Source organism: Zea mays, chromosome 4 (genome assembly GCF_902167145.1).
Source record: "Zea mays cultivar B73 chromosome 4, Zm-B73-REFERENCE-NAM-5.0, whole genome shotgun sequence".
Taxonomy (NCBI): Eukaryota; Viridiplantae; Streptophyta; class Magnoliopsida; order Poales; family Poaceae; genus Zea; species Zea mays.
Window position 1 is genome coordinate 211,152,378 of NC_050099.1, and position 72,089 is coordinate 211,224,466.

Consider the following 72,089-nt stretch of genomic DNA (forward strand, 5'->3'; position numbering starts at 1 on the left):
GCGCATCCTCTCCAAAAGGAGCAGGAAGTTTTTCAGTATAGAACGAAATCCCCTGGACTAAACCATCCAGGTATCTCAGCAGTTCCCACTGGTTTTCATTTTCAAAAACAGCTACTGGACTTCCCGTCCACCATAGCTCACGGCTCATCCGCCGAACCTTTTTTAAAAACCACTTTTCAAAAGCATCTCTTTTTTTGGAAAACAAAACATTAATTGCCATACCATACCAGACTCGTCCATTCCTATGGACACAGACTATTCGAATAGGTTTTCAAACTCTGCGCAGAGGTGTACACTTTACCCACTAGTTCGGCTTTGCGATCCCATGGCCAATGAGACCCAAATCCGACTCTCTTTCTTTCCCCGCATGTCCTAACCTTAACGGTTATCCGGAAGGAGTCAGGCCACCACCATGTCCAAACCGGACAAAACTTTCCCCCTCCTTATCCTCCCGGTGCTCCCTAGCCTTCATAACCCTGGGGTTGGACCGTACGAGTTCAGATTGAGTGACTGCCCACACAGTCTCGAGTGGTTGTACTATTAAAGAGTACATGTAGTGAAGATGACAAACCGGTCCTTATATGAGGGGATAATCCTTCTGCTCACGCCTAAACCAGCTGAGCCAACACCTTAGGCCCTCCCCTAAACCAGGGAGTCCCTGATTATCCCACTCACAAGGTGATAAGGGTGAAAACCCTTCATCACACACATTTTGAAAAGCATTTTCTTTTGAAAACTCACACCTGTTCTCAAATCATTTGGAACATATATATCAGGGATTGATTGCGGCAAGCGGCTGGGTGGCTATAATAACTTGTCTCAAAATCATATCATGCATAAAATAACAGGCTGAGGGTTGTGGTTGAAACATCATAGGTAATTTATGCATCAAAGGGATCCAGTGAGCTTGCCGTGCTTATTCGGCGAAGGGGGAAGGGGAGCTCGCGAAACTGGCTTCTGGCTCCACCGCCTAGCGTAGACTCGCGGATCTGGCCTCCACGAGACGACACGAACGCTCCGATAACTATGCAACATGAACCAACAAACATACAAACGAGCAAGTATACCAACAAATATTTAGTATAGTGGTCAGAATAGTGATACATGGATGAGTAGAGTCTTGAGTAGAATATGTGTCATGTGGTGTTGAGATACTACTAGTGGTGGAGCGGAGGTGCTTACCAGGAGGGTGGACTGGAGGCGAAGCGACACTATGCGTGTAGCCGGCAGAGCAGAGTAACTGAGTTGGTGGGGTGTTTGCCTTGGCTGAGGGTGTTGAGTGTGTGTGGAGAGGGAGAGGGTAGCTGGGTGTATGTGGTGTAGCACAGTGAAGTTCACTGTTGGTGAGAATAGTGACGAATGAATCGTCTGACTTAGTATGAACATGAGAGTTATAGGCAGAATATGGGACAAGAGTATTTTGGGAGTTTTCTGGAATATGGACCATGCTTAAGGGATGACATGGTTGGATAGGGAATAGTTTGATAATAATTTAGAAACGAGAATTATTGGAATCTGAGTTTGGGAGCCTGGTTCGAAGGAATCTCAAAGTTAAGCGTGCTCAACTTGGAGAAACCTGGGATGGGTGACCAGATGGGAAGTTCCCACTGGAAGGAAAATCACAGTCACCGGAGTTCGTATGACTAGAATATGGGTCTGGCTGGTCTTAGGTGGACTGGACAGCATGATGTATGAGTAGTTGAAATTTGGGGTGATCGGCTAATCGATGAATAGTAACGATGAATAGTGACAACGAAAAAGTTACTAGATATCATCGATGAGTAGTAACGATGATGAATAGTAACAATAATGAATAGTAACACTGAATAGTATCAGTGAATAGTAATGATGAATAATGATGGTGAATAGTCGTATGAACGAACGATGAACGATGAATAGGAACTATGAACGAACGATGAACGATGAATAGGAACTATGAACGAACGGACGAACGATCGAATGATCGGACGAACGAACGATCGGAATTTCGGCAGCATAACGGCAGGACAAAGATTATCTGGAAGAACGATGAATAGGGACTATCACTACCGGACTCAGCTTCTTTGCTGAGTGTCGCAGACACTCGGCAAAGACTATTTTACACTCGGCAAAGGCTTTGCCGAGTGTTACACTCAGCAAAGAACGCTCGACGAACTGTACATCGGCAACAGCCTCTTTGCCCAGTACTTTTTGTCGGGCACTCGACAAAGATTTTGCCGAGTGCCGTTTGCCACTCGGCAAAGAAAAGTCACCGTCACGGCGCCATGTGACGGTGACAGATCCTTTGCCGAGTGTCTTCCTTGGCACTCGGCAAAGAGGATAATTTTGCCGAGTGTCTGCTCTAGCGGCCCTCGGCAAAGACGGGTCCAGTGGGCCCCACCGCCAGTCCCTGTGCCGAGAGCTCTCGTAGGCACTCGGCAAAGGAGGCTTCTTTGCCGAGTGTCTAGTGACAGGCACTCGGCAAAGAGTCCTCCAGTGGGCCCCTTTGCCAGTCCCTTTGCCGAGTGTCTTGGCAACAGCACTCGGCAAAGATGGCTTTGCCGGTTCCCAGGTTTCCTTCTTTGCCGAGTGCCATGGTCAGCACTCGGCAAAGATGGCTTTACCGGTTCCCAGGTTTCCCTCTTTGCCGAGTGCCATGGTCATAGCACTCGGCAAAGCGACCCTTTGCCGAGTGTTACACTCGGCAAAGTGACCAGGATGTCCCTTTTTTATTTGCTTTTGTTGTTCCATCCAAACAAACAAAAGATATATATCATTCACATCACATTATATATCAATCACATCACAAAATGAACACATTTATCATCAACACCATATATATCACAAAGTCTAACTAAAGTCTCACAAATATAAGTCAGGATCATCACAAAACAGATATAAGTCTGCATCATCACTAACATCACCAAGTATCTCACAAGATAAAGTCTAACTAACATCACCAACACTCATAAAGGTAAGTCTGGATCATCACAAAACAGATCATCAACGAGGTGGGCATCTGGACTGGTTCGGCGAAGGGCTGGACGAAGCATGAGGGTTGTTCGACGCCGCCGATTGACCCTGCACAGAGAAGAGATTGTATGTGTGAGAACATATGAATATATATCATGCAGTACTAAAATTTTGATACTCACAGGAGTAGTGAACTCTGTAGGGTCAGCTGCAGGGAACAACAGAGGTGGTGGAACATGACCCTGTGCGGCGCCAAGGCTCTGCATGTACGTGAACATCTCCGCCATCCTCTTCTCCAGCTCCTCACGTTGCCTCCTCTCATCATCTAGCTGAGTCTGTAATATTTCGCCCTGATGTTACGATAATGCAAAGAGAAGATATATAAAAATCAATGAACGATGAATAGATAAGGAATAACCTGGAGTTGCTGGATACGATGCTGTGAGCTGTCCTGCCGAGGTCGTATGGCTGGGCTCGCACTCGTGCTCCTTGCTCGCACTTGAGAGAGAGTGGGAGTGGAGGACGAGTCGATTGCCCCGTCGGCAATCCAGTACCGCCCATGCCTCTTGCCTCCTCCGACCCTCATGAGGACATCTCCGTCGATGTCCTCGGTCCTCGGATCGTAATCTGGCCCATGGAGCTCCTTGGCCATGGCGGTGTACTCACTGGGTCGGCTGTGGATGGCGGGGTTGGTGTACGCCTCGGGCCCGTCATCCGGGTTGTAGGTGACGTCGGACGTTGCCTTCCCCTTGTGGGCCATGGCATATGCCGAGAACGTGGAGCAAGGCGCGCCACCATGTGCCGCCGACTGCGAGAAAACCAACGAGATGGTTAGAAATCATGTCTAATCGAAAGTTATATACCTAAATAAAAAAGAGCGCGTACCCATGCTTCCGCGTATTTGCCCAGGCTGCGGCTGCCTTGATGGTGGGAGGGACCTTGCATCAGCAAACACCGTTCCCGGCTAGCGTTGTGCGCCTCGTCCCACTCAGCCGAGCACCACCTCTGCACCATCTGCTCCCAGCACTCAGGATGCGCGGCGCACCAATGAGGAATCATCTAAAAAAATATAAGTACACCGCATATCAGAAGATAAAAATAAGCATATTTAGTACCAATAATAAAGTTTTGTATTTACCTGCAAGTACTGGTCCGGAGTCAACGACATGGTTCGGGCGTCCTTCTTGTTCACCTTCTCCCCAAGGACGGAGCCGTGGTAAGTGACGATGGCCTGGATGCGCGCCTCGTAGTGCATGTCCACGACGAGCTTCTTACAGCACGTCGTAGACACCACATCCGCCCTGGCCTCGTATCCAGCATCGCACCTGAAGAAATCCTACATACAAAGACGATGTATCCATACATTATTTCAAGAATATGCAACAAATGCGACTTATTAAACAATATAGTACGAGGAAGACTTACCCACAGCTCTTGCTTCACCCGCTCCGCCTTGTTGTTGAATTGTCTGCCGTCCCGATCTACTGCATCGGGGGCGACGGCGTAGTGGTCGAAGGTGTATGCTGGGCTCGTCACTCCGGCGTACTCGACAAGTCCAGAGAAGTGTTCCCGGCATAGAAGGCCGAGGATGCCATTGGGGTTGCGGCCGTGACCCCCTGCAGTCTCCAAAACCATCCAAGACCTGTCCAAGTGATTAAGATGAAGTATTAGTTTCTATTATTAATTTGAACATATAATATGAAAACGCAGCAACAACATCTAAAGTTACCTACCTCTCTCCATCGGGTCGTATCAGCGGACGTCTGTCACGAAGTATGGGTCGCTTAGGGAGGCTCGCGGGACCTCGCAGGTAGATACTCCTCGAACCTGAGGAGCCAGAACCTGAGACGTCCTGCTGAGCGGCGTTGTCGTCGTCCTGCTGTGCCGCATCGACAGCGGCTTGCTGCTCCACCTGCTGCTGTACGGCGTCGTCCTGCTGCGCCTCCTCCTCCGTCCTACGGGTGCTCCTCCTCCCCCTCCCCCTCCTCGTCCTCGTCCCACCGCCCACCATCATTGTCCAACAACCTGCAATTAAGAGTAAACAATTAAGCACAGATAAAAAATATGTATTTAGAAACATATGCAAAATAAATGAAATATAGCATTACATCGATTAAAAATAATCTTCATATGTGTCCGGGTTAGCCGGATCATAAGTGTCATCATCACTATCAACCATTTCATAGTCAACACCATCTGAAGGCGCAATTTCGTCATTGGCGTTGCCTTCAAGCATTTCTAAGTCATTCTCATTTTGCACCTCATCCTCCTCATCAACAACCATTTCATCAACAACCATTTCAATATCTACTTCCATTCCGATCGCTTCGGTTAAGTCTATCTCAAATCGCCCTTCGAGCCCATCTTCTTGGAAGAACTCTCCGTCATATGTGTCCGGGTCTAAGTTATAATCTTCATCGTTTGGAACAGGTAATTTAGCGTGCGGTGATACCTTATACACAACATCCCAACCCTTAAGATGTTGTTTCGTTTGGCACGCATATGGAAGATAATACACTTGTGTGGCCTGTTGGGCCACAATATAGACATCGTCTCCTGGTAAGGTGGAATCCTGTCGAATTTCGACTAGCCCAAGATTAGAATGTGTCCGTCTCGTAACTTTAGGGTCAAACCAATGACATTTGAATATCACCGGAGTCAGAGGTTTGGAACCATAAAAATTGAGTTCATATATTTCTTCAATTCTTCCATAATACTCGACCTCGTCAAGCCCGGGCGTAAAGACTCCAGAACACGTGGTTTTTCGATTGGGCCGACTTTGGTCGTAGCTTGTTGTGCGAAAACGGTATCCATTGACATCATACCCAGAAAATTTCCTGACCCTATAGGCAAAGCCATTGGCTACTTGTCTCAACTCGGCACTCATAGACGGCTCTCTTTGGCCCTGCAAGTTCAAACACGCTAGATTGTTATATTATTCGCACGTAAGAGCAACTTCAAATGACAAACTAAGCACGTACCTTACGTTTAAACCAGGAAATGAAATCGGGCAATCCATTTCCCGCACCCTTTCCAAGAAGGGTATCATATTCCTGTGGAGTTGGGTCCCTTGATCGACGCCAGAATTCATGAAGAAATTGCTCCATGTATGGCGTCACCTCTTCAAGGTTGGTCAATACATATAGCATGATATGGCGCCACTCTTCATGTCTCAGGGTCTTGGTGGTCGAACCACTTGCGCTTCCGAGTTGCCCTCGAAAAATGCTGAGGTTCGATTCATTGTCGCCATCATTGTAACGAGGGGGTGGATTATGCACGCTCGGTAGTTTGTCACCATAGTAAGTTGTTGTGAAGTTTGACACCTCCTCCAGTATGTATGCCTCTGCAATGGAAGCCTCGATTTTGCATTTATTTCTACATTTCTTTTGGATAGTCTTTAGACATCTCTCGATTGGATAGCACCAACGTCCCTGCACGGGCCCCCCCATTCGTGCTTCATACGGGAGATGAAGAATCAAATGCTGCATCGGATTGAAGAAGCCGGGTGGAAAGATCTTCTCCAGCTTACACAGTAACACGGGTGCCATCCTTTCCAAGTCTGCAATCATGGTCCGAGCTAACTCTTTTGCACAAAGCTGCGGAAGAAATAGCTCAACTCTGCAAGCGCTAGCCAGACATGCTCAGGGACATAGCCTCGAACCATCGCCGGAAGAATTCGTTCAATCCATATGTGGAAGTCATGACTCTTCATCCCTAAGACTCGCAGAGTAGATAAGTTCACCCCCTACTAAGGTTAGCTGCATACCCATCAGGGAACATTAACATCTTGATCCACTGTAGTACTTCCTTCCTCTGGGCCCTGCTCAGGACGAAATCGGCCTTAGGCCTTCTCCATGTCTTACCACCACTAGGCGACTTCATCTCTTGGTTTGGTCTATCACATAACTCTACCAGATCCACTCTTGCCTTTACGTTATCCTTTGACTTATCAGGAATCTCCATAATTGTTGCCCAAAGTGCCTCGGCGACATTCTTTTCAGTGTGCATCACGTCAATGTTGTGTGGAAGGAGCAGGTCATCATAATAGGGGAGCCGAGTCAAGCCCGACTTATGTGTCCACATATGTTGCTCACCATATCCCACAAAACCACCTTCTGGGTTGGCCACGAGACCATCTATCTGTTCGCGAACTTCGGCACCAGTCATCATTGCAGGTGGGCGGTCTGTCACCACGACACCTTTCGTAAAGTTCTTGATGTCTAGTCGGAATGCATGGTCAGGAGGGAGAAATTGTCGATGTTTATCGAATGACGAATATTTGCCACCCTTCTTCAAACAAATGAACCTAAGAGCTTCCTTGCAAACTGGGCATGGGAACTTACCGTGAACACACCAGGCGCAAAATAGCCCATACGCCGGAAAGTCATGCATGGAGTACTGGTACCAAACATGCATTTTGAAGTTTGTCTTCGTAGCTCGGTCGTACGTCCATACCCCTTCCTCCCAAGCACGGACCAATTCATCAATCAAAGGCTCCATGTACACACCCATTTTATTCCCCGGGTGTCCAGGAATTATCAACGACACGAATATGTTCTGTCTTTGAAAGCATACGCCGGGGGGGGGGGAGATTGATGGGGATAACGAACACGGGCCAACATGTGTATGGGGCAGCGATCATTCCATAGGGATTGAACCCATCTGTGGCCAGCGCAACACGAACATTACGAGCCTCTTTGGCTTTCTCATGGTTAATGGCATCAAAGTGGGTCCATGCTTCACCATCGGATGCGTGAACCATCTTGTCAGGATTGTATCGTTTGCCTTTTTTGTGCCATGTCATCTGTTTCGTGGATTCCTCTGTCATGTATAGACGCTGGATCCTCGGTATGAACGGAAGGTGGCATAGGATTGTCACGGGGATGTCGAGCTGCCTCTTCTATCCATCACCAGAGTCTACCTCCATGAACCTAGACGATTTACACTTCGGACAGTACTTTGCCTCAGTGTGTTCTTTCCTAAATAGGACGCAGCCCTTCGGACAAGCATGTATCTGCTCATACGTCATCTTGAGTGCACGAAGGAGTTTCTGTGCCTCGTACATGCTCTTTGGCAGAACGTGATCCTCCGGAAGCAGGCTGCCAATAACTGTCAACAAACCATCGAAGGCGTCTCGACTCATGCTATACTGTGACTTGAACGCCATTATACGCCCAATGGCATCCAGTTGAGAAACCTTTGTCTTGCCATGAAGGGGTTTCTGTGCCGCGTCAAACATGTCGTAGAATGCCTTTGCGGTCGCCTCTGGCTCGTCCTTCGGCGAACTGTGCCTCGTGATAGTCGTTCAACATGTCTGCTACCCCGACATCAGCATCGTAATCCTCGACACGTTGTCTCACCACCTCCTCTCTCGTGCGATGCGCTTCACCATGGAAGATCCACCGAGTATAGTCCGGCGTAAATCCATTCTTCCAAATATGTTCTACCATGGCCTTCTTTGGTTTTCTTTTCCGGTTGTCACATTTGCTGCACGGACAAGGGACTAGGCTAGCTCCTTTAGCAGCTTTGCCATATGCCCGTTCCACGAAAGCATCGGTCTTCCTAATCCATTCTGGGGTGACATCATTACGTCGAACGCGGCCCGTGTACATCCACTCACGGTCCTCCATCCTCTAACATATATAACCGAGTATAGTTTAATATAGACATGTAATGCATGTACACTACGTTCCTACCTTCTAATAGGTGATGATAGGTCCTAATCCCACCCGCGGTTGCGTAGATGGAGTTAGTTTCCATGCTCTACTCCGATCCGAGATAGAATTTCGGCAGCACCTCCCCGCTGTTCTCCGGATACACATCCTGGCAGGGAGAGTGTACTGTCCGGAGAACAACAGGGAGGTGACGCCGAAACTCTATCTCGGACCGGAGTAGAGCATGAAACTAACACCATCTACGCAACCGCAGGCTGTCCAAAAAACGTGGACAATTCGAAACTGATACATTTGTAGATATGCAAAGATCTGCATATCTACACCGTATCTCTTTCGAACGGGAGACGCCTAACAGGGTTACGTGATCTACGACCATGATGCGGATGTAGAGGTTATACCTAGGGTGGCAGTGGAGTCAGGATAGTGGGGCTGTGGCGGGTCGGTGCAGTGGCGACGCGAGGCAGACCCGCAGCGGCTAGGAAGACCTCTGCAAAAAAAATAAACAAGTCTGTCAACAAAAAAATTCGGCAGCACCTCCCCTGCACGGGGAGGTTTCCAAAACCTGCAAATAAAAGTAACAGCACGATGGCTGACATTCACACGTATACCAGGAGCACATAAAAGCTTTGATAATACCGTTGAAGGCGACAAAGCATTTATGGGCATATGTTTTGAGCACATAAAAGCTTTGATAATACAAGAACATATATACTAACGAAAAAACATATGTTTTTGCTCGGTCATTTCACGGTAAGGGTTGAAGATAATTCAGTACCAATCGTTGGGTGAAGCTTCACCTAGGGTTTCTAGAATCCATCACATAAAGCATTTTAACATATATATTTTATTATTATATGTGAGTTTGTCTTTTATTGGACCTTGAATTGACATGCTAAGAGAAATTGGCTCATAAATTTGTATAATACTTATCTAGGACTATTAAAAAACATATGTTTATAACGTGGAGGCGCGGCGGCGTCGAGGCCGAGGGCGAGGGCGGCCGTGGGACGCGGCGGCGTTGGGGCCGAGGTCGAGGGCGGACGTGGGCCGCGACGGCCGAGGATGCCGGCGGCGTGGGGGCAGGGCTGCGGCGGCAGGGGCGCGGCGGCGTTGGCCGCGACGTCGTCGGACGCGGCGGCGTGGAGAGGGCAGCGGTGGCGGCGTGGAGAGGGCAGCAGCGACGTCGTCGGACGCGGTGGCGTTGGACACAGAGTGAGAGAGAGAGAGTGAGAAAGGAAGAAGTTACCAGGCGCTATTTACACGTTCTTTGCCGAGTGTCCGCGATCTGGCACTCGGCAAAAATTTTTTAAAAAATATTAAAATATTCTTTGCCGAGTGCCAGATCGCCGGCACTCGGCAAAGTGTTCTTTGCCGAGTGCCAGCTGGATGCCACTCGGCAAAGAATCTTTTACAATCCTTTGCCGAGTGTCGCCACGCTGGCACTCGGCAAAGCATGCTTTGCCGAGTGCCATCTTTGGACACTCGGCAAATTACTTTTTTATTTTTTTTATTTTCCCTACCAATTTTTTTGTGGTATGTTCCTACACTATATAGACCTACATGTACCATTTTGAGATAATTAGAACAGTGTTTTCTATAGCTAATACATTTAGTTTTTTTATTTGAATTTCTTCGAAAAACTCACATTTGAACTCCAGGTCTCTCGAAACTTGGAAAACTGTGCATGCAAAAATAATATCCATTCTACTTAGCACAAGTTACGACCAATTTCAGGATCGGACCGGAAACTTCGAGCACCATGCTAACTCAACATGGCCGTGAACTTGCCACACAGCTGTTTAAAAAAATTATAAAACACAAACAAACTTAGAAAATCATGAAACTTGTCCACATGTCATGATATCATATGTAGAGTCTGTGATAAAAAAAATTAGAATGTTTGGAGAAAGTTGTGAGACATTATGTGTAGAAACCTAAGAGAACCACACATGAAATCATAGAGTTTCAATGTGGATCTCTTAGATTTGTACACATAGTGCGTTACAACTTTCTCAAAACTTTTTCAAATTTTTATCACAGCCTCTACATTTGATATCATGACACGTGGACAGGTTTTATGATTTTCTGACTTTGTTTCTGTTTTATACAATTTTTTAAACACCTGGATGGCAAGTTTACGGTCATGTTGAGTGAGCATGGTGCTCGAAGTTTCTGGTCCGCTCCTGAAATCGGTCGTAACTTGTGCTAAGTAGTATGGATATCATTTTTGCATGCACGGTTTTCGAAGTTTCGAGTGACCTGCAGTTCAAATCTGAATTTTCCGAAGAAATTCAAATAAACAAACTAAATGTACTAGCTATAGAAAACACTGTTATAATTGTCCCAAAATGGTACATGTAGGTCTACATAGTGTAGGAACATACCACAAAAAGTTTGGTGACAAAAATAAAAAAAATAAAAATATGCTTTGCCGAGTGTCTACATAGGACACTCGACAAAGACTCTCTTTGCCGAGTGCTAGATATCTGACACTCGGCAAAGACTGACGGCCGTCAGTTGTAGACGGCGCTAACGGCCCTTTGCCGAGAGCCGTATTTGCCGAGTGCTTGACGCTCGGCAAAGCAGTCTTTGCCGAGTGCTTGGCTGTGCCGAGTGTCCTGCACTCGGTAAATAAGCTATTTACCGAGCGCAGGAATTTGCCGAGTGCGGCTCTCGGCAAACTAGGCTTTGCCGAGTGCCCGATAAAAAGCACTCGGCAAAGAACCGAATTCCGGTAGTGTATGAAAGAACGATGAACGATGAATAGGAACTATGAACGAACGATGAACGATCGAATGATCGAACGAACGATCGGAATTTCGGCAGCATAACGGTAGGAAAAAGATTATTTGGACGAACGAACGGACGAACGATCGAACGATCGGACGAACGAACCATGAACGATCGGACGAACGAACGAACAAACTAAGAACAGGGGACGAACGATCGAAGAACGATCGAACGATCCTTGTGCTAGTGTGTTCTTGTGTGGAACATGGAGTGGGTGTGTGTGTGGGGGGGGGAGAGAGTTGCCATGAAATGGTTTGGGGTGGGATGAGAGGAGGCCCTTGCCCCTCTATTTATAGTCATGGTGGGGGGATTAGGGGGAGGGATGAGAGGATTAGTGGGAGGATGAGAGGATTAGTGGGAGATTAACATGTATTTGTCTTGTATAAGTGAGATTAGCTTGTAGAGCTCACCGTATGACACTGGAGGCATACGTATACGTATGAGCATGAGGAAAGTTATGAAGAAAATATTTATAGGGACTTGAAAAATGATTCTGAAGGTATTTCTCAAGAGGAAAATACTTGGAGATATATCGGTGGAATATTTGCACAGTATTTCTGGAAAGAACTTGAAAGGGATCACTAGGGAAATATCTGGGCAGTATTTCTGGAAAGAATTTGAAGGGGATCACTGGGAAAATATTTGTAGGATATTTTGAGGAGGATTTTAGAGAGAATATAGACCACTATACTTTATTTGTTGATATCAACTTGCAAACAAACATTTTGAAACGAAATTTGAAGTTCATTTTGAATTTAGAGGGAGTTTGAGAAAATTTCAAGAATTGAATTTTTGGGATGCTACAATTAACAACTTATCCCCGTCAGCCCACGTGGTCGGCGGGAGTTAAGGCTTATCCCCGTCAGCCCACGTGGCCGGCGGGAGTTAAGGCTTATCCCCGTCGGCTCGTACTTGGCCGACGGGGATTACTTATCCCCGTCAGCTGCCGACGGGAATAAGTTTATCCCCGACACCTGATGGCCATCGGCTTGAGGCCGACGGGAGTTAGCCAGTTACTGACGGGAATTAGTTATTCCCGTCGGTTTATACGTTATCCCCGTCGGTTTTTAGCCGACAGAGATTAACTGGATTCCTGTAGTGCAGGAAGGCTGGCATCGTTGAATAGATTCATATCAAGATCAGCAAAGAGAAATTTACCATTCTTTGAAATACTGAAGTCGGCCGAAGTCTTTCAGTGGGGTCTGGCTCAACAGAAAGCCTTCAAAGAGTTACAACAATATCTGATAGATTTGACAACTCTAACTCCACCTTCCTCAGGAACTCCACTACTTCTATATGTGGCTGCTTCTCATGCTATGGTCAGTGTGGCACTTGTACAGGAGAAGCAAGATGGCCAAGTAAAAAGACAAGCACCGGTATACTTCGTCTCCGAAGTACTCAGCGTATCAAAGAAAAATTACACAGAATTGGAGAAGGTATTGTATGCTGTATTGATGGCCTCCAGGAAGCTTCGACACTATTTTCAAGCATATCATATAATAGTGCCTTCATCACAACCCCTAAAAGACATAATGAGGAACAGGGAAGCTACAGGAAGGATCGGAAAATGGGTCGCAGAACTTAATGAATTCACTATCGATTATGTACACAGATCCTCAATTCAATCTCAGGCGTTAGCAGACTTCATTGCTGATTTGACGCCAGGGGCTCATGGTGAAGATGCAACAAAAGATGCCGAAGCTTGGACGGTATTCTGCGACGGATCTTGGGGAACCTTCAGTGCAGGAGTAGCTGCTGTTCTAGTAGCACCCTCTAAAGTCAGAACATGTTATGCAGTAAAGTTAGACTTTAGTTACACAAATAACATTGTCGAGTACGAAGCTCTTCTTTTAGGGCTTTGGAAGCTAAAGGCAATGAGAATAAGAAGGGGAATCCTCAAAACCGATTCACAAGTTATTTCTGGCCACATGGATAAAAGCAGCAAGACAAGAGATCCGAAGCTTGAAAAATATTTGGATGCAGTCCAAAGATTGGAAGCTTATTTTGAGGGATTTTCTGTAAAAAATATCCCAAGGGGGAAAATGAGCATGCGGATTTGCTAGCTAAGTCAGCAGCATATGGGCTCCCTTTTGCCTTCGGAAGTATTTTTTGAAACAATAAAAGCACCCTCAGTCGAACTCATGGAGAGAGCAGTGCTCATAATATCACCTGTACATAGTGAAGACTGGAGGACCAAAATAATATTCTTCCTCCAGGGCAACCGCCTCTTAGACGACGAAGCTTACAATAAGAGAATGGAGGCAAGAACAAGACCATATGTCATAATTGAGGGGGAGATATACAAGATGGAGTTTGTTCCCCATTACTTAAATGCCTCTCCAGGAATGAAGGATAGGAATTAATGAAGGAAATACATGCAGGACTGTGTGGAGCCCACATCGGATCTAGGCCTTTGCTAGGAAAGGTCTTTAGACAAGTTTTAGTGGCCAAAGGTAGCTTCGGATGCAGCGGACTTAGTCCAGAAATGTGAAAATTGTCAGAAGTGTGCTAGAGACCAGAAACAACCTTCGTCTTTAACACAATTGATCCAACCTACTTGTCCATTGCAAAGATGGGGCCTCGATTTATTAGGACCGCTCCCACCAGCACAAGGAAATTTAAAATATGTTGTGGTAGCGGTGGAATATTTCTTGAAGTGGATCGAAGCTAAACCTCTAGCTACCATAACTTCGGCCACAGTCCAGAAGTTTTTCTAGCAGAATATTGTTTGTCGCTTCAGTGTGCCAAAGGCTATTACAGTCGACAATGGAACTCAATTCGATGCTAAAACGTTCAAAGTTTTTTGTGACTGAATTGGTACAAGAATACATTTTGCATTAGTAAGGCATCCAAAATCAAATGGGCTAGTATAGAGAGCAAATGACATCATAATGATAGGAATAATGAAGTTAATCTTCAATCAGCCTAGAGGAAAGTGGCCAGATGAGTTGATCAAAGTGGTGTGGAGCCATAACACTACCGTCTCAAGGTCAATAGGTTTTACTCCCTTTAAGCTCATGTTCGGTGACGAAGCAATAACACCAGAAGAAGCAAGAATAGGATCAATAAGAACCACAACTTCAGCAGAGGACGAAACTGATTCTCAAATAACAAAAGACACTATAGAAGGGACCAGACTTCAGACCATAGAGCACATCAATAAGTATCAGGCCGAAACAATAAATGGTGTGATAGGAAGGTTCGATTGAAGAATATCAAGCCAGGCCATTTGGTGCTTCGAAGGATAGCCAACCCAGATACAGTGGACAAGTTACAACTGAAATGGGAAGACCCTTTTCTGATAGTATCTTCGTCAAGACCCGGTTCTTACAGATTGAAGGATATGGGCGACAACGACATACCCAGATCTTGGAATGCGGATGAGCTTTGATGATATTATGTGTAATTGATGTAATCTTTTTTATTTTTTCTATGGCACCCTTTTCCTTTCAGGAGGGGAGAAAGGTTTTTAACAGGGCCATAGTTTGTAATTTTCATTCTTATTTAGCCCTATGCAATAGAAGGGCCAAATCCCCCAAAAAATGTAACATGTAATATCAAAATGTGCACCATCGAGTGCAAAAGAGAACAGGGAAAAGCTCAAAAAAGACGTTCCTAAGGGAGCGCAGAGTAAGTTCCGAAGCTACAAAAGATGTTCCTAAGGGAGCGCAGAGTAAGTTCCGAAGCTCCAAAGTCGTTCCCAAGGGAATGCAGAGCCAAATGCCACCGAAATAGAAGGTGAAGAAGCTCCAAAGTCGTTCCTAAGGGAATGCGGAGCTTAAATGCCACCGAAATAGAAGGTGAAGAAGCTCCAAAGTCGTTTCTAAGCGAATGCAGAGCATAAATGCCACCAAAATAGAAGGTGAAGAGACTCCAAAGTCATCCCTAAGGGGATGCAGAGTCTGGGTATGGCTTCGTGTGCGTTGGGGTCATACATTTGCATATTACATTACATCATTCATTGCATTCATACAAACATTCATTAGACATTCGTAGGATCATCATCATCATGACATGAAGCACGAACGACAATATGAACAGAAATAGTCCGGCTTCGGCAACAAAATGCTTCGTTGAACACGAAGAAGCTTCGTTTCAAACATGAATACATGCATTTTATGCAAGGAAATGCTTCGATGTGTACGAAAAAGAAGGGAATGTGTTTTTCTCCTTCGGCTAAAAAATCATATGGATTTTGTCCACAACAAAGCAATTCGCACATGGATGGAAAGGTAAAATTATACTACAAGGTATGGACAAATATATACAGTATTGAGTTCAACTCTCGATTACAATTTTTTGCAAAAATAACGCAAACACATTCTAAGTCCTATACAGGAAGGCATATCGTAAGGATATGAAGGCCCCAGTGCTTAGCTATCACACCAAGTGGCCAACCGGTTGGAAAAGTGAGTGGTTCTATGTCAAGGCCGATGAGAAGAAGAGGGAGAAGCTGAAGACGCTAGTACTAAGCCCGCTGAGCTTAAGCTTCGGGTTGACTAGGCCCCTGTGCCGCATGACGTCGGGGTCACCATGCCAACAAGCTATGGCAGAATTCAGGGTGGTAGCTGAGCAGATCAGCACCAGAGATCTAGTCCAAAAATATTTGGCTAACAAAACATCTCCGACTTGGAGCGAATTTAGCATGCCGAAGCTAAAAGGAACAAAGAAGGGACTTGAGCTTGTGTGACTTCCTTATCGGTTTAAATTTGAGAAACAATTTAAAGAACCTTGCCAAGAGTGGCTGGAAATGATTGAAACAGTATGTAATGAAGTGCTGGGAAATTACACCAAAAAAGAGGATCAACTGATGACTGCGGCCTTCGGCACCCGACCAAAGCAAAGGTTGAATCGGGTGATGGATGCCTTGGAATTTGAATACCCTGACTATGAGCGATTGAACAAGGGTGCCGAAGGCCAAAAGAGAAAGAGGATTGTTAGTGTTCTGAGAAGACAAGCTGCTAGGATGGTGAAAGAAGATGAAGGAGCTATAAAAAAGAGAAAATCCAGCCCTGAGCTGAAGGTGGCTGCTCCGAAGAAAAGAAAGGCTACAGCTCTGAAGACAAAAACAACTGAGATAGAGGAAGAAACTCCTTCAACACCTTCTGCTGCTGATGTAGAAGAAATTTTAAAGGTAATGACTGAATCTTTACCTATCAAGCTGCTAAGTCCACTGGGGCCGCATCTGATGAAGATTTTATAGAAGAAGGAGGAACCTTTGGCAGCGAAGAAGGTGGTTGGGCCAAAAAGGCGAATGATTGTTACTCTTATAGAAGCTATTGAGGAAACGCCACGGCCGACCTCAGCGTCAAAAATAACACCAGCTGCCGAAGTTGCTGCTTAAGTCGAAGCTGCTCCTACTAAACCTGCTACTGCCGAAGCTGCTATTGCTGAAGAAACTGATCTGAAGAGCACATTATCTGATATTGATAGAAGGCTCTTGGATATGGCCGCGGAAGAAGCTGCTACAACCACCAAAGAAACCCTGGCCATAGTGCCTGAAAAAGGGAAGGAAATCGCCGAAGATACTTCGGAGGAAAAAGGCTTCAATTTTCAAAATATAATTGGTCAAGAATTATCTAAGGCTGAAAAAGAAGAGCTGAAGGAGTATGCTATATCCTGTGGCTACCAGCCAGGAGCGTTGCTCTTCAGCGGAATTAACGAAGAAAGCTTAGGATGCATCCGAGATCGAACTGGAGCGAAGGTTATCAGCACTCTATCGAAGAGTGTTGGTTTTCCGAAGCTTGAAGCTGACATCAGTCGCTACCGACGACAGCATATCGTCGATAGTTTATTCTATTCTAATTTCAAGATAAAATTTTTCCTTCAGCTTTTCACTGTTTTACGATGAAGGTGAATGCTGATGAAGGTTATTTTGCATAGAGTATGCTACTAAGTAAAGCCTTGAGGATGCAACAGGACCTCGAAGATAATAAAAATGAGGTTATAATTGAGGGCTTGGAGAGCAAGATCAAGGACCATGAAGCTGCTCTTGAAAAAGAAAGATTTTGTTCTCCAAACAATGGAGGGTTCATTGGAGGAGGCCCAAGCCAAAATTGCGAAATTAAACAGTGAACTCCTCCTGAAGTTGGAAAGCTTCGAGCAAGAAAAGAAGAATTTTAATACGAAGCTTGAGGCTGAAGCCGAAAAAGTTTGAATTTGCAAAAATCCTTGAAGGAGCTCTAGGACAAATGTTTAAACTTTGGCAACCGGTGCGTGCAACGGCTAAAGCAGGTCTTCAACTCAGTTGGAGCCAGTTCTGAAAAATTTGAACCTTCGGTTGAAGACCTGCTAGGCACCTTCGAACATATTGAGGGCGAAGTTGATGCGCTTGACGAAGTTATAGCTGGGCACGGTGACTTCTGTGCCCTGCTAGCTTCTCGAGGCACAGCTGTTGCTTTCATGAAGACTGGTTGCGTGCATGGGAAGATCATGAACAGGCCTAACTTCAGCCTATCACCAGCGGATTTAACTGACATCCCCAACATGGCCCGAAGCATTGGAAATAGATTCATAACACAAATCTGGACGAAGGGTGGGCGAAACTTAGCTGGTGACGAAGCTCGAAGTCATCTCAAGCCGAGAATAAACTCGTACCTGTTGCTTACCTTCTCCTTGAGATTTGTGTTTACCTTATACCGCTTTGCTATGTACAGGATGATGAAGCCGAAAAGCAATGATCCGAAGCTTGACGGGTAATGATGAAGTGATGAAGCTGCTGCAAAAAGCTCTAGAGAAAATTTTGAATTAACTTTGTAAAAGATATTGTAATTTAGGAATCAAACACTGCTCTGTAAATTTGTCCATACCCTATAATATATTTTTACCTTTCCATCCATGTATGAATTGCTTTGATGTGGACGAAACTTGAATTTTTTGAGTCGAAGGCGAAAAACACCTTCCCTTCTTTTCGTACACAACGAAGCATAACTTTTTTTTATGCTCATCGAAGCCTTATCATCAGAGCCGAAGCATCTGTTTGTACTCTATGTTATGATGATGATCCTACGAATGTCTAAATGAATCTGTATGAATGCAATGAATGATGTGATGTAATTGTGCAAATGAATGTCCAAACACACGCTTACGAAGCCACACCTAGACTCTGCATCCCCTTAGGAACGACTTTGGAGTCTTCTTCACCATTTATTTTTCGGTGTTCACCGTTTATTTTTTGGTGTAAGTTCTGCATCCCTTTAGGAATGACTTTGAAACTTCTTCGCCTTCTATTTCGGCGGTATAAGTTCTGCATCCCCTTAGGAACGTCTTTTGAACTTCTTCGCCTTATATTTCGGCGGTATTTGGCTCTGCATTCCCTTAGGAACGACTTTTGAGCAAAAAACTTACGCTGCGCTCCCTTAGGAACGACTTTTTGTAGCTTCGTCGTGCTCTGCATCCCCTTAGGGACGACTTTTGAGCTTCTCCTCTGCTTTTCTTTCTTTTTTTCTGCACTCGATGGTGCATGCTCAAATTTTACATTTTACATTCTTTTGGGGGATTTTGCTCGCGTAGAGCTAAATAAGAAAGGAAAAATTACAAGCTATGGCCCCATTAAAAACCTTTCTCCCCCTTTGGAAAGGAAAAGTGTGCCATAGGAAAAAAATGAGAAAATATTACATCAAATTACACATAATATCGTCGAAGCTCATCCGCATTCCAAGATCTAGGAATGTCGTTGCCGTCCATATCCTTCAATATGTAAGAACCGGGCCTTGACGAAGATACCACCAGAAAAGGCCCTTCCCACTTCAGCTGTAGTTTGCCTACTGTGTCCGGATTGGCCACTCTCCGAAGCACCAAATGCCCTGGCTTAATATTTTTCAATCGAACCTTTCTGTCACACCATTGTATTGTTTCGGCTTGATATTTATTGATGTTCTCCACAGCCTGAAGTCTGGTCTCTTCTATAGTATCTTGTGCTATGTGATATTCAGCTTCGTCTTCTGCCGAAGCTGCTGTTCTTATTGACCCTGCTTTAGCTTCTTCTGGGGTTATAGCTTCATCACCAAATAATAATTTGAACGGTGTGAAACCTGTTGATCTTGATATGGTTGTATTGTGGCTCCACACCACTTTAATCAACTCATCTGACCACTTTCCTCTGGGCTGATTGAAGATTAGCTTCATTATTCCCGTCATTATAATACCATTTGCTCTTTCAACCAGCCCATTTGACTCCAGATGCCTAACTGATGCAAAATGAATCTTCGTGCCAATTTGATCACAGAAATCCTTGAAAGTTTCGGCGTCAAACTGTGTTCCATTGTCCACAGTTATAGCCTTCGGCACGCCGAAGCGACAAACAATATTTTTCCAGAAGAATTTCTGGACTGTAACCGAAGTTATTGTAGCCAAAGGTTTCGCTTCAATCCACTTAGAAAAATATTCTACAGCCACCACAACATATCTTAAATTACCTTGCGCTGGTGGAAGTGGGCCTAACAAATCCAGACCCCATCTTTGCAACGGCCAGGTGGGTTGTATTAGCTGAGTGAGAGATGAAGGTTGTTCCTGGTCTTTTGCACATTTTTGACAATTTTCACATTTTTGAACTAGCTCTGCTGCATCCGAAGCTGCCTTCGGCCAGTAAAATCCTTGTCTAAACACTTTTCCCAGCAAGGGCCTAGACCCAATATGAGATCCACATAGACCTGCATGTATCTCCTTCATTAATTCAATACCTTCAGCTCTTGATAAACACTTGAGGAGTGCAGAACAGACTCCATGTTTATATAATTCCTCTTCTATTATCACATACGGTCTTGCCCTTGCTTCTATTCTCTTATTATAAGCTTCATCATCCGAAAGATAATTACCTTAGAGGAAAGATATAATTTCAGTCCTCCAATCTTCACTATGTACTGGAGAAATAACAAGCACTGCTCTTTCCATGAGTTCAACCGAAGGTGCCTTTATTGTTTCAAAAAATACTTCCGAAGGTAGAGGGAGCCCCTGAGCCGCTGATTTAGCTAGCAGATCTGCATGCTCATTTTCGCCTCTTGGAATATTCTTGACAGAAAAACCTTCAAAGGAAGCCTCCAACCTTCGAACTGTATCTAGATATTTTTCAAGCTTTGGGTCTCTTGCCTTGCTACTTTTGTCTACATGACCAGAAATGACTTGAGAATAAGTTTTCAGGATGGCCCTTCTTATTCCTGTTGCCCTTAACTTCCGAAGCCCCAACAGAAGTGCTTCGTATTCGGCAATATTATTTGTGCAACTGAAGTCAAGCCTTACTGCATAACATGTTTTGAATTTCGAAGGCGCAACTAGGACAGCAGCCGCTCCTGCACCGAAGGTTTCCCAAGAACCATCGCAGAACACTGTCCAAGCTTCGGCGTCTTTGTTTATTTCTTCTTCCTGAGCCCCTGGTGTCCAATCAGCGATGAAGTCCGCTAATGCCTGGGACTGAATTGAAGATCTATGTACATAGTCAATAGCAAATTCATTAAGCTCCGCAACCCATTTTCCAATCCTTCCAGTAGCTTCTCTGTTCCTCATTATGTCCTTCAGAGGCTGTGACGAAGGAACAATTATGTGATATGTTTGAAAATAATGCCGAAGCTTCCTGGAGGCCATTAACCTAGCATACATCACCTTCTCCAATTCTGTATAATTTTTCTTTGATAAGCTTAAAACTTCAGAGACGAAGTACACTCGGGCTTGCTTTTTGACTTGGCCATCTAGCTTCTCCTGTACAAGCGCCACACTTACTGCGGAGTGCGAAGCTGCCACATACAAGAGCAATGGAGCCCCTGGTGCAGGTGGATTTAGTGTTGTTAAATCAATCAAATATTGCTTCAGCTCTTCGAAGGCTTTTTGTTGAACCGATCCCCATTGGAAAACTTCGACTGACTTCAATATTTCGAAGAATGGCAGATTTCTTTCTGCTGATCTGGATATGAATCTATTTAATGATGCCAGTCTTCCTACCAGACGTTGGGCCCCCTTCTTTGTGCTTGGCGGCTCCATCCGAAGAATAGCTTCAATCTTGCTTGGGTTGGCTTCAATTCCCTTCGTTGATACTAAACAGCCAATGAACTTGCCCTTCTTCGCCCCAAAAACACACTTTTCTGGATTTAACTTCAGGCCAGCTTGCCTGGAATTGGCAAATGTCTCTTGCAAATCAGCAATGTGATTTTCCTGCTTCATTCTTTTCACTATGATATCATCAACATAGGTCAGTACATTCCTGCCTATTTGAGAATGAAGGACCTTGACTGTCATTCTGCTGAAGCTTCCTCCAGCATTTTTAAGTCCCTCAGGCATTCGAAGATAGCAATATGTGCCACTGGGGATTATGAAGCTAGTCTTCGGCTCATCTTCCTTCTTCATCTAGATTTGGTGGTAGCCTAAGAAACAGTCCAGTAGACTCATGAGCTCTGAAGAAGCTGCTGCATCTACTAGAGAATCTATTCTTGGCAATGGGAACTCATCCTTTGGACAAGCCTTGTTAAGATCTGTAAAATCAATGCACATTCTCCATTTACCGTTGGCCTTCTTCACCATAACAGTGTTGGCTAGCCACTCTGGGTATTTTACCTCTCTTATAACGCCAGCACTAAGAAGCCTCTTCACTTCGTTTCGAGCACCTTCAGCTTTGTCGTCAACATTTTCCAAAGCCTTTGTTTTCTTGGCCTGAAAGATGGATCCACATTGAGTGAATGTTCAATGACATCTTTGTTGACACCGCAAAGATCATTGGCTGACCAAGCGAAGACATCTTTGTTGTTGAATAGAAATCTTAGCAGATTCTTCTCCTGCTCTTCAGATAACTGAGACCCCAGCAGTACCTTTTGTTCTGCTATATCTTCACATAGAAGCATAGGCTTCGGCTGATCCGCCGAAGCAGCCTTCTCTCTTTTGTATCTATACTGCTCACAGGCTTCGGCTCCATATATATTATGGATTGCCTTTGAATCTGTCCAGTTTCCTTCGGCCTTTCTGTCAGCTTCTTGACTCCCATGAATAGCAATGGGACCTTGTTCCGAAGGTATCTTCATGCATAGATATGCTGCATGAAGTATTGCTTCGAAAGCATTAAGTGTCCCACGATCAATGATTGCATTATAGGGGTACTCCATGTCAACAATGTCAAAGACCCATGTTCAGTCCTTGTGTTATGAACAAAGCCGAAGGTCACTGGCATTGTGATTTTGCCGAGTGCTACAATCTGCCTTCCTCCGAAGCCACATAGAGGATGTGTAGCATCATGAATCTCATCCTCTGGTTCTTGCATCTGTCTGAAGGACTTAGCAAATATGATATCCGCTGCGCTGCCTATATCAACCAGAACATTATGGACAAGAAATTCCTTGATGACACAAGATATGACCATAGCATCATTGAGAGGGCAATCTTTGAGCTGAAGGTCCTCCTGGGAGAAGGTGATTGGGATGTGGGACCATTTTGATTTGATGAAGGGTCCCTGCACCCCAACATGTTGTACCCTTCTCTGTGCTTCCTTCTTCCGCTTCTTGTTAGTCGGCTCTGAACCTGAGCCGCCTGTTATCGGAAGCACCAGCTTCGTAGAACGAAGCCATCAGCTCAAAAGTGGAAGTGAGTTCACCGGAGGTGGGCGCAAATATTGGGGACTTGTTCTCAAATGATTCAAATTAAGAACAAGGCAACACAAAAATAGGTTAATGGTTAATGCCCTTCGTCCTTTGAAGCATTATTTCCCTAAGGATATAACGATCTTCGGACGAAGGTTATGAAGGACGTACCTTCATCATCACAACATAAATCAATGAAAGATGAAGCATATGAAACATGAAAAATAACATGGATAATCATATGACATCATAATATATCTTTTATTATATCATTATGAATGAGTGAGAACAAAATTGAATTACATTTGTACCTTCGGCTTGATAGAAGACAAAGGTACAAGCGTAGTGCACGAGTGAATACAAGTCAGCGTGAACAGTACGGGGGTACTGTTCATCGATTTATAGGCACAAGTCGTAGCCTATGCGAAATTACATTCATGTCCTTTACAACTTGTTACAATCATGACACAAATTATCATGGGTCGATCGGTCTTTTCATCTTTAAGTCGGTGCAACCCTTCGTCTCAAGGCGTGTCGCTATGCCGAAGCTCACTGGATGTTAGCTTCGGCGTTGCTTCTGTGTTGGTCTTCCAAAGGTGTTTCTTCTTACAGGACCTTCGGCGACGAAGCAGACCCCTAACAAATTTTATCTTGAAATTGGAGTAAAAGAGGTTGCCGATGATATGTTGCCGCCGGTAACCGCTAATATCAGACTCTAGCTTCGGGAAACCGTCACTCTTTGATAGAGTGCCGATTATTTTTGCCCCAGCTCGGTCGCGGATACACCCCAGGATTTCCTCGTCTACTCCACCGAAGACCATGGATCCTGGCTGGTACCCACAAGATTTTGCATATTCCTCCAGCTCTTCTTTCTCTGCCTCAGATAATTCTTGACCCCCCAGGTGCTGAAGGTCAAATTCTTTTCCTTTTGACGAAGTATCAGCAACTTCTTCATCTTTGTCAGGCACCGCGGCCATAGTTTCCTCTGCGGTCGCAACTGCCTCATCTGCGACCATACCTGATATTAGCTTGTCAATTCCTGACATTGTGCTCATAAGATTAGCAGCTTCGGCAGCAGTTGCGGCTTCGACAACAGTTGCGGCTTCGGCAGTGGTCTCAGCCTCGGTACTTGTAATAGACATCATTTTGGAAGCCGAGGCTGGAGGTGGTGTCCACTCAATAGCGTGCATAACATTGACAACTCTTCGTCTCTTCTGACCTCCAGTCTTCTCCTTTATAGCCGAAGGTTGATCCTTCTTCTGTAAAAGTTTTGTCAATTCTGGTCTCAGAGGACTTAGTAGCTGGATGGGCAAGGATTCAGTCATTACCTTTAGAATTTCTGCTACTTCGGCAGTAGTGGGCGTTGGAGTTTCTTCTCTTGCCTCAGCTACCTTTGGCTCTCGTACTTCAGGCTTCTTCTCAGACTTCCTCTTTTTTGAGACTGCCTTTAGCTCAGAAGCAGATTTTGTCTTCTTTGCAATCTTCTCATCCTCTTTAACCAGTCTGGCAGCCTGTCTGTTCAAAATACTAACAATTCTCTTCCTTTTTAAACCTTCGGCACCCTTGTCAAATCTTTCATAATTCGGATATTCAAAACCTAGCGCGTCCATCACGCGATTCAACCTTCGTTTTTGCCGGGTGCCGAAGGCAGCATTCATTAGTTGGTCCTCCTTCTTGGTATAATTACCAAGGATTTTGTTGCACATAGTTTCAATCATTTCCAGCCATTCTTGGCATGGCTTGTTGAACTCTTTCTCAAACTTGAACCAGTAGGGGAGTCGAACAAGTTCGTGCTTCTTGCCCACATCCTTCTTCTTGGGCATCCCCCAGCCACTAGAGGTCGGGAATACCCTGTTTGCCAAGAATTCCTGCACCAGATCCCTAGTATTGACCTCGGCTTCGGCTACTTGGCATGGGGAGCCAAGCTGCATGTGGCACAAGGGCCTCATCATTCCGAAGCTTAAAGTCAATGGACTCATAACCATACTCATCAGCTTCTCCCTCTTTTTCTCGTCTGCTTTCATGTAAAACCATTCACTCTTCCAACCAGTTGGCCACTTGATGTGGTAGCTAAGAACTGGTGCCTTTGTATCCTTTCGATACGCAAAATTGTAGCATCCAAAATTTTCATGAAGACCATCTGCCCTGGCCTTCGTCTGGTAGTGCAGCTCGTGCACCCGACAGAAAGCTTCGGCATTAGGGCTCATCCCCTGGCTTCGGAGGGCCCAAATATAGACACTAAGTCTAACAATTGCGTTGGGTATCAATTGATGAAGGTATATTTCAAAATTCTTCAAAACCTCTCATATCATATCATAGAGAGGGAACCGAAGCCTCGCCCTGAAGAAGCTTTTAAACACAATAATTTCATCAACCTTCGGCTCTGGAACTACTTCGCCAGCAAAATGAACAAGCTTACTCTCGGCTTCTCTAAAGTAACCCAATTTTTTCATTATAACCATATCATCTACTGTCACAGTAGATCTACCAAAGTCAAGGTGACTAGGTTTTTCTAGGATCAAGATGGTGTAATCTTCTTCGTCTTCATTACCACTTCCCTCACCAACTGCGGTCCCCTCAGCTTCGGCAGTCAAAGTACCTTCGGCAATAGGCTCTTCTGATACAACAAGACTCGACTGCCTCATCACCTCTGATATTGGCGCCGTCTCAGTTACTTTGGCGTTGTCTCCCTCACGAGACACTCTAGCTGTCGACCGCACTCTAGCCATTTCAATGTTTTCACTTTTTGACGAAGCTAAACTCAAATGATGAAGCGTTTGCTCGAGAGCGCAATGCATAAAGCTTCGGCTATGGTTAAATTTTTTAACAGCGCAACAGTGCAATGGCAATGAATGCTATGGTAACTCCTCACCAACCTGTCTGTTTATATAGTGCTGCAGGGGGAAGGTGAACCGCGAGACCGCTCGCACTCGCTGAACGGTGGACCGTCCAACGCCTGGAATATTATAATCGTTTCTCGGCAATGAGCTCAGGGAAGGTGTTTTTTGGACCTTCGACATTCCAAAGCCTTCGTATTTTTTGCGGATCGAGCTCATTACGAAAAACGATATAGCACCACGAAGGGTCTACTGTTGGGGGCCTTCTTCTCCGCCGAAGGTCCTCTAAGCAAAAACACCTTCAGCAGGATGATACAAAAGCAGGTGCAACATGAAGATATAAGCCGAAGCTACGGTTGAAGAAGCTTTGGCCTGGCGACTGCTAAATACGAAGGACGATACCGACTTAAAGGGGAAAAGACTGTGTAGTCCCTGATGATCTGTACTTTAAATATAATTAGTTATCAGGGACATGGATGTAATTTTGTCCGGGCTGTGTCCCGTGCCTATAAATAGATGAACAGTGCCCCTGTACTGTTCATGCTGAATGGTAATCACTCTCGCGTTGCTCTCGCTTTTCTACCTTCTGTCAACTCGAAGGTATAAATGTAATTTGCGTACCACTGATGTTTATCCATGTTTGTAAAATAAGAATATAAATGATCTAACGAATTGTAATGATTGTTTATATTCTTTTGTGTTTTATATGTCTCTATTTTCATTTTGTTCATTGAAATGTAGAAGATATGCCCTTCACGACCTTCGTCTGAAGTTCATTATATCCGAAGTGAGATAATACTTTGAAGGATGAAGGTCTCTAATTGTTAACAATTTTGTTTTCTTGTTCTTGATGTATAACATTTGAGAACAAGGACCAACAATGATGTGACTCAGGAATGGCTTTATAGGGTGAAGATAGCAAGGAAGGGGCTTCGAGAGACCAGACGAAGGTGAAGGTCAAGCGACGGCTTATGAACCGAGGTACCATTGCTAAGGTGAAGAAGAGAGTACTTGCACTAAGTCGATGAACTAATCAACTATGAAGAGTTATAATATGTTGATGCATAAGTAAGGTGACTTGAAGCCATGTTTTGAACTCATATATGGTGAAATGGTACAAGTCATAGGGTTTGATTTTTGTTTGCTTCAAAAGCTAAGACAAAGATGTTTGTAATCCTTATGAAGCAATGCCTTGGAGAAATCACACATGAGACATCAATTACACGAGGAGTTTACTTAATTATATTTTATTTAACTTGAGTATAGAAATTGTCGTACTATCAAGGGGGATCCAAAAAAAAGGTTGGTGTTTGCCAAAGCTCAAACCTCTATATTCAAAAGCTATTTCGAAAAACCAAAAACCCTTGGACACTCTCTGTATGACTGTTGTTAGGATTGAGAAACTGAGAGTGTTCCTGTTGAAAAGCAGTTGAACTTCTTTAGCTGTAGTTGAGCTTTTTCAGTTGAGTTAAACTTCAGCTGAGTTGAGCTTCTACAGCTGAGTTGAACTTCTTCAACTGTAGCCGAGCTTTTTCAGCTGCAGTTGAACTTTAACTTCAACTGTGAACATCTCTGACCATACACCAGTTGAACCTACCTACGGGCCAGTTGAACTGGGGTTTTCTCTCCTAAACTTTCTGGTCAAAACTAGTTGAACTTATCCCTAGGGGCAGTTCAACCGGTCTCTGACTCCTCTGCTCAGGCTGTCCAATAGTCTGCCAATCAGATTGGCAGACATGCTGATAGGTCTGCCAGGGGCAGTTCAACCGCCCCCTAGGGCGGTTCAACCGATCTTGGTTAGTCTGACCAGACTGTGCAGCAGTCTGCCAGTCAGACTGGCCGGCAGACTGATAGATCTGCTAGGGGCGGTTCAACTAGTCTATGTCAGTTTGACCAGACTGTGCATTAATCTGCCAGTGAGACAGGCAGACATGCTGACAGACAGACCAGGGGCGGTTCAACCGGTCCTTCCTAGAAAATTTTGCCCAACGGCTAGTTTTGAAGCCCCACCTATATATACTCACTCCTACCTCTCTCCGCATATAAGAGCACAACTTGAACTCCATTTTTAACTTGAGAAACACCTCCCTCTCTCTCACACACCTCTTGCCTCTCCCATTTCAAATCTTTGGGGAGAAATCTTTGAGTGAGATTGAGAGCTGCAGTTTTTGTGCTTCATCTCCAAATCCCTCTTCCTCTTCTTCATTCGAGCTTTGGTACTACATCGAGTTCTTTGTGGATTCATTACTCTTGGAGCTTCTAGCTTCTAGACGACTAGGTGTCTCTTGTGAGTCTCCAAATCTTGTGGAAGAACACAAGAAAGTTTGTATTACCCGCTCATTTGAGCAAAGATTAGTGTGTGGGCTTGACCTTTGTGGTCGGCGAAGGGAGGATTAGGGTTGAAAGAGACCTGGCTCTTTGTGGGCGCCTCAACGAGTAAGTAGGGCACCTTTTGTGGTTTGACCGAACCTCAGGATAAATCTTGTGTTCTTGTTCATTGTGTTTGTTCGTGTGTTCGTTCTCTCACCATTCCGTGGAAGAATTGTTCATATCTTTTTGGTGTGTGAATTTTGAGAAGTGCCCTTCTTAGATCTACTACTTTGAACCCTGTGTATGATCTAGGACATCTCATTTCCAAAGATAACTGGGTGAATTTCGAGATCAATTCAGTTTTATATCTCATTATTTAGTTGAGCTCGTGCAAACTACTTGAACCAGTTTTGACACCGGTTGAACCAGTTTTACCCAGTTTGTTTCTAGTTTTTGTTGAAAAAGTTTCTGCTTGCCTATTCACCCCTCTAGGCAACTTTCACACTCAACAAAGACCGCTTTGCTGAGTGCCAAACACTAGGCGAACAGAGACGCTCAGCAAAGGGTCGTCAACAGCCGTCTATAGTTGATGGCCGTTAACTTTGCCGAGCGCCGACCTTTGGCACTGTAAACCCTAAAATATGCTTTTAAAGGTGTTAGGAAGTTCCTTCGGCAATTAAGAATAAAAGTCAACATTTATTCTAGTATGTGAATTATGATAAGAGCATATCCATCTAAATAAATTGGATTTTGGTGACTCAAAAATTTAAATTTGACTTTTATAATTTTAAGTATAATTCTAAAACTCGAAATAAAAAATAATAGGAAGATTTCCTATTTAAATAAGTGAATGCTCCTTTCATTAATATTACATCTAGAAGCATTTACATAAACAAATAAGTAAAATATATCTCCATCTCATGTGAGACTTTGTTTGTGCATCTAAAATTGAACTCAGCTTAAGATTGAAATTAGATTTAAAAAACTAGAAAATTAATAGAAATGAAAATGGAAATGAAAAAAAAATGAAAAAGGACAATAGACCTCGGCTGGGCCGGATCGCTACCATGCGGCCCAGTAACTCCTGTCGCGCCCCCACTCGTGCCTGGGCAGCCCATTTCCTTTTCTTGTCGTGCGGCCCAAACCGCGGAATTGGTGCTGACAGGTGGGTCCATATGGGCGGTCTCCCATTCAGCGCTGCTCCACGGGCCCCGTTGACCGGAGAATTAATCGGGCGCCTGCGTGGACGTTACACTTGCGCTCGTTTCGCTGACTTAGTGGGACCACCTTGACAAGGGCTTTGTCCCAAATAGAAATCGCTGATCTGTTGCGCGAAGCCAAGGCGAGATCCGATCCCACCGCCCTCTCGTCCTCCCTCCCTCGTGTACATATAGGTGGGCGTCGTCGGTCCCGTCCTTGAATCACCATTAGTGTGATAGAATCTCCCAAGTCATTAAGCCCACCTAAAGTTGTCCTTGTCCATCGGACCTCACACAACCCTGCAGGTGCACCTGATCACTTGACAAGTTTGGTATCTGTATTCTTTACCTTTCCCAAGAGCATTTCACCCATCACGCAGATATTACAACACATCGGAGGTACGAGTATGCGGAAGCAGTTACAACAACTTATTTTATATTAAAAATAGAAATAGTAGTATCATTACAGACCAGTAAAATATAAGAGTGCTGGAGTAATATTATTACATACCCTGGGAGGCAAAACCCCCTCCCGATAACAGTAAAAAGTTTTTAAAGGAAGACACTTTCTCCCGAGGCTTCAGTCTTGGTTTTCTTCCTTAGGCACCACCTTGGAACAAAAGCAACACAAATTTGCTGCTTCCTCACCTACAACATGGGTTCGAAAACCTTGAGTACGGAGTGTACTTTCACAAGTCTTACCCGTCAAAATAAAAAGACTCTCAAGGATATGCTGGCTTTTGGGAATCAAGGTATGGCTTATCAAGAATCAAAGACTGTTTGCAGAAATGCTTACTAATAGTGGATCCTTAAAAATCCAGTTTTACTTGTCAGGTTAAGTAAAGTTACATGTATCTAGAGTTCTTTCTATCTTAGTTCAAGCACTTGACCTATACTAGCCAATTTTTTATCAACCCAGCTGAGGGTCTCCAATCTCGCGACATATGTAGCACTTAACCCTTGCATATGTCAACTCGACACCGGGGTTCTTAAGACCAGATCAGGTTCACGCCAACCGAGAGCACAGATACACCACCGTCTAGCCTCTTGCCACGGAGGGTACACGCTACTCTCGCCATCTCTCCACTCCCATTGTGTGTTGTCTTATTCTGGTATTAGTCTGCCCGAGGCAAAGCTTACCCATGATGAGGCATGTGACCAATTAAAGGGTCCTCGGTCAGCAGGCCTACAACGAGACGGTCCTTAATCGACTCAGACGGAGACACTACACCAAGACTCCCTTCTCGTGCAAGTCAACCACCCAGTCTCAGCTTTATTATTTTCAACCCAAAGTTTGGTACCTGGCAGAGGTACATCTTTTCCGATGTTGAACCCATCACGGCCATGATGGATCCACCATCAAGTTTTATTTTTGAAAAAATCCCACCCACTTGAAGCATCATCTTTTGTCAAAACAAAACATTTTGTTTTTCTAGAGCAAGGCTAAGCATAAGAAAAACCTTTTTATAAAACAGGTGATCAAGGAAGGGTAATCAATCTTCCAAGGAAGGAAATGCAGCAAGTGTTTAGCACACAACTCCTATCACCTAATGCATCAAGCAAGTGAAAAAGATTTTAAAATAGTAAGGAGGTAGCAAATGCACCGGGGCTTGCCTTGTGTTATAGGTGAGTTGGGCTCTGCTCCACAGATGTCAAAATAAAAGCAGTTCCCGGCCTGTGGTTCTTTTGGTGGTGGTGGTGTAGTTCTTGCTTCTTCAACTTCTACTTTTTCTTCGTTTTCTATATATAACCATATATAATCATGAATGTCATGTAATGCTTATGAAAATGCAAAGATAATAAAAATATATTATCTTAGGTCTTGAATACAATTTTCCTTCATGGGACTCCAGGGAAATAGGGTTTTGGGAGTCAGAAGTGCAATTCATAGGGCAGGTATTACTAGAAGACAAGGGTGTTGGGTTCTAGGTATCAAACATTATCCAAATCATACCAAACTTTACCCAAGGCATTTAAGGCTTATCTAAAAAGTTTAGTGAGTTTTGGAGCTATTAATTAATTTCTAAAATTCCAGGAGTATAAGTCTTGGCTATTTTAAATACTCCAAAATTCCCTATTTGGAATAAAAATCATAAAATTATTTTTTACTAAATACTATAGAAAATTAGGAACCTAGCAAAATTGGTCTTGCATTTTTAGCATTTTTTATAATTTTCTAGAAATTCTCTAATCTTGGCAGAAAAAGAAAAAGGAAAAGAAACTGGCCCAAGCCGGCCCAGCTAAGGCAGAATGCGCCCGTGTGCCAACTTTGCAAAGAAGACCCCGACCTTTTAAAAAGTTCGAAAGAGTCCGCGACACTATTTGTTTCAGTCGCTGACGTTTGCAAATAAACCCTCACACTTTTATTTCTTCACAACCCGAGGTCCCCGACATCGCACGACGAAGAACCGAGCTCCAGCAATCCTGTACCGACCAAGTTAAGCAATGGTCGGTGCCCTAACTTGGCTGAACCCTAATTCAACACCTAACGAGCGTTTCCCCTTGATAAATTTCGCAGTTCGAGCTCTAAATCACTATGTCCACAAAGGCAGTGCAAACAGCAGATGAACACGAGTGTTCTCGATAATCTAGGGTAGTCTAGCTTAATTGAATGAGTCGAGAAGCATGAGTGGCATGTAAGAGTGCTGAAACAAGAGAGCAGATGACAAGATTGGACCTGAATGGAGCTAGCCACGGCGACGACCTTTTCATGGTGGCGGAAACCCGATTTGGGGGAGATGAGGAATTCGTGGTCTCTAGTGAGTAGTTGGAGGCAAGTGCTGATGCTTTGGATGGGTGATTACCCTATGGAGCTCATGGCCTGCCCAATTTATAGGTCCCCTGAGCGGTGGCCAGTGTGTAACGCCCCTGGTGTTACTATAACTAAAACTTGAGCATGGCATCATAAGCATTGGCATTGCATATGTTTGACACACCTAGAGTGCATTCACTAGGCAAAAATTTCAAACAAGTTGTATTGTTTTAATGTTTTACAACTAGGACCCTGGATAGGAAGCTTTAACCCTAAATAGTGGTTAAAGGGGTAAAACTTAACCCAAGTTAAGAAAACCTAAATATTTTAGGGTAAAAGTCATAAAATGACCCTAAGAATAAACTTGAATCACTTTTATACCCCTGGGATACCAGAAACCCTAATTGGAACCCTGGAAAAACCCTGAAACTAAACCCTAGGGGCTTATGTGCAATAGTGGTGAACCTTTGGACTAAAGTGTAAAAACTACTATGTTTAAACATATAAAGTCATTTGGTTCACAAATATGAGAATTTGCAAGTTAAACCCTAAGTTTTGGGCTTATTTGCAAAAAATCACCTTTTAAGCACTATAGAGCCTAAGTCTGAAATTCAGTTGAGTTGGTTCAACTTTGGAGTCCTGTATCTTTTAAAATATAAGGATTTTGCCCAAAGTGACCACAACAGGTTTGTAGACCAATTAATGGAGAACAACTTTGCTTAAGGTTGTTGGCTCACTTGTTGAGAAAAATTTAGAGATAATCATGCCTAAAGTCAGGCTGTCAGGTTGGATAAGTCTGAAAATCAGACTGGCAGATTGATGCCATCAACTTCAAGCTTAAATTCAAGCATGATCCAATGAGTTTTTGTGGCATCATCATATTACAAAGTTGTAGAGGGCATATTGCTCTACACTTTTGCTGCAGAGCCATGGTACAGTACTGAAGATGATCAGAACGCCAACGCGACAGTCTCTCACCGCCGACGGCTCTCTCCGCCGTGATTCGTGTCGTCGGCGTCGAGATTAGTGCCTGGGTGTTGGATAGCGCTGCGGGGTCGCGAAAATATCGTCGCCGTGGATAACTCCGGGCAGTAAAACAACTCCGGTCGCCGTACCGCACTTACCACGGCAGGTGTGGATATGCTCGCCGGCGACAGCCGCCTCCCGGCCTTGCGCCGCGTGGCTCAGCCCCTCCACCGCATCGCCGTGAACCCTTGTGCCTCTTCGTGGCTCGTCGGAGTAACTGCCACGGTAGATGCCACAAATTCACGTGCGCCAGTATCTTCTCCACCTCCGGCCGCCGCACGTCCATCGTAAAATTCCCGGCCACCGCTTGCGACGCCTATAAATTGAGCCCTCCCTTAGCTGCGTTAGATTATCGCGAACCCCGACACGAAGAATCGTTAGCTATCATCCCCCAGTGAGCCCCAATTTCCAATTTCCCCCAATTCAAGCTTCCGCCACCGTGAAACGAGCTTCATCGTCGCCAGCCCTTTCCCGGTTAGCCCCCGTCCCCTGCTTCCTCGTTTAAGCTTTCTCACATACCTACGATGCTTGCTGACCCACCAATTTGAACTGCGAGCTCACCAATCACTGGGAACACGATCAACTGTCCGCCACCCATTCGGTTCACGCGGACAGAGCTTGATAGATCACTATTTGCGCAATTAAGTTAAGGGAAATGGTCAGGCCGACCCCAATTTCATGTCCGCCGCTCGGAGAACCCAACCGTAGCCCCAATCGGCCGGTCTGCACGCTCGCCGGAGCTCCTCCACGCGCTGCCGACGTCAGGGACCTCACCTGTGGAGAAATAGAACCTCAGGGACCCCGGTGCAATTTGTCAGCGACTGATACAAATAGTAATTGAACTCGTTCACATTTAACCAGAAACCCGAGGTCCTTTCTGTAAAGCCGCCAGCGCGGGGGCGCGCGGGCGCGCTTTCCCTCTGGACCTGGGCCGCTGGGCTGAATCTGGCCCAGTTCTATTAATTCTTTTCCTTTTTCTTTTTCAGCAGAGATTCAAAAATATGTAGAAAAATGTAGAAAAATGCTAAAATGGTGAAACTAATTTTCCTAGGTTTGTTATTTTCCATAGTATTTAATAAAAATAAGTTTGTGATTTTTAGTGGAAGTAAGAAATTTTAGGGTATTTAAAGTAGTTAAAAGTCTTGGTTATAGATTTTTAGAAAATAATTGATAGGTCCTAAAATGCCCAAAATTTTTATATGAGTGTTATACCATATTTAGAAGCCATGGGTAGAGTTTGGTTTGATTTGAACATTGTTTAATAACTAGAACCCAAAACCCCTACCCCTGCCCTTTGAATTCCTTTACCGACTCCGGAAACCCTAAGTTCCCGGAATCCCGTGAAGGAAAGTTGTACTCAAGACATAGATAATAAGTTTATATTATCTTTGCATTCTCATAAGCATGACATAGCATTCATTCTTATATATATACCTATATGGTTATATTTAGAAACGGAGAAGAGAGTGAAGTGACTGAAGGGAAGACACAACCACCTTTGGACTCTCGGGCAAGGACTTGGCTCTACTTCGACATCTGCGAGTCCAAGCCTGACTCACCTGTGAACAAAGGCAAGCCCCGGTGCATGCAACCCTTTTCCTTGTGTTTTTAAATACTTTTCGCACACTTAAGTCTAGTGAAATGTGCATTAAGTTCATAGGAATTGCTTGAAACCCTTTGATGCATTGCTTTCCTTGATATCCATACCTTTATAGATACTTCTGTGAAGTATCAAAATATGATTTACAAAAATGCTTAGCCTTGCTTAGATCTTGTGGATAGAGGTTGTCCTTAATTTAACTCGAGAAAGGATGGCTTCTACCTGCAAGAATATTTTCATTTGGAGCAATGGTGGGATCTTACTGCAAAGTTCCCTGTGATGCTCTTTTCATCCTTGGGAACAGAAACAATCCTAAGGATGGAAGTATGTAAATCAAGACTTGGGTTAGGAACAGGTGATGTTCTACCCAGGTTGATTAAGGATTAACGCGTATGTAGGCTTGATGATCGAGGACCCTTTAACTGGTCACATGCCTCGTCATGGGTAAGCCTTGCCTCGGGCAGACTAAGGCCGGAATAAGATAACACGAAATGGGCGTGGAGCGGTGGCGAGAGTAGCGTGTACCCTCCGTGGCAAGAGGCTGGACGGTGGTGTATCTGTGCTCTCGGTTTGCGTGAACCTGATCCGGTCTTAAGAACCCCGGTGGCAGGTTGACATATGCAAGGGTTAAGTGCTACATATGTCGTGTGATTGGAGATCCTCAGCTGAGTATAATCGATTCGGATCGCCGTACCTTCGCGGTTATGAAGACTTGGTCACTGCCCTGCAACCTAGAGTCAGGATGTGAACACGATGGATAAAAATGATGTTATCTTGATGTGATGTTGAAATTAGACTAGATGCAAATAGAGTCTATTAATACTTAATATGGCGTTAAAAGATTGAAAGTAAGGACTCACTTTAGTAAGCTGCTTCTGCAAAAGTATAAGTTGATTTTTGCTAAAGCCTCTCCTTGACTCCTATTTATCCAGCATACCCTTGAGAGTCTTTTCCTTAGTCGGGTAAGACTTGCTGAGTATTCCATACTCAGGGTTTATCCCTTTGTTGTTTTTAGGTGAGGAAGCGACAAAGTTTTGTTGCTTTTGCTCCAAGGTGGTATCTAATGAAGAAAAACAAGAATGAAGATACGGGAGGACTTGGTCCTCCACATAGGATCTTTTTGTTTGATAATTATTGGGAGGAGTTTTTGCCTCCCTTGATATGTGTACTTAGCACTCGTTTATAGCTCTGGTCTGTAATAAGTAACTTGATCTTACTTTCTAAATAAATGTAAGTTTATGTAATTGCTTCCGCACTTCTATATCTCCGATGTTCTGTAATGTCTGCAAGACGGGTGAGACGTTCCTGGTAAGGTAAGGAAAGATACCGAACTTGTCAAGTGACTTAGGAACATCTACAGGGTGTCTGATGTCTGTTAGACAAGGACAAGTGTAGGTGGGCCTAATTACTTGGGAGGTTCTGTCACAGCTGGTATCGGAGCGTAGCCCTTCTTTGCAGATATTATGAGGCATCTTCAAAAGGATTTTTAAAAGTCTTACCTAAAAACTCTTTTCTCTTCTTACCTAAGTATGCTGAAGAGTCTATCTTAAAGACCAGATAGGAAGAGTGCAATGTATAGAAGGTATGAATCAACTAAGGTTGATTCTGTAATTACACATGCATCATGCTAAGCACTATATTAATAAAATTTCCCCCTTAGAGAAATGCTGTCGCGCATCAGAAAGACCGCGCGCAAATCTACTAGACCCATTGGCATACCCTGCCATTAACTTGCCCCAAGACATGAAGAAAGTAACAGTGGTAGCAACGATCCTATCGGGATCTGGAAGCACAAGTCGAATTTTCCGTTATCACTTCATGACCACACTCGTACAAATCCATGCCTAGATAATTTCTTTGTCGGACCTAAAGTGTACCTAGACTTCAAACAAGGATCTCAAGTCATGTCTCCCTTTAGAGCCATTCTCTTGATCAGCTGATGCAGGTTGAAGTCTCTAGTGTATTTGGCCTCTCCTTGCGGATCGTCGTGTTGCTCTATTAACCCAACCTAGGAAAGACATGTCCGACCATTTTCCTTGAATTTGATGCCTTTAGTTCCTTCATACCTATCAGAGGCATACCAACTTAATCCTTGACCTGGTGATCCCTATGATGGGCATAGAAATATTTAGGTTATGGCCATGCCTTGTTCACTTCCTTGGGCCATGATCTATTTGGATCTCTACTTGTGATCGTACTTACAGGTGGAGTCTCTTTTGTACCTTGTTATTCTTGACCAGTCTATTTGTGTTGTGTGAGATTCCTTATTGGTTAAGTCTGGTATTGGCGTTATGACTAAAATTGATGATGCTGCGCTAAAACCGAGGGCCTCTTGTGGGTATACACACAAGGTTGTGCTGCTCGATGCACGCTTGTATCACAGTTAGTAGTCATAATCCATTATGAGATTATATCAATATGTTATCTCTACGCAAATCGTTCTTATCACGTGAGATCCATTATTGGTGCCAGTTTTGTAATGGTGTCATGGTTAAGAACTTATGGTACCGCGGCGAAACTGAGAGCCTCCTGTGAATGTACACCCAGGATTTTGCTGCTTGGCGCATGTTGGTATCGAAGTCTCTGGTCATGATCCATTGTGAAACTACGCTGATGTGTGATCTTCTGTGGACTCCTTCCTTAAAACAGTTTCTTGTTGTTTGTAAAGAGATCAAGCAACATCTGTCATTTCCATTGGATCAAAAGGCCATACCACTTTCATGTGTGGTCTTATTTCTTTTGATCTTGGTAGTGACTCCTCATGCAAGTTCCCCTTTACATCCCTTGTGTAAAGGTGGAGCCTTGGAGCTTTTTAGTAACGAGAGACAACTGATTAGCGCTCAGAATGGAAATTGGATTTCCCTGCTACTGAAATGCAGGAGTTTGTTCATTCGCTTTCCTAATTAACCCATGTATTCCCTAACCAAGTGGATAATTCATCTTGCATGATAAAATGGGTGAACAACATGACCAAATGGATTTTTACCCAAATGCATGACCTTTTGCTTGCAAATGTGAACTCTCAACCCTTGGCTTACCAATGGTACTGAGAGGATTTGCTCAATGTCAAAAGTAGTTCAACAAATTGGTTTTGACTAACTTGTAACTGCCCGTTGAACGAAGGCTGAGTTTAGAGATCGTTTTATCGAGTTGTCTAAACTCACTTTGGTTCAACCCACCATAAAGAAAGTATTTACCAAAGTCAAGTTGACCAGTAAATTATCGCTCTAGTCGCGCCTCGACCACCTCACGCATGCTTTTCCTGCGTGTGTGATCATGCCGATCCATGACTAGTGTTGGATAAAATGGACTGGTTGCAAAGTCCGCATTTTTAGATCCCTCCGCTGGTGATTTTTCTTGAATCTATATCACCCTTTAGGGACTTGGATTTTCTGCTTAGCCACGGGTCAACTGTGATGTTATTCGACATTCACACCCGTCTCATGTGCTATGAACCTACTGTAACCACTTGTTGGTAAACCTCTTCTTGTGTGTTTTACCCAAGATGGTGCATCTGATTCTATTCGGGTAAAGTTGCATAATTGCCACTCAACAGACTCAGATAGTACAGTGTCATCCGAAGAAGCAAGTTGCACACATAGAACCTTATGTGTTCTTCTGGTGGGCAAAGATGCAAATTGAAATTGCACACTACGTGGCTAGATGTGACACTTGTAAACGTGTCAAGGCCATATATTTGAAGACTGCTGGTCCATTACAATCCTTACCTATCCCAACGTGGAAATGGGAAGATATTGTATGGACTTTATCATGGGATTACCCAGGACTACAAAAGGGTATGACTCTATATGGGTTATTGTTGATCGGCTTACAAAAATTTCTCATTTTCTGCCAGTCAAGACCGATCACCCAGTTATTGTCTATGCCCAATTGTACATTGCTCGTATTCTTAGTCTGCACGGTGTTCCGAAGACCATTGTGTCGAATCATGGATCACAATTCGTATCCAAATTTTGGGAAGAACTTCATAAATCCCTGGGTACTAAGTTGCTCCACAGTTCGGCCTATCATCTTCAAACCTGCGGACAGACTGAGAAGGTAAACCAAATACTAGAAGGTATGCTACGGGCATGTGTTCTGGAATTCCCACAGAAGTGAGATGGATGTTTGCCCTTAGCGGAGATTTCATATAATAATAGCTATCAAGAAAGTATCAAGATGGCACTCTTTGAAGCTTTATATGGACGTCGATGTCGTACTCTGCTAAATTGGTCTGAACCTGGAGAAGGATACTTCTTTAGGCCTGATATGGTAAAAGAGGTCGAAGAAAAGGTTCAGAGAATTATTCATAATAGGAAGAAAGCTCAGGCTCGACAAAAGAATTATGCAGACCGACGACGACAACCCTTATGCTTTCTGGTAGACGATTATGTCTACTTAGAAGTTTCACCAATGAAGGGTGTATCACGTTTCGGGGTTAAAGGGAAGCTTGCACCCAGGTACATTGGTCCATTCCTGGTGCTTGAGCAATGTGGACCAGTGGCATACCGACTTCAACTACCCGAAACATTGTCTGCTGTGCATAATGTGTTCCACGTGTCACAATTGAAGAAGTGTCTTCGGGTTCCTGATCGAACCATTGAAGTGACTGATGTTGTCTTTGAACCAGATTTAATATACTCGGAGCATCCTATTCGAGTTCTTGATCAAAAGGACAGGGTCACCCGAAGAAAGACTTTCAAGTTCTACAAGATACAGTGGAACCAGCATTCTGAAGATGAGGCTACATGGGAAACTCAAGACTTCTTGAATAAGAATTTCCCAGGCTTTTTAGCCTCATGTAAATTGTAAAGTCTGTATAGCTGTGTAATAAAGAAGTGACCCCCACATCACCCCTGCCTTGTACCAAAACTTAGGAAATAAAAATGTGATGTGTTTCCTTTACCATTACCTACCCTAGGATTTTAATCTCGGGACGAGATTCTTTTATGGGGGGAAGGATGTAACACCCCTGGTGTTACTATAACTAAAACTTGAGCATGGCATCATAAGCATTGGCATTGCATATGTTTGACACACCTAGAGTGCATTCACTAGGCAAAAATTTCAAACAAGTTGTATTGTTTTAATGTTTTACAACTAGGACCCTGGATAGGAAGCTTTAACCCTAAATAGTGGTTAAAGGGGTAAAACTTAACCCAAGTTAAGAAAACCTAAATATTTTAGGGTAAAAGTCATAAAATGACCCTAAGAATAAACTTGAATCACTTTTATACCCCTGGGATACCAGAAACCCTAATTGGAACCCTGGAAAAACCCTGAAACTAAACCCTAGGGGCTTATGTGCAATAGTGGTGAACCTTTGGACTAAAGTGTAAAAACTACTATGTTTAAACATATAAAGTCATTTGGTTCACAAATATGAGAATTTGCAAGTTAAACCCTAAGTTTTGGGCTTATTTGCAAAAAATCACCTTTTAAGCACTATAGAGCCTAAGTCTGAAATTCAGTTGAGTTGGTTCAACTTTGGAGTCCTGTATCTTTTAAAATATAAGGATTTTGCCCAAAGTGACCACAACAAGTTTGTAGACCAATTAATGGAGAACAACTTTGCTTAAGGTTGTTGGCTCACTTGTTGAGAAAAATTTAGAGATAATCATGCCTAAAGTCAGGCTGTCAGGTTGGATAAGTCTGAAAATCAGACTGGCAGATTGATGCCATCAACTTCAAGCTTAAATTCAAGCATGATCCAATGAGTTTTTGTGGCATCATCATATTACAAAGTTGTAGAGGGCATATTGCTCTACACTTTTGCTGCAGAGCTTGACATGTGTTGACATTAGAAATTAAGAGAAAATGATGCTCCAAGTTCGGCTGACAGGCTGTCTGAATGGGATTTGCCATGGTACAGTACTGAAGATGATCAGAACGCCAGCGCGACAGTCTCTCACCGCCGACGGCTCTCTCCGCCGTGATTCGTGTCGTCGGCGTCGAGATTAGTGCCTGGGTGTTGGATAGCGCTGCGGGGTCGCGAAAATATCGTCGCCGTGGATAACTCCGGGCAGTAAAACAACTCCGGTCGCCGTACCGCACTTACCACGGCAGGTGTGGATATGCTCGCCGGCGACAGCTGCCTCCCGGCCTTGCGCCGCGTGGCTCAGCCCCTCCACCGCATCGCCGTGAACCCTTGTGCCTCTTCGTGGCTCGTCGGAGTAACTGCCACGGTAGATGCCACGAATTCACGTGCGCCAGTATCTTCTCCACCTCCGGCCGCCGCGCGTCCATCGTAAAATTCCCGGCCACCGCTTGCGACGCCTATAAATTGAGCCCTCCCTTAGCTGCGTTAGATTATCGCGAACCCCGACACGAAGAATCGTTAGCTATCATCCCCCAGTGAGCCCCAATTTCCAATTTCCCCCAATTCAAGCTTCCGCCACCGTGAAACGAGCTTCATCGTCGCCAGCCCTTTCCCGGTTAGCCCCCGTCCCCTGCTTCCTCGTTTAAGCTTTCTCACATACCTACGATGCTTGCTGACCCACCAATTTGAACTGCGAGCTCACCAATCACTGGGAACACGATCAACTGTCCGCCACCCATTCGGTTCACGCGGACAGAGCTTGATAGATCACTATTTGCGCAATTAAGTTAAGGGAAATGGTCAGGCCGACCCCAATTTCATGTCCGCCGCTCGGAGAACCCAACCGTAGCCCCAATCGGCCGGTCTGCACGCTCGCCGGAGCTCCTCCGCGCGCTGCCGACGTCAGGGACCTCACCTGTGGAGAAATAGAACCTCAGGGACCCCGGTGCGATTTGTCAGCGACTGATACAAATAGTAATTGAACTCGTTCACATTTAACCAGAAACCCGAGGTCCTTTCTGTAAAGCCGCCAGCGCGGGGGCGCGCGGGCGCGCTTTCCCTCTGGACCTGGGCCGCTGGGCTGAATCTGGCCCAGTTCTATTAATTCTTTTCCTTTTTCTTTTTCAGCAGAGATTCAAAAATATGTAGAAAAATGTAGAAAAATGCTAAAATGGTGAAACTAATTTTCCTAGGTTTGTTATTTTCCATAGTATTTAATAAAAATAAGTTTGTGATTTTTAGTGGAAGTAAGAAATTTTAGGGTATTTAAAGTAGTTAAAAGTCTTGGTTATAGATTTTTAGAAAATAATTGATAGGTCCTAAAATGCCCAAAATTTTTATATGAGTGTTATACCATATTTAGAAGCCATGGGTAGAGTTTGGTTTGATTTGAACATTGTTTAATAACTAGAACCCAAAACCCCTACCCCTGCCCTTTGAATTCCTTTACCGACTCCGGAAACCCTAAGTTCCCGGAATCCCGTGAAGGAAAGTTGTACTCAAGACATAGATAATAAGTTTATATTATCTTTGCATTCTCATAAGCATGACATAGCATTCATTCTTATATATATACCTATATGGTTATATTTAGAAACGGAGAAGAGAGTGAAGTGACTGAAGGGAAGACACAACCACCTTTGGACTCTCGGGCAAGGACTTGGCTCTACTTCGACATCTGCGAGTCCAAGCCTGACTCACCTGTGAACAAAGGCAAGCCCCGGTGCATGCAACCCTTTTCCTTGTGTTTTTAAATACTTTTCGCACACTTAAGTCTAGTGAAATGTGCATTAAGTTCATAGGAATTGCTTGAAACCCTTTGATGCATTGCTTTCCTTGATATCCATACCTTTATAGATACTTCTGTGAAGTATCAAAATATGATTTACAAAAATGCTTAGCCTTGCTTAGATCTTGTGGATAGAGGTTGTCCTTAATTTAACTCGAGAAAGGATGGCTTCTACCTGCAAGAATATTTTCATTTGGAGCAATGGTGGGATCTTACTGCAAAGTTCCCTGTGATGCTCTTTTCATCCTTGGGAACAGAAACAATCCTAAGGATGGAAGTATGTAAATCAAGACTTGGGTTAGGAACAGGTGATGTTCTACCCAGGTTGATTAAGGATTAACGCGTATGTAGGCTTGATGATCGAGGACCCTTTAACTGGTCACATGCCTCGTCATGGGTAAGCCTTGCCTCGGGCAGACTAAGGCCGGAATAAGATAACACGAAATGGGCGTGGAGCGGTGGCGAGAGTAGCGTGTACCCTCCGTGGCAAGAGGCTGGACGGTGGTGTATCTGTGCTCTCGGTTTGCGTGAACCTGATCCGGTCTTAAGAACCCCGGTGGCGGGTTGACATATGCAAGGGTTAAGTGCTACATATGTCGTGTGATTGGAGATCCTCAGCTGAGTATAATCGATTCGGATCGCCGTACCTTCGCGGTTATGAAGACTTGGTCACTGCCCTGCAACCTAGAGTCAGGATGTGAACACGATGGATAAAAATGATGTTATCTTGATGTGATGTTGAAATTAGACTAGATGCAAATAGAGTCTATTAATACTTAATATGGCGTTAAAAGATTGAAAGTAAGGACTCACTTTAGTAAGCTGCTTCTGCAAAAGTATAAGTTGATTTTTGCTAAAGCCTCTCCTTGACTCCTATTTATCCAGCATACCCTTGAGAGTCTTTTCCTTAGTCGGGTAAGACTTGCTGAGTATTCCATACTCAGGGTTTATCCCTTTGTTGTTTTTAGGTGAGGAAGCGACAAAGTTTTGTTGCTTTTGCTCCAAGGTGGTATCTAATGAAGAAAAACAAGAATGAAGATACGGGAGGACTTGGTCCTCCACATAGGATCTTTTTGTTTGATAATTATTGGGAGGAGTTTTTGCCTCCCTTGATATGTGTACTTAGCACTCGTTTATAGCTCTGGTCTGTAATAAGTAACTTGATCTTACTTTCTAAATAAATGTAAGTTTATGTAATTGCTTCCGCACTTCTATATCTCCGATGTTCTGTAATGTCTGCAAGACGGGTGAGACGTTCCTGGTAAGGTAAGGAAAGATACCGAACTTGTCAAGTGACTTAGGAACATCTACAGGGTGTCTGATGTCTGTTAGACAAGGACAAGTGTAGGTGGGCCTAATTACTTGGGAGGTTCTGTCACAGCTGGTATCGGAGCGTAGCCCTTCTTTGCAGATATTATGAGGCATCTTCAAAAGGATTTTTAAAAGTCTTACCTAAAAACTCTTTTCTCTTCTTACCTAAGTATGCTGAAGAGTCTATCTTAAAGACCAGATAGGAAGAGTGCAATGTATAGAAGGTATGAATCAACTAAGGTTGATTCTGTAATTACACATGCATCATGCTAAGCACTATATTAATAAAATTTCCCCCTTAGAGAAATGCTGTCGCGCATCAGAAAGACCGCGCGCAAATCTACTAGACCCATTGGCATACCCTGCCATTAACTTGCCCCAAGACATGAAGAAAGTAACAGTGGTAGCAACGATCCTATCGGGATCTGGAAGCACAAGTCGAATTTTCCGTTATCACTTCATGACCACACTCGTACAAATCCATGCCTAGATAATTTCTTTGTCGGACCTAAAGTGTACCTAGACTTCAAACAAGGATCTCAAGTCATGTCTCCCTTTAGAGCCATTCTCTTGATCAGCTGATGCAGGTTGAAGTCTCTAGTGTATTTGGCCTCTCCTTGCGGATCGTCGTGTTGCTCTATTAACCCAACCTAGGAAAGACATGTCCGACCATTTTCCTTGAATTTGATGCCTTTAGTTCCTTCATACCTATCAGAGGCATACCAACTTAATCCTTGACCTGGTGATCCCTATGATGGGCATAGAAATATTTAGGTTATGGCCATGCCTTGTTCACTTCCTTGGGCCATGATCTATTTGGATCTCTACTTGTGATCGTACTTACAGGTGGAGTCTCTTTTGTACCTTGTTATTCTTGACCAGTCTATTTGTGTTGTGTGAGATTCCTTATTGGTTAAGTCTGGTATTGGCGTTATGACTAAAATTGATGATGCTGCGCTAAAACCGAGGGCCTCTTGTGGGTATACACACAAGGTTGTGCTGCTCGATGCACGCTTGTATCACAGTTAGTAGTCATAATCCATTATGAGATTATATCAATATGTTATCTCTACGCAAATCGTTCTTATCACGTGAGATCCATTATTGGTGCCAGTTTTGTAATGGTGTCATGGTTAAGAACTTATGGTACCGCGGCGAAACTGAGAGCCTCCTGTGAATGTACACCCAGGATTTTGCTGCTTGGCGCATGTTGGTATCGAAGTCTCTGGTCATGATCCATTGTGAAACTACGCTGATGTGTGATCTTCTGTGGACTCCTTCCTTAAAACAGTTTCTTGTTGTTTGTAAAGAGATCAAGCAACATCTGTCATTTCCATTGGATCAAAAGGCCATACCACTTTCATGTGTGGTCTTATTTCTTTTGATCTTGGTAGTGACTCCTCATGCAAGTTCCCCTTTACATCCCTTGTGTAAAGGTGGAGCCTTGGAGCTTTTTAGTAACGAGAGACAACTGATTAGCGCTCAGAATGGAAATTGGATTTCCCTGCTACTGAAATGCAGGAGTTTGTTCATTCGCTTTCCTAATTAACCCATGTATTCCCTAACCAAGTGGATAATTCATCTTGCATGATAAAATGGGTGAACAACATGACCAAATGGATTTTTACCCAAATGCATGACCTTTTGCTTGCAAATGTGAACTCTCAACCCTTGGCTTACCAATGGTACTGAGAGGATTTGCTCAATGTCAAAAGTAGTTCAACAAATTGGTTTTGACTAACTTGTAACTGCCCGTTGAACGAAGGCTGAGTTTAGAGATCGTTTTATCGAGTTGTCTAAACTCACTTTGGTTCAACCCACCATAAAGAAAGTATTTACCAAAGTCAAGTTGACCAGTAAATTATCGCTCTAGTCGCGCCTCGACCACCTCACGCATGCTTTTCCTGCGTGTGTGATCATGCCGATCCATGACTAGTGTTGGATAAAATGGACTGGTTGCAAAGTCCGCATTTTTAGATCCCTCCGCTGGTGATTTTTCTTGAATCTATATCACCCTTTAGGGACTTGGATTTTCTGCTTAGCCACGGGTCAACTGTGATGTTATTCGACATTCACACCCGTCTCATGTGCTATGAACCTACTGTAACCACTTGTTGGTAAACCTCTTCTTGTGTGTTTTACCCAAGATGGTGCATCTGATTCTATTCGGGTAAAGTTGCATAATTGCCACTCAACAGACTCAGATAGTACAGTGTCATCCGAAGAAGCAAGTTGCACACATAGAACCTTATGTGTTCTTCTGGTGGGCAAAGATGCAAATTGAAATTGCACACTACGTGGCTAGATGTGACACTTGTAAACGTGTCAAGGCCATATATTTGAAGACTGCTGGTCCATTACAATCCTTACCTATCCCAACGTGGAAATGGGAAGATATTGTATGGACTTTATCATGGGATTACCCAGGACTACAAAAGGGTATGACTCTATATGGGTTATTGTTGATCGGCTTACAAAAATTTCTCATTTTCTGCCAGTCAAGACCGATCACCCAGTTATTGTCTATGCCCAATTGTACATTGCTCGTATTCTTAGTCTGCACGGTGTTCCGAAGACCATTGTGTCGAATCATGGATCACAATTCGTATCCAAATTTTGGGAAGAACTTCATAAATCCCTGGGTACTAAGTTGCTCCACAGTTCGGCCTATCATCTTCAAACCTGCGGACAGACTGAGAAGGTAAACCAAATACTAGAAGGTATGCTACGGGCATGTGTTCTGGAATTCCCACAGAAGTGAGATGGATGTTTGCCCTTAGCGGAGATTTCATATAATAATAGCTATCAAGAAAGTATCAAGATGGCACTCTTTGAAGCTTTATATGGACGTCGATGTCGTACTCTGCTAAATTGGTCTGAACCTGGAGAAGGATACTTCTTTAGGCCTGATATGGTAAAAGAGGTCGAAGAAAAGGTTCAGAGAATTATTCATAATAGGAAGAAAGCTCAGGCTCGACAAAAGAATTATGCAGACCGACGACGACAACCCTTATGCTTTCTGGTAGACGATTATGTCTACTTAGAAGTTTCACCAATGAAGGGTGTATCACGTTTCGGGGTTAAAGGGAAGCTTGCACCCAGGTACATTGGTCCATTCCTGGTGCTTGAGCAATGTGGACCAGTGGCATACCGACTTCAACTACCCGAAACATTGTCTGCTGTGCATAATGTGTTCCACGTGTCACAATTGAAGAAGTGTCTTCGGGTTCCTGATCGAACCATTGAAGTGACTGATGTTGTCTTTGAACCAGATTTAATATACTCGGAGCATCCTATTCGAGTTCTTGATCAAAAGGACAGGGTCACCCGAAGAAAGACTTTCAAGTTCTACAAGATACAGTGGAACCAGCATTCTGAAGATGAGGCTACATGGGAAACTCAAGACTTCTTGAATAAGAATTTCCCAGGCTTTTTAGCCTCATGTAAATTGTAAAGTCTGTATAGCTGTGTAATAAAGAAGTGACCCCCACATCACCCCTGCCTTGTACCAAAACTTAGGAAATAAAAATGTGATGTGTTTCCTTTACCATTACCTACCCTAGGATTTTAATCTCGGGACGAGATTCTTTTATGGGGGGAAGGATGTAACACCCCTGGTGTTACTATAACTAAAACTTGAGCATGGCATCATAAGCATTGGCATTGCATATGTTTGACACACCTAGAGTGCATTCACTAGGCAAAAATTTCAAACAAGTTGTATTGTTTTAATGTTTTACAACTAGGACCCTGGATAGGAAGCTTTAACCCTAAATAGTGGTTAAAGGGGTAAAACTTAACCCAAGTTAAGAAAACCTAAATATTTTAGGGTAAAAGTCATAAAATGACCCTAAGAATAAACTTGAATCACTTTTATACCCCTGGGATACCAGAAACCCTAATTGGAACCCTGGAAAAACCCTGAAACTAAACCCTAGGGGCTTATGTGCAATAGTGGTGAACCTTTGGACTAAAGTGTAAAAACTACTATGTTTAAACATATAAAGTCATTTGGTTCACAAATATGAGAATTTGCAAGTTAAACCCTAAGTTTTGGGCTTATTTGCAAAAAATCACCTTTTAAGCACTATAGAGCCTAAGTCTGAAATTCAGTTGAGTTGGTTCAACTTTGGAGTCCTGTATCTTTTAAAATATAAGGATTTTGCCCAAAGTGACCACAACAAGTTTGTAGACCAATTAATGGAGAACAACTTTGCTTAAGGTTGTTGGCTCACTTGTTGAGAAAAATTTAGAGATAATCATGCCTAAAGTCAGGCTGTCAGGTTGGATAAGTCTGAAAATCAGACTGGCAGATTGATGCCATCAACTTCAAGCTTAAATTCAAGCATGATCCAATGAGTTTTTGTGGCATCATCATATTACAAAGTTGTAGAGGGCATATTGCTCTACACTTTTGCTGCAGAGCTTGACATGTGTTGACATTAGAAATTAAGAGAAAATGATGCTCCAAGTTCGGCTGACAGGCTGTCTGAATGGGATTTGCCATGGTACAGTACTGAAGATGATCAGAACGCCAGCGCGACAGTCTCTCACCGCCGACGGCTCTCTCCGCCGTGATTCGTGTCGTCGGCGTCGAGATTAGTGCCTGGGTGTTGGATAGCGCTGCGGGGTCGCGAAAATATCGTCGCCGTGGATAACTCCGGGCAGTAAAACAACTCCGGTCGCCGTACCGCACTTACCACGGCAGGTGTGGATATGCTCGCCGGCGACAGCCGCCTCCCGGCCTTGCGCCGCGTGGCTCAGCCCCTCCACCGCATCGCCGTGAACCCTTGTGCCTCTTCGTGGCTCGTCGGAGTAACTGCCACGGTAGATGCCACGAATTCACGTGCGCCAGTATCTTCTCCACCTCCGGCCGCCGCGCGTCCATCGTAAAATTCCCGGCCACCGCTTGCGACGCCTATAAATTGAGCCCTCCCTTAGCTGCGTTAGATTATCGCGAACCCCGACACGAAGAATCGTTAGCTATCATCCCCCAGTGAGCCCCAATTTCCAATTTCCCCCAATTCAAGCTTCCGCCACCGTGAAACGAGCTTCATCGTCGCCAGCCCTTTCCCGGTTAGCCCCCGTCCCCTGCTTCCTCGTTTAAGCTTTCTCACATACCTACGATGCTTGCTGACCCACCAATTTGAACTGCGAGCTCACCAATCACTGGGAACACGATCAACTGTCCGCCACCCATTCGGTTCACGCGGACAGAGCTTGATAGATCACTATTTGCGCAATTAAGTTAAGGGAAATGGTCAGGCCGACCCCAATTTCATGTCCGCCGCTCGGAGAACCCAACCGTAGCCCCAATCGGCCGGTCTGCACGCTCGCCGGAGCTCCTCCGCGCGCTGCCGACGTCAGGGACCTCACCTGTGGAGAAATAGAACCTCAGGGACCCCGGTGCGATTTGTCAGCGACTGATACAAATAGTAATTGAACTCGTTCACATTTAACCAGAAACCCGAGGTCCTTTCTGTAAAGCCGCCAGCGCGGGGGCGCGCGGGCGCGCTTTCCCTCTGGACCTGGGCCGCTGGGCTGAATCTGGCCCAGTTCTATTAATTCTTTTCCTTTTTCTTTTTCAGCAGAGATTCAAAAATATGTAGAAAAATGTAGAAAAATGCTAAAATGGTGAAACTAATTTTCCTAGGTTTGTTATTTTCCATAGTATTTAATAAAAATAAGTTTGTGATTTTTAGTGGAAGTAAGAAATTTTAGGGTATTTAAAGTAGTTAAAAGTCTTGGTTATAGATTTTTAGAAAATAATTGATAGGTCCTAAAATGCCCAAAATTTTTATATGAGTGTTATACCATATTTAGAAGCCATGGGTAGAGTTTGGTTTGATTTGAACATTGTTTAATAACTAGAACCCAAAACCCCTACCCCTGCCCTTTGAATTCCTTTACCGACTCCGGAAACCCTAAGTTCCCGGAATCCCGTGAAGGAAAGTTGTACTCAAGACATAGATAATAAGTTTATATTATCTTTGCATTCTCATAAGCATGACATAGCATTCATTCTTATATATATACCTATATGGTTATATTTAGAAACGGAGAAGAGAGTGAAGTGACTGAAGGGAAGACACAACCACCTTTGGACTCTCGGGCAAGGACTTGGCTCTACTTCGACATCTGCGAGTCCAAGCCTGACTCACCTGTGAACAAAGGCAAGCCCCGGTGCATGCAACCCTTTTCCTTGTGTTTTTAAATACTTTTCGCACACTTAAGTCTAGTGAAATGTGCATTAAGTTCATAGGAATTGCTTGAAACCCTTTGATGCATTGCTTTCCTTGATATCCATACCTTTATAGATACTTCTGTGAAGTATCAAAATATGATTTACAAAAATGCTTAGCCTTGCTTAGATCTTGTGGATAGAGGTTGTCCTTAATTTAACTCGAGAAAGGATGGCTTCTACCTGCAAGAATATTTTCATTTGGAGCAATGGTGGGATCTTACTGCAAAGTTCCCTGTGATGCTCTTTTCATCCTTGGGAACAGAAACAATCCTAAGGATGGAAGTATGTAAATCGAGACTTGGGTTAGGAACAGGTGATGTTCTACCCAGGTTGATTAAGGATTAACGCGTATGTAGGCTTGATGATCGAGGACCCTTTAACTGGTCACATGCCTCGTCATGGGTAAGCCTTGCCTCGGGCAGACTAAGGCCGGAATAAGATAACACGAAATGGGCGTGGAGCGGTGGCGAGAGTAGCGTGTACCCTCCGTGGCAAGAGGCTGGACGGTGGTGTATCTGTGCTCTCGGTTTGCGTGAACCTGATCCGGTCTTAAGAACCCTGGTGGCGGGTTGACATATGCAAGGGTTAAGTGCTACATATGTCGTGTGATTGGAGATCCTCAGCTGAGTATAATCGATTCGGATCGCCGTACCTTCGCGGTTATGAAGACTTGGTCACTGCCCTGCAACCTAGAGTCAGGATGTGAACACGATGGATAAAAATGATGTTATCTTGATGTGATGTTGAAATTAGACTAGATGCAAATAGAGTCTATTAATACTTAATATGGCGTTAAAAGATTGAAAGTAAGGACTCACTTTAGTAAGCTGCTTCTGCAAAAGTATAAGTTGATTTTTGCTAAAGCCTCTCCTTGACTCCTATTTATCCAGCATACCCTTGAGAGTCTTTTCCTTAGTCGGGTAAGACTTGCTGAGTATTCCATACTCAGGGTTTATCCCTTTGTTGTTTTTAGGTGAGGAAGCGACAAAGTTTTGTTGCTTTTGCTCCAAGGTGGTATCTAATGAAGAAAAACAAGAATGAAGATACGGGAGGACTTGGTCCTCCACATAGGATCTTTTTGTTTGATAATTATTGGGAGGAGTTTTTGCCTCCCTTGATATGTGTACTCAGCACTCGTTTATAGCTCTGGTCTGTAATAAGTAACTTGATCTTACTTTCTAAATAAATGTAAGTTTATGTAATTGCTTCCGCACTTCTATATCTCCGATGTTCTGTAATGTCTGCAAGACGGGTGAGACGTTCCTGGTAAGGTAAGGAAAGATACCGAACTTGTCAAGTGACTTAGGAACATCTACAGGGTGTCTGATGTCTGTTAGACAAGGACAACTGTAGGTGGGCCTAATTACTTGGGAGGTTCTGTCACACAGTGAATTTGAAGGAGACGCACGACAGCCTTAGAGAAGGAGGGGCACAGGTGTTAAGGATGGCAGTGGGGCGGGTTCGGGTCGGGGACCCGCGGGTTTTGGACCCGTCGGGTCCGGGTTCGGGTACGATTTTCTCCCCGCGAGTCTTCGGGTTCGGGGGCCCGATATGATCCGGGTTCGGGGCGGGTTTCTATATCCCCTTACGGGTTTCCCCACGGCCCCCACAAAATAGCAGGAAAGGCCTTAGGCAGCGGCCCAACCAGCCGGTCCAGCCCAGAGCCGCCCACCCGGCCATCCTAGCACCCCCTATGCCGCTACGCCGCCTAACCCTAATACCAGCTCCAGGCAACCCGCTACGCCGCGTCGCCGCCTGCCTAAGCCCTCTTCCCTCAGGCCTCACTCGCCCTCGCCCAGTCGCCCTCGCACGCGCGTCCACCGTCAGCCACCGGACTGTCGCCCGCTCGTCCACACTCCAATACTCCAATGGCGGCCGGGGCCATGGCAGCATTCACCAGCACCGACACAGCTTCGCCCTAGCAGTAGCAAGCACCTGCACGACTGCACCGACGTGGCGGCGCTCGGTAGCCCGCCCCTGCAGGCCTCGGTTCCTCTCTGTACCGGCGCGGCGGCGCCCGGTAGCCTCGGCTCCTCCAGCATGCACTCGCGGACTCGCCTGTCGCCATCGCCAGTCGCCAGGAGCCCAGCTGCCCAGGACAACGAGGAGCCTCTGTTCTACAACCTACAGGTAATCTTTGCTATTTGCTTGATTGATATATTGATGCATTCTACAGCAGCAAGCACCTATACAGGTTGATTGATAGTTTTGTTTGCTTATTCTACAGGTTGTTTGAGTGATTCAAAATGTCGACCCCGGACACTGGTGCATCCCAAGCAGCAGATCCACATCAATCTAATGTAGCTGCTTCAGGTACACAAGATACAATAGAAATAGATAATGATGTTCCCATTGGCAGTAAGAGAAAGCCAAAATTGAAATCTGAGGTTTGGAAAGAGTTTGACACTGGTGCATCCCAAGTTCTCAGCATTGCAGTTCTGCTTCTGTTATGTATTTCTGTTTTTCGGGTCTCGGGTTACCCAGCGGGTTTCGGGTCCCCGACGGGTTCGGGTTCGGGTTCGGGGGTAAAATTCCACCCGATTACAGGTTCGGGTTCGGGTCGGGTTTAAAGTTCGGGTTTCGGGTTCGGGTGCGCGGATACAGCACCCGACCCGAACCCGACCCACCGCCATTCCTAACTGGCGTAGTGATTCGTGGAAATAGCGGGATAAGAAGCCACGACGGTCACTGGGTAACGATCACAACTCACGGCGACATGGTTAATGGCTGGAGGCGTGACAAGGGCGCACACTCCGGTGACGGCCGCAAGGCCACATCACCGGTGCAAGTGGCCGAGGAACAACGAGGCCACAGTAGCCCGAACTCATCCGCAACTTGATCTTTTCACGTCGAGCGCAATCTACTTCCCTACGGCACGAATCACGGCGATCAGCGTGAATCCGGGCGCACGGTTCACCGGCGGCGAAGTTATCTAATCCTGGGATATTTTCAGTACTGTACCATCAGAAATCCAATTCAGAGCTCCTGACAGCCAGATTTATAGCGCCCAGATCATAGATTTTTGTATAAGAACTTGCAAATTCGTCTGTAGAAAACTTGTAGCCCTTCATACCATCTACAATTCTGCTATAGCAACAACCCCCAATTGAGCAACAGATCCTGCTCAAATTCGACCCAAAAGTCTGGCCAATGCCACTGGTGACCCAATTTCAGTCAGCAAAGTGACTGACAGCACAACTTTGGACATATTTTTCTCCCAACTTTGTATAATAACAATGCTTAATCCCTTAAGCAATGTTGTACTTCTATAATAGCTCTAGACTTTTGATGTGTTGACCCTAGGCAAAATCTTTGCAATTTTAGATCTAGAGAGCTCCAAAGTCAGCCTGGTTTATCAGTTTTCAGACTTAGTCATGTGAGAGGAATTGAGTGGCTTTTTGCAAATAAGCCCATTTCACATCTTTTGAGTTAGAAATCCTCATATGTGTGAACCATATGCTTTAGGGTACCCTAATTCCTTGGTTTTTGCACTTAGGTCCAAAAGTGTGCAAAATTTACATATAACCCCCTAGGGTTTCAGTTCAGGGTTTTCCAGGGGTCTATTTAGGGTTTTTGGTACTTCTAGGGTTTGGGTGCCACTTAAGTCCATTAATGGTGATATTTTATGACCATTTCTAATAAGTTTTGAAGTTTTCTCTCATTTAGGCTTTATTTACACTTCTAAGCCCAGTTTAGGGTTAATTACCCTACTCTAGGGTTCCACCCATGACAAGTCACATCAATACAACTTGTTTGAAATTTTTGCCTAGTGAATGCATTCTAAGTGTAACAATCACATGATATGCTTATGCTCATGATGTTATGCTCAAGTTTTAGTGACAGTAACACTAGGGGTGTTACAATTAGTGCCCTTGTCGCTAGAGACCCGGAGAAGCACCATCGCTGTGAGTCGAGAGCTTGAGAAGACTAGAAGAATGCCGCCACCGGTGAACCCTGTCCACGTTGATGTACCATCCTTGGAATTGGGTTCTGGGGCCTCTCCAGTTCGTGTGGAGGGTGAACATGTCGTCGTGAAGCTCTGTGAGCCGGCCGAACGCGGTCAATTGCTCATCAGTGCTCGCCTTCTGTCGCGGGGCATCGTATCCAAGACAGTTCTCCGAGCAATACCCGATATGGCTACCTCCCCTAGATTTGGTTTCGTCCGCGCTATTCCTAGCACTCTTCAGATTGGAGTATAGATGGGGGGGTCGTTGGAATTGCATCCGCCGTCGAGCTCTCAGTGCGGCGCCCTGCTCCCACCACCGTGGCGAGCTGTGCGGAGGAAGATGTGCTCTCTGTCGTCGGTTTGGGGATGAAAAATGTAGATTAACCGATGATGTACCCATTCGCGTTGGTGCGTGTGTGCCGTCCGATCTGGCGGACGGTCAGGATTTGATCTACGTACCGGTTCGTACCGGCCGTTGATCGCTTGATCGGCGGCACTGATCGCGTCCCGGTACTTTATGTTGTGAGGGTCGATCAGGGCCATTCGATTCTGATCCAGCGACCGTCCACCTTGATGAACACCTGAGTCTTAGGAATTTTTATGAAATAGACCCCGTGCTTCTCTGTTTTTGGCGCCCTGTCCAAAGCTCAGATAAAATCAGTTAATTAAATTTAGAAATTGATTTTTAATACAAAAATAAATCCAAAACTTGTATAATTCATATTTAATTTATTTTAGCTAAAAATTGATCCATTCCAGTTGCAATAATTTTGTTTTAATATTGTTCATCATCTAGTACCTTTGTTTAGCCATGAAACTTGAATTAAAATGATTCACTTGATTTATTCTATACTAAGCACTTAATAACTTCGGAAATTCATAACTCCTCCGTTTTAATTCCGAATTGACTCGTTCTAGTTAGTGGAATTCCTACATTGCTCTAGTAGGGAGGTTCTCGCGTTGATTTTGCTGCGATGGCGGTCATACGAGGGATTCCTACATTGCTCTTCCTAGAAACTGTAGCAGGTTTTCGGAAGCTAGTGGAACTTTGTAAAGGCCTCGTAGTGGATCCCTAGCTATTCACCTCGGTAGTGTCTTAGGGTTTAGCTAACCCTGGCGACATGGGATACACGACTTGTGGGTACATGGTACAACCTCTGTAGAGTGTAAAACTGGTATACTAGCCGAGCTCACGGTCAAGAGCAGCTAGGACTCTCGCATGATTAAATTGAACTAAATTCAATTTGTCATTTGTAGTGCATGGGATTTATTATTAATTTTGTTCTATTATTATTATGGTTTGGTATTTACTTACATCTAGTAATTGCTAATAATATTTTGACCAACTTTAAAAGCAATGCTCAGCTTTAACCATTCTCTTTGGTAAGCCTTACACTTCACCTGAGCTCCCACCTTTGGCGAGTTCATGCACATTATTCCCCACAACTTGTTGAGCGATGAACATATGTGAGCTCACCCTTGCTGTCTCACACCCCCAAAGGTCAAGACAGATACCACATGATCAGGCGCATGGAGGATGCTGCGATGTGTTCGTGAGAGGTCTAGGCCGTCGTCTCCCAGTCAACTTTGGGTTGCTGGATCGTTGTCTCTTTATGATGTAATTATTGATTTATTTTGTACATAACTCCTATTATAGTAAAGATGTGACATTCGTTTCTGTACCATGATTCATCATATGTGTGAGACTTTGTCCAAGCACACCTGGTGATTATGTTCGCGCCCAGGTCTTGGTGCCCCTAAAACCCGGGTGTGACAGACACTCCACAAAGAAGCTTCTTTGCTGAGTGTCTCCAGACTGACACTCGACAAAATATGCTTTGCCGAGTGTCTACCTTGGACACTCGGTAAAGCATTCTTTGCCGAGTGTCTACCGTGGGACACTCAGCAAAGTATTTTCAAAAAATTAAAACAATATTTGCCAAGTGACTGTCAGAAGGCACTCGACAGAGATAACTTTGCCGAGTGTCAGATCGAGGACAACTGACAAATCATATTTTTAAATTAAAAAATAACTTTGCCAAGTGCTAGATCGCGGGCACTCGGCAAAGTTGTAACACCCCATCCAATCCCTGGACCGGCGGTACTTACTCTTGGCAGCTCGCTAGGATCATATATTGCCCCCACAGACCAACATGAGTCTTTTGTGCGCACTTTGTCCTCACTCATGCGCACCCGAGAAAACTTCCTGGTCGATCACCCATCCCAAATTGCTCCAAGCCAAGCACGCTCAACTTGAGGTTTTTTCGAGATAGGCTTTCGAAAAAGAAGATGCACCTTGTTGGTATGGATACTCTATTAATTCTATTAAGCTTTGGGACATGATATCACCATCCCAGGGGCTAGGATATTACAATCCACCCCCTTAGAAGACCAACGTCCTCATCGGTCAACCTCAATCCACCTCCCCTCTTAGCCACGTATGTGTGTCTGTCATCATATGCCATGCCATGTGACCACTCTGGGCCCACATGCGCCATGCGCCATATATCCGAACCCCCTAACCCACACATGCCCGTGAAACCGTGAGGGTCGGCTCTGATACCACTTGTAACACCCCATCCAATCCCTAGACCAGCGGTACTTACTCCTGGTAGCTCGCTAGGATCATATATTGTCTCCACATACCAACACGAGCCTTTTGTGCGTACTTTGTCCTCACTCATGTGCACCTGAGAAAACTTCTCGGACGGTCACCCATCCCAAATTATTCTTTCAAGATAGGCTTCCTAAAAAGAAGATGCACCTTGTTGGCATGGATACTCTATTAATTCTATTAAACCTTGGGCCAGGATATCACCATCCTAGGGGCCAGGATATCACAATCCACCCCCTTAGAAATTCTGTCACACCCGGGCTTTAGGGGCAACCAAAACTCGGGCGTGAGAATAATCACCATGTGTTCTAGGACCAAGTCTCACACATATGATGACTCATGGTATAGAAACGAATGTCACATCTTTACTATATAATAGGAGTCCTATACAAAATAGTGAAATAATTACATCATGCGAAGAAAATGATCTAGCAACCCCAAGTTGACTGGGAGACAATGGCCTAGACCACTCACAAAATCATCACAGCATCCTTCATGCGCCTCTTCCTGCGGTACCTCTTCTTGACCTAGGGGGATGTGAGTACAGCAAGGCTGAGCTCACATACGTTCATCGCTCAACAAGTTGTGGGGAATAATGTGCATAAACTCACCAAAGGTGGGAGCTCATGTGAAGTGTCAGGCTTACCAAATAAGATGGTTAAAGCTGAGCATTGCTTTTAAAGTTGGTCAAAGTTTTATTAGCAGTTACTAAGTATAAGTAGATACCAACCCAATTAAGTAAGAGACCAAAATTGATAATAACACCCGCGATGCAATGCATATGACAGATTAAGTTTAGTTCCATAAATTAATCATGCGAGAGTCCTGAGCTGCTCATGACCACGAGCACGACTGATATACCAGTTTTACACTCGATAGAGGTTGCGCCCTTTACCCACAAGTCGTGCATCTTGTCTAGCTAGGGTTAGCTAGACCCTTAGACACTTTTGAGGTGAATGGCTAGGGATCCACTACGAGACCTTTACAAAATTCCACTAGCTTCAGAAAACCCGCTACAGTTTCTAGGAAGGGCAATATTGGAATCCCTCGTCCGAAAAGCCATTGCAGCATGATCGACCCAAGAACCTCCCTATACGCAACTGCCCTACTGCCCTTGCCCCTTTCGGGTAAGGTAGTCCACCACTAGCTTTCCTAATTAGTCAGCCAAGGGCTACCCATTCCACCCTTATGGTAGCACATGTTTCTCAAGTTAAGCTCCATGTTTCGATTAACACAATGATCTTGTCATGAACAATAATTAAAACAACAGTATAATTGGAACATGATCATAAGGTAATATCAATTCCCAAAACCAGATAGAGCAATAGCATAACTACCCAAAAGTTCAGTGGTAAACAAGGTGTGAGATAAACAAGTCTAGGGAAACCTATTAGGACCCATCGGATTAACCTGAGCATGTCACAGTGATTAACAGGAACATTATTGGGTAAAGAAAAGTAATCAAGGGCACAACTTGCCTTAGACTTGTGATTGCAGGTACTAGGATGACCTTCAGATTCTCGTAGCCATACAAACAAACATGGTATAGGTAAAATTAACATCACATCAAACATGAGAACAAACTGTATAATAATAATCTACGCGCCATAACTAGATCCTAGGTTTGAGAACCACTAAAATCGGAGTTATGGTTAAAAAGTTATGATTTTATGAAGATCTAAGTGTAGGGTACAAAAGAAATTAAGTGCATAATTTTATCCTAGATTTCATGAAAAAACAAAGTTACTAGATGATAAAGAATATTAATATGAGATTAATGCAACTGGAATGGATCAAATCAGAGCTAAAACTTAGAAGATATGAACTTTCTATGGTTCTAGGATTATTTTAATACTACCCATTCATTTTTAGTGATTTTCTAGAATGTATAACTCATTTTATTTAATTATCCCGCAGTCAGGGACCGGGGCATCATTTATAAGAAGATCAGGGTCTGTCTTGCAAGAATCCGTGAGCCCCCATACATATGACTGGAGTGCGAGTTGTTTTCAAATATTCACGTGGACTCTTTTGAAATATTGTCACGCGAAGGGGTATCATCGCATGAGAACCACACGATCCGCAACCCACGGATCAGATTAACTTGTCTCCCTCACTGATTCGACATGGAGAGATGGCCGTTAGATCTGACATCCACGGACCAAGGATCGCCCACACCGTGAGTTAGCTTCAGCCTTCCGATCCCCGATCGACGACCTAGAATTGATGAGCCTAAAGAGTTATCTTCTTCTAATCTGGACCGCCCATTGACGGATCAACGACCCCAAGCACGCATAGGTACATTCTAATCCCCATTGCATGCCACGGCTCCGACGGCCCCTACATATCTTCCTCCTACCCTCCAGCCCGAGGCGGTGCCACCAACATCACACCGACGAGCTCGCTGGCGCAAGGTTATACGGTGCCCCGGTACTCCACTCCATTCAAAATCCATAAAAGAACAAGAAGTAGACGAGGGAGTCGATGGAGAAGTATTCACCAGCTACTGGAGCTCCAAAGTATGCCGACCACGGAGATTGGCGGCATGGCGACACGGTGGAACACCGATGAGGAATTCCCAGCAACAAGGCAACGACCTATGAAGAAAATAGTGGATGGGCAAGGTACGGATGGAATCAAAGCGATTGGGAAGCTCTTACCGATGATTGGATCGCCAGCAGATGCTGGCCACGATGGATGGTGGCCGGTTGCCCGTCTCTGATATCGGTGAGCAATTGCTGCCACATCGAGAGTCCCTTCCGCCAACCGATGTTTCGAATAGGTTCCACGTGCTTGGGTGAATCACCTAGGAAATTCTCCGAGGCTAGGGCATCTCGAGCGAAGCTTGACGGTGGTAGCATCTCTGCGCTTCTTTTCTCTCTACTTCGTCCTTTCTATTTCGCTGCGATTGTGTCCTCGGTGTCGTATTCTATGAGGGGAACATGGGATCTCAAGCTTGGCTTTTATGCACGACGGGTGGAGTCCACGTGGGGGAAATCGGCCGGTGGATCTCCCCGAAACACGGAGCGGTCGCTGCACGTGGAGTCCGTTAGAGGATAGGGACAATTCTGGCATCAGGGACCCACAAGTCAGTCAGAGTGAGGGTTTGGGTGAGCGGGGTGGAGCTAATCTTCTTGGCCCACATGACAGTGAGGCGCGGCAGAGTGGCTGACACCCGGGGCCATATGACAGTGTCACGGTGGAAAAAGAAAAGGGGAAAAGGAAGTGGGCTGAGCGAGGAAGAATCGAGATAGGCCAGCACGAGGGGTGAGTGGGCCAGAGGGGGAATATCAGCCCAAGTAAGTTCCTTTTGTTTTCCTTTTTACTTATATAATTATGTTTTCTATTGGTTTTAAATATTTTAAATTGAAATGAGTTACAAATTCAATTGTAGATGCAACAACAAGAAAATACAACATGTGTCTCAACTTATTCATATTATTATTATTATCCCATTAGGTAGATATTTTAAATATGTAATGCACACACATACACCATATTTGTGTTAATAGTTCATTCAAAAAAATTAGTATTTACTATGTATTTTCATCAATATAAAATTATTTTACCCCTTTTTAGAATATAATTTAATTCCTAAAGAATAGTCTTATCAATTAGTTAGTTTTGAGAACATTTGTAATTATATAATTAGGTTTCAAATTAAGTCCCGATCTTTGGTGGGAAACATATCTATTCTATGAGATGTGATTTCGAAGATGAGAAAATTAGTACTATTTTATTAAAATTCTTTTGGAAATTTTCCTAAATCCTGAAAATATAATTTTGGGTTGTTACAAATTCTACCCCTTTAAAAATAATCTCGTCCTCGAGATTACTAAGAACATGGATATAGAAAGCCAAATGTTTGGTTGCAGTTTAGCTTCGAGTTTTCCCAAGTGGTTTTAAGCACAAATGTTTTCTATATATATATATATATGAGTCATTAAATAAAGAAATGATTAGGAAATCATGGGTATATTATGTTTAGCTATTAGGTAGAAGTAGAGAAGGTTGGGGTAAGAAGGATTTGGGAAAAGAAATGTTCCATCATGGATGGTGGATCTTGACTCATTTGAAGTTCTGATTCTATTCACATCCTTCCTTGTCAAGGTTGAACTTCTTCTTTCCTTTGGTCTTGGTGTGATCATCTGAGTTAGGGACATGTAGTTAAGATAATTGTGGGTAGGATAGATTTCATGAGGTAGGTTGGTTAGAATCTCTGGTTTGTTGTTAGGTTGATACAGAGGGGTTATGCAACCACCTAATGGGTGAGGTAGTTGCATATGGTCAAGTTAGTATAGGGCACCAATTTAGGTTAAAATCTATTTATAGGAGTAAGGTCAAATCTATTTTACCAGTATTAACTAATCTGTTAGGTAACTCATTTTGGATTAGGTCATATTAAATTAGATGGAATCTAGATTAGATTTGTTTGGCTAGTTTAGACTAGATATGATCTAATTAATTTGGACTAGATCATGGTTGTTACTCTAGAATGTGATAAGTATGCTTTTCATGTCAAGATGAATTTATGAGGATAAGGTAGAATCTTTTAGAATGGGATAGATCCGTTAAGCTAGATATTATGTTTTAATAGATGATAATGTAAGTTACCTAGTTATCTTATAATCATTTTTTGCTTAAATATATGCAGATGCAATTGTGGACGTTACTCCACAACTCATCACACTCAATCAAAGAATCGAATCAAGCAGTTATCATAAGAACAAACAGTCAAGCATATATATACTTACAAAAATAGTTTTGTCGTTGTTCCTAAGAGTAGGTCTCCTATTCCAACAAGTCACTTTAGGTATAGGATTTCAAAGTGTGAAATCCACTTTTGTCTTTAGAAGTGAAAAGGTGAGAATGATCAGAGTAAAGCAACAATAGATGAGAAAAGATTAAGAAAAGTTTAGAAAGAATCAGAGTTTCAAGGATAAGTAAGTAAGAGTTATCCAGTTCTATCTAGGTTACGTCCTACAGTCAACATTCCTCTTATACCACTTCTATCACACCCGGGCTCTAGGGGCAACCAAAACCCGAGCGTGAGAATAATCACCATGTGTGCTAGGACCAAGTCTCACACATATGATGACTCATGGTACAGAAACGAATGTCACATCATTACTATATAATAGGAGTTATGTACAAAATAGTTAAATAATTACATCATGCGAAGACAACGATCCAGCAACACCAAGTTGACTAGGAGACGACGACCTAGACCACTCACGAACTCATCATAGCATCCTTCATGCGCCTCTTCCTGCGGTACCTGTTCTTGACCTGGGGGGATGTGAGTACAGCAAGGGTGAGCTCACATACGTTGATCGCTCAACAAGTTGTGGGGAATAATGTGCATGAACTCACTAAAGGTAGGAGCTCATGTGAAGTGTCAGGCTTACCAAAAAAGATGGTTAAAGCTAAGCATTGCTTTTAAAGTTTGTCAAAGCTTTATTAGCAGTTACTAAGTATAAGTAGATACCAACCCAATTAAGTAAGAGACCAAAATTGATAATAACACCCGCGATGCAATGCATATGATAGATTAAGTTTAGTTCCATAAATTAATCATGCAAGAGTCCTGAGCTGCTCATGGCCGTGAGCGTGGCTGATAAACCAGTTTTACACTCTGTAGAGGTTGCGCCCTTTACCCACAAGTCGTGCATCCCGTCTAGCCAGGGTTAGCTAGACCCTTAGACACTTCTAAGGTGAATGTCTAGGGATCCACTACAAGGCCTTTACAAAGTTCCACTAACTTCAGAAAACCTGCTACAGTTTCTAGGAAGGGCAATATAATAATCCCTCGTCCGAAAAGCTATCGTAACATGATCGACCCGAGAACCACCCTATACGCAACTCCCCTACTGCCCTTGCCCCTTTCGAGTAAGGTAGTCCTCCACTAGCTTTCCTAATTAGTCAGCCAAGGGCGTTCCATTCCACCCTTGTGGTAGCACGTGTTTCTCAAGTTAAGCTCCATGTTTCGATTAACACAATGATCTTGTCATGAACAATAATTAAAACAACAGTATAATTGGGACATGATCATAATGTAACATCAATTCCCAAAACCAGATAGAGTAATAGCATAACTACCCAAAAGTTCAGTGGTAAACATGGTGTGAGATAAATAAGTCTAGGGAAACCTATTAGGTCCCATCAGATTAACCTGAGCATGTCACAGTGATTAATAGGAACATTATTGGATAAAAAAAAGTGATCAAGGGCACAACTTGCCTTAGACTTGAGATCTTAGGTATCAGGATGACCTTCAGATTCTCGTGACCTCACTGCTATTTGTAGCCATACAAACAAACATGGTATATGAAAAATTGACATCACACCAAACATGAGAACAAACTGCATAATAATAATCTACACGTCGTAACTAGATCCTATGTTTGAGAACCACTAAAATCGGAGTTATGGTTAAAAAGTTATGATTTTTTGAATATCTAAGTGTAGGGTGCAAAAGAAATTAAGTGCATAATTTTATCCTAGATTTCATGACAAAATAAAGTTATTATATGATAAAGAATATTAATATGAGATTAATGCAACTGGAATGGATCAAATTAGAGCTAAAACTTAGGAGACATGAACTTTCTATGATTCTAGGAATATTTTGATAGATTGTATAACTCATTTTATTTAATTATCCCATAGCTAGGGACTGGGGCATCATTTATAAGAAGATCAGGGTCTATATTGCAAGAATCTGTGAGCCCCCATACATATGAGTGGAGTGCGGGTTGTTTTCAAATATTCAGGAGGACTCTTTTGAAATGTTTCCACGCGAAGGGGTATCATCGCATGAGAACCACACGATCCGCAACCCACGGATCAGATTAACTCGCCGCCCTCATTGATTCGACATGGAGCAATGGCTGTTAGATCTGACATCCACGGACCAAGGATCGCCCACACTGCGAGTTAGCTTCAGCCTTCCGATCCCCGATCGATGACCCAGAACTGATGAGCCTGAAGAGTTACCTTCTTCTAATCTAGACCGCCCATTGCCGGATCAACAACCCCAAGCACGCATCGGTACATTCTAATCCCCGTCTCATGCCATGGCTCCAACGACCCCTACGTATCTTCCTCCTACCCTCTAGCCCGAGGCGGTGCCACCAACATCACACCAACGAGCTCGCCGCCGCAAGGTTATATGGCGCCCCGATACTCCACTCTGTTCAAAATCTGTAAAAGAACGGGAAGTAGACGAGGGAGTCAATGGAGAAGTATTCACCAGCTACTGGAGCTCCAAAGTATGCCGACCACGGAGATTGGCGGCACAACGACACGATGGAACACTGATGAGGAATTCCCAGCAACAAGGCAACAACCTATGAAGAAAATAGTGGATGCGCAAGGTACAGGTAGAATCGAAGCGATTGGGAAGGTCTTACTGGTGATAGGATCGCCAGCAGATGATGGCCACAGTGGATGGTGGGCGGTGTCCCTTCTCTGATATCGGCGAGCAATTGCTGGCACGTCGAGAGTCCCTTCCGCCAGCCGATGTTCCGAATAGGTTCCACATGCTTGGGTCAATCACCTAGGCAATTCTTTGAGGCTAGGGCATCTCGAGCGAAGCTTGACAGCGGTAGCATCTCTGCACTTCTTTTCTCCCTGCTTCGTCCTTTCTGTTTCACTGCGATTGTGCCCTCGGTGTCGTATTCTATGAGGGGAACAGGGGATCTCAGGCTTGGCTTTTAGGCACCACGGGTGGAGTCTGTGTGGGGGGGAATCGGTCGGTGGATCTCCCTGAAACACGGAGCGGTCGCTGCACGTGGAGTCCGTTAGAAGATTGGGACGATTCTGACATCGGGGACCCACAAGTTAGTGAGAGTGAGGGTTTGGGTGAGCGGGGTGGAGCTGACTTGCTTGGCTCACATGACAGTGAGGCGCGACAGAGTGGCTGACACCCGGGGCCATACGACAGTGTCACGGTGGAAAAAGAAAAGGGGAGGGAAGAAGTGGGCTAAGCGAGGAAGGATCGAGATGGGCCAGCACGCGGGGTGAGTGGGCCAGAGGGGGGAAATCAACCTAGGTAAGTTTCTTTCATTTTCCTTTTTACTTTTATAATTCTGTTTTCAATTGGTTTTAAATATTTTAAATTTAAATGGGTTATAAATTCAAATGTAGATGCAACAACAAGGAAATCTAGCTTGTGACTCAACTTATTCATATTATTATTATCCCATTAGACAGATATTTTAAATATGTAATGCACACACATACACAATATTTGTGTTAATAATTCATTCAAAAATTTAGTATTTACTATGTATTTTCCTCAATATAAAATAATGTTAACCCTTTTATCAATTAGTTAGTTTTGAGAACATTTGTAATTATATAATTAGGTTTCAAATTAATCCCGATCTTTGGTGGGAAACATATCTATTCTATGAGATGTGATTTCGAAGTGAGAAAATTAGTATTATTTTATAAAAAATCTTTGGGAAATTTTCCTAAATCCCGAAAATAGAATTTTGGGTTGTTACAAAAGTCTGTTTACATAGGCAGAAACTGGCCTTCGTCTTCACTTCATTTTGCTTTCTCTTCTCCACGCCCCCGCCACCGCTGTCCAACCCCCCGCCGTCCAACCCCCGCTGCCCGACCAACCCTCACCCTTATTGTGTGCGGCCACCAACTTGCCATCGCCCTCCTCGCCGTCACACGCCCTCGCTCGGTAGCATCACTGCCAGCTTGTCGGCGCCATCCTTGGCCTCGGCCTCGCCTTCACCCTCACCGTGCGCGCCCTCTCTCGACAGTACCGGCACTGGTTCACGTTGATTATTGTAAGATTTCTATACAATGCCCCATGTATTTTAGTACAGAATGTTACTATGCCCCCGATATTTCATTGATGATTGTAAATCCAGATTTGTATGTAATTTGATGATTGTAAGGTCTCAGTATTTTGACTTGTTCTATATAAGTATAATGTTTATATTTTGTTTCAAAACACAACAGCTCGACTAAAAAGCAATTTGTCACTCATCTTTAAAGTTTAAGAGTTTGCCATAAGAGATTTTGTACAATTAAGGATTCTAAGGTTAAAAGCTCACTAATATAAGAAATATTTGTATTATGGTTGTGCTTTCATACAAGCTTTGCTATAGAAATATTTTGAATCCTTACAGGAAAGTTGTGTATATGTTGAGTTTGTTCGGGTAACGAAGTAGTATTTATTTTGGGTCTCTACACACTCGTGGATTTATATGGTTGTCATATGCATGGATGAAATATACATACAATTAGAATAGTGAAAAGCTAAGGCCAACTATTTAGCTAATATTTTTTAGTCATGGCATTGACCCCTACCATGAACATGCGCCTTGATCATATTGTCTTTTATAGAACATAAACTAATGTATATGTGATTTGCGGCCATCATGCCGTTGATATGTGTGTGAATGTCAGCCATCATGCTGTTAGTTTTATTTGAAGGTTTTGGAAACCTCCCGGTGCAGGGGAGGTGTTGTCGATTTTTTTGTTGACAGATTTGTGTTCTTTTTTGCAGAGAAGGTACTTGTCTTCCTAGCCGTTGCAGAGAAGGTACTTGTCTTTTATATTAAACTATACTCGGTTATATATGTTAGAGGATGGAGGACCGTGAGTGGATGTACACGAGCCATGTAGGAAGGAACAATGTCACCTCTAAATGGATTAGAAAGATTGATTCTTTCGTGGAACAGGCATTTGGCGAAGCTGCTAAAGGAGCGAGTCTAGTCCCATGCTCGTGCAACAAATGTGCCAACCAAAAAAGAAAATAAAAGAAGGCTATGGTAGAATATATTTGGAAGAATGGATTTATGTCGGACTATACTTGGTGGATCTTCCATGGTGAAGTGCATCATACAAGAGAGGAGGTGGTAAGACAACGCATAGAGGATTATGATGCTGATACCGGGGTAGCAGATATGTTGAACGACTATCACAAGGCACAATTCACCGGAGGATGTACGGAGGAGGAGCCTAAGCCGACCGCAAAGGTGTTCTACGACATGTTTGACGTGGCACAGAAGCCCCTTCATGGCCAAACAAAGTTTCTCAACTGAATGGCGTTCAAGTCACAGTACAACATGAGTCGAGATGCATTCAATAACTTATTGACGGTTATTGGCAGCCTGCTTCTGGAAGATCACGTTCTGCCAAAGAGCATGTACGACATCCTCGATCCCCATGACAATCCTACGCCACCTTCCATTCATACCAAGGATCCAGCGTCTATACATGGCCGAGGAAACCGTGAAACAAATGACATGGCAAAAAAATGGCAAACGATACAATCCTAACAAGATGGTGCAGACATTCGATGGTGAAGTATGGAAACACTTTGATGCCATTCACCGTGAGAAAGCCGAAGAGGCTCGTAATATACGTGATGCGCTGGCCACAGATGGGTTCAATCCCTATGGAATGAGTGTTTCCCCATACACATGTTGGCCCGTGTTTGTTATCCCAATCAGTCTCCCCCCAGTGTATGCTTTCAAAGGCAGAACATATTCGTGTCGTTGATAATTCCTGGACACCCGGGGAATAAAATGGTCGTGTACATGGAGCCTTTGATTGATGAATTGGTATATGCTTCGGATGAAGGGGTATGGATGTATGACCGAGCTACGAAGACAAACTTCAAAATGCATGTTTGGTATTAGTACTCCATGCATGACTTACCGGCGTATGAGCTATTCTGCGCTTGGTGTGTTCACGGTAAGTTCCCATGCTCAGTTTGCAAGGAATCTCTTAGGTTCGTTTGGTTGAAGAAGGGTGACAAATATTCGTCGTTCGATAAAATCAAGAATTTCTCCCTCCTGACCATCCATTCCGCCTAGACATCAAGACCTTTACGAAAGGTGTCGTAGTGACAGACCGCCCACCTGCAATGATAACTGGTGCCGAAATTCATCAACAGATAGATGGGCTCGTGGCCAATCCAGAAGGTGGTTTTGTGGGATATGGTGAGTAGCATATATATGTGGACACATAAGTCGGGCTTGACTCGGCTCCCCTATTATGACGACCTGCTCCTTCCACACAACATTAACGTGATGCACACTGAAAAGAATGTTGTCAAGGCACTTTGGGCAATAATTATGGACATTCCTGTGGGGGGCCTTCGTCTTCTGAAGGTCCTCAAAAACACGACTAACATGTTTCCCAAGTACAATATATGTACAGGAACCTTCAGACATGGGACAAAGTTATACATGATATAAAGAGCGCATTTCGAGTGAAGGACGAACCAGTGCTGAAGCTACCTGTGAAGAAGCTTCGGCTTAGCGGTGGAAAATGGAACCGACTTAAAGGGGAAAAGGTTGTCTAGTCCTCAATAGATTATCTCTAAGCCAATAGTAGATGTCAAGGGCATGAATGTAATTCTACACAGGCTGCGTCCTGTGCCTATAAATAGATGAACAGTGACACCGTACTGTTCAGGCTGGCTTGTATTCACTCGCACGTCACGATTGGACTTTTAACCTTCTGTCAAGCCGAAGGTATTAATGTAATTCAATACTATCCATGTTTATTCATGATAAGATAATAAAAATGTTCTGATAATGTCATATGATTATTCATGTTATTACCCATGTTTCATATGCTTCTACTTGATTCATTATATACTGAAATTATGAAGGTACGTCCTTTATAACCTTCGTCTGAAGATCATTATATCCTAAGGGAGATAATGCTTCAAAGGACAAAGGTCTATAACCATTAACATTTTGTGTTTCCTTGTTCTTAACTCATAGCATTTGAGAACAAGTCCCCAACAATTCCTGATAAGTCAAAGGATAACGTAAAGGCAAGAGTGGATCTGGCAACGTTATGTGATAGACCAAACCAAGAGATGAAGCCGCCTAGTGGTGGAAAGATATGGAGAAGGCCTAAGGCCAATTTCGTCCTAAGCAGGGCCTAGAGGAAGAAAGTACTTCAGTGGATCAAGATGTTGATGTTCCCAGATGGGTATGCAGCTAACCTGAGTAGGGGGGTGAACTTATCTACTCTGCGACTCTTAGGGATGAAGAGTCATGACTTCCACATATGGATTGAATGGATTCTTCCTGTGATGGTTCGAGGCTATGTCCCTAAGCATGTCTGGCTAGCGCTTACAGAGTTGAGCTATTTCTTCTGACAACTTTGTGGAAAAGAATTATCTTGGACCATGATTGCAGACTTGGAAAGATTGACACCCGTGTTACTGTGTAAGCTTGAGAAGATATTTCCACCCGACTTCTTCAATCCAATGCAACATTTTATTCTTCATCTCCCATATGAGGCATGAATGGGGGGCGTGCAGGGACGTTGGTGCTATCCAATCGAGAGATGTCTAAAGACTATTCAAAATAAATGTAGAAATAAATGCAAAATCGAGGTTTCCATTGCAGAGGCATACATTCTATAGGAGGTGTCAAACTTCACAACAACTTACTATGGTGACAAACTGCCGAGCGTGCATAATCCACCCCCTCGTTACAATGATGATGGAAATGAATCGAACCTCAGCATATTTCGAGGCCAACTCAAAAGCGTAAGTGGTTCGTCCACCAAGACCCTGAGACATGAAGAGTGCCACCATATCATGCTATATGTATTGACCAACTATGAAGAGGTGATGTCATACATGGAACAATTTCTTCATGAATTCTGGCGTTGATCAAGGGACCGAACTCCACAGGAATATGATACCCTTCTTAGAAAGAGTGCATGAAATGGATTGCCCGATTTCATTTACTGGTTCAAACATAAGGTACATGCATAGTTTGTCAAAGAGATCAGTCTATGAACTCAATTTAGCATCTTTTAACTTGCAAATACTTGCAGGGTCAAAGAGATCCGTCTATGAGTACCGAGTTGAGACAAGTAACCAATGGCTTTGCTTATAGGGCAAGAAATATTCTGGGTATGATGTCAATGGATAATGTTTTCACACAACAAGCTACGATCAAAGTCGACCCAATCGAAAAACAACTTGTTCTGGAGTATTTACGCCCGACCTTGACGAGGTCGATTATTTTGGACAAATCGAAGAAATATATGAACTCAATTTTCATGGTTCCAAACCTCTTACTCCAGTGATATTCAAATGTCATCGGTTTTACCCTCAAGTGACGAGACAGACACATTCTAATCTTGGGATAGTCGAAATTCGACAAGATTCCACCTTACCAGGAGACGATGTCTATATCGTGGCCCAACATGCCACACAAGTGTATTATCTCCCATATGCGTGCCAAACGAAAGAACATTTTAAAAGTTGGGATGTTGTGTATAAGGTATCGCCGCATGGTAAATTACCTGTTCCAAACGATGAAGATTATAACTTAGACCCAGACACATATGGCAGAGAGTTCTTCCAAGAAGATGGGCTAGAAGGGCGATTTGAGATAGACTTAACCGAAGCTATTAGAATGGAAGTAGATATTGAAATGGTTGTTGATGAGGAGGATGATGAGGTGCAAAATGAGAATGACTAAGAAATACTTGAAGGCAATGACTTAAATGACGAACTTGCGCCTTTAGATGGTGTTGACTAAGAACTAATTTGATAGTGATGATGAGACTTATGATCCGGCTAACCCCGACAAATATGAAGATTATTTTTAATCGATGTAATGCTATATATATTTTTATTTTGCACCTATTTCTAAATACATGTTTTTTATATGTGCTTATTTGTTTAATATTAATTGAAGGTTGTTAGAGAATGATGGTGGGCGGTGAGATGAGGACGAGGAGGGGGAGGAGGAGCACTCGCAGGACGGTGGAGGAGACACAGCAGGACGACGACGTCCAACAGCAGGTGGAGCAGCAGGCCGCTGTCGATGTGGCGCAGCAGGATGACGACGACGCTCAGAAGGACGCCTCAGGTTCAAGGAACGTCTACCTGCGAGGTCCTGTGAGTCTCCCTCAGCGTCCCATACTTCGTGACAGGCGGCCACTAATTCGACCCGATTGGGAGAGGCATGTAACTTTAGATATTCTCGTTGTTTGTTCATATTGTGTTCAAATTCATAATATAAACTAATACTTTTTATTTATCACTTGGGCAGGTCTTGGAAGGTTGTGGAGAATGGAGGGGGTCACGACGGCAACCCCAATGCCATCCCCGGCCTTCTATGCAGAGAACACTTCCCTAGACTGGTTGAGTACGTTGGAGTGACGGGTCCAGCTTACACCTTCGACCACTACGCCGTCGCCCCCGATGTAGTAGACAAGGATGACAGGGAATTCAACAACAAGGCGGAGTGGGTGAAGCAAGAGTTGTGGGTAAGTCTTACTATATTGTAAAATATGTTGCATTCATTGCACATTCTTGAAATAAGTCTTTGTATGCAAGATTTCTTTATATGCGAGGCTGGATACGAGGCCAGGGTGGATGTGGTGGCCACCACAAGCTGTAAGAAGCTCGTCGTGGACATGCACTACGAGGCGCAAACCAGGCCATCATCAGCTACCACAACTTTGTCCATGGGGAGAAGGTGACCAAGCAGGACGCCCAAACCATGTCGTTGACTAGGGACCAATACTTGTAGGTAAGTACATCACTTTAATATTTGTGACAAAAATTTTCCTTAATTTTATCTTTTGATATACAGTGTACTTGTTTTACTTTGTAGATGATTCTTTATTGGTGCGCCGCGCATCCTCGGTGCTGGGAGTAGATGGTGGATAGGTGGTGCTCGCCTGAGTGGGACAAGGCGCACAACGCTAGCTCAGAACAGCGAATGATGATGCAAGGTCCCTCCCACCACCAAGGTAGCCGCAACCTCGGCAAATATGCAGAAGCACGGGTATGCCCTCTTTTTTATTTAGATATATAACACTAGATTAGATATAATTTCTAACTATCTCATTGGTTTTCTTACCGTCAGCATCACATGGTGGCCAACCTTGCTCCATTCTCGGCTTATGCTATGGCCCACAAGGGCAAGGCGACGTCTGACGTCACCTACAACCTGGATGACGGGCCCAAGGCGTATAGCAACCTTGTCGTCTACAGCCGCCTAAGTGAGTACACTGCCATGGCACAGGAGCTCCATGGGCCAAATTACGATCCGAGGACCAAGGACATCGACAGAGATGTCCTCATGAGGGTCGGAGGAGGCAAGAGGCATGGGATACTCAGTAAAGATGGAAACTCTTTGTCGAGTGTCACCTTATACGCTCGACAAAGGGATACTCTTTGACGAGTGTCAGTACAGTGGACAATTGAGAAAGGATCTATCGATGTTACCAGTCGCCATGACGATGATTTTCTTTGCTGAGTACCTGTTGACACTCGGTAAAGTCTTTGTTGAGTGCTCGATAAAATGTACTCGGCGAAGAAGTCGTTGCCGATGTACAGTTCGTCGAGCTTTCTTTGCCGAGTGTTACACTCGGCAAAGCCTTCGCCGAGTGTTTTCCAGGCTTTGACGAGTGTTTTAGACACTTGAGTAAGACAACACATCGACGATGGATAGACCGAGAAGCACCATGCCATCCGAGGAGGAGGATGACCAGGCGATCTTGGCTGCGCTACCTTTTGGGCCAGTTTAATTGGAGGTTGTTAGAGAAAGATGGTGGGCGGTGGGATGAGTACGAGGAGGGGGAGGAGGAGCACTCGCAGGACGGTGGAGGAGACACAGCAGGACGACGACGTCCAACACAAGGTGGAG